Source organism: Tachysurus vachellii, chromosome 10 (assembly GCF_030014155.1).
Source record: "Tachysurus vachellii isolate PV-2020 chromosome 10, HZAU_Pvac_v1, whole genome shotgun sequence".
Classification (NCBI taxonomy): Eukaryota; Metazoa; Chordata; class Actinopteri; order Siluriformes; family Bagridae; genus Tachysurus; species Tachysurus vachellii.
In genome coordinates, this window is record NC_083469.1 from 23297587 (window position 1) to 23362657 (window position 65071).

The following is a 65071-nucleotide window of genomic DNA, read 5'->3' on the forward strand; positions in this document are numbered from 1 at the left end:
TACTTGTAATACATAAAGTGTTTATGCGTTTATAATTTATAGATATAAGTTGCTTTGACAAAATGAATGTCATGAAAAACACATTTATAACTAAATACGTGTATAAATAAAAGGTTTGACCTATGGATTTAAGTCTCTACTAAACTTTTGCCTAGAAATTGTGCAAAGTTATTGTGTAAAAAGTTAATGCACAGGGATATCATCTTTAGAAAGGATTACGTATTAAGCTTGTTTGCGCTGTATGGCAGTTTAATATAACCATAATACATCACACAGAAATGTAAATACAGTCCAAAACAATAAATAAATAAATAAATAAATTTGAATGCCATTTATGGATAATATTGAAACATTACTATTATTTAATAGTATTGTGTATGGTATAATTAATTAATAGTAATATAATTGTATACATAGGATACATTATCTTGGGGGGCCGAATATTTGATGGACAAAATGATTTACAATGCTTTATTGCCTTAGACATTGGAAGATGTAACTTTTGCAGAGAAGTGTTTGGTCAGCTTAAACTTGTAGGAATGTTTTCTTTATATGAGAGTGCACTGAATTAGTTAACTCACTGGCATCATTGTATTAAATTTCAACTTAAAATAGCTAATACATTGTATTGTCTTGTGGCTACATTTAAGTGGCTGTTGGGACACAATATAAAAAAGTAAAATGCAGATCATTAGGTTAATTAATCACATGGATTAACATCGTAATTACAAGTGGGAACTTTAGAAATATTACAAATATCCAGTTAGCCATATACTGACAGGATACTACATTTTATACGCTGCTTAATCAAGATAAGTTGCTAAATCTCAACACAACCTGATGAGAATCATCAATAACATCGTATAAGATCTTGCCATATCGCATACTATATGTAAGGTTGCTTGCATTTTGCTTCTTAATACATTCTTTCAGTCATCTTCTAGGCTCTTATTGCTGTATAGAGAAATGCTTCATAAAGTGCTGATGAAATAACCATCGACCATCGACTAGCTCCTCAATATCTTCCACAAAGTCAGGCACATCATACATCCATCATCCCCAATCTGTTCCATCACTGACTGAGCTCTCTGAAGGAGTCTCTGGGATATATGGTGTGTAATCACACTACACGCTTCACGAGATGAAAGAAACCAAGACGTTACTAGGTTTGAGGGTCACTTGTGTATTGTCTGTTATTTATTACTATTTTTTGTAGCATGTCATGTTTTCTATTTCTCCTTGCAACACAAACTGATACTGATGAAAGGATAGCTAGACTGCAATCAATGACCCTCCCTTCAGTGCTCCAGTTCCACTGTGTAATTTATGAACAATGACAATAATAAAAATAAGTATTAAAAATAGTATTTAACAAAAATATATTCACAAAAAAAAATCTGAATATGGAATTAATATACTCCTAATATTTTCCTATCATTATTCTATGGCAGCAAATAATTAACAATTAATCCTGAAAGCCCATTTAAATGCTAGTGTACAGGAGAGCTACACTTGACCTAGACATTCCTTCTGACAACATTTTCCCGTCTCATGTTGCATCTGTATTGAAGCCTTTAGTTATTTGTCACATAGTGATTTGATTTTAATTGAATATTTTTTTTTTTTTTTTTTTTTTTACAAATCCCAGCTTCTTAGGAAGTTGGGGTGAAAACACAGGCTCAGCCATGATTTAAGGCCCATTTTTGGTTAAACCATTGGGCCATGATGACTTGGTGTCATGACAAGACAATGTCTGTCAAGTCTTTAATCAGAGGACTGGAAGCATTATGACACACACCAGAGAAGCATTTATGCTCAACTTCATTACTGTCACAACACTTGAAATTTTTTTTGAAGGAACATATACATTATAGAATTATGACTCTGGAATGTACCAACTACAAAAACTAGATAGGGGTATAGGAAAGACCATTGACTGCATATACTACACAGTCTACATACCCTATACACACTAAAGTGGTCAATAATATTTGTATTTTTGTATTCTTACTCTCTATATTGTTGTATGTCAATTCTAAATTGTGTGGTGTTGTCAAACCTTGTTGCAAATCTCCAATGTGAACAAAAAAGGTTCTAGTCTCTATTTTGCTAACTTTCAATGACAAGGGAAAGTTTGCTTCTAAAATGCTGATACAGATTTAAATCTTTGGGAGTGACTTTTCTTATTCTGTGGCTCACTGTGACTTGCTGTTGCATTTGAAAACTCAGCTATTTTCTGTTCGGATACAGGTTTCTGCTTAGACACTTTTACACAGTCCACATGGATCTAAACATCTTGTTCATTACTATCTGTAACATTTACTAAGCGCATCTGCCGAATTTGATAAAAGACTCCCAGAGCCGTCTTTGACTTTGCATTTTGACTTTGTGATCAGCTTCTGTTTACCCCATATACAAACTCCAAAATACAAATTTCTCATGGAGAATGGCTTCTATTCAATTTGTGCATTTGTCTTTGCTAGACATTGTAAATCATGTATTCATTCATTCATTCATCTTCTACCGCTTATCCGAACTACCTCGGGTCACGGGGAGCCTGTGCCTATCTCAGGCGTCATTGGGCATCAAGGCAGGATACACCCTGGACGGAGTGCCAACCCATCGCAGGGCACACACACACACTCATTCACTCACACAATCACACACTAGGGACAATTTTCCAGAGATGCCAATCAACCTACCATGCATGTCTTTGGACTGGGGGAGGAAACCGGAGTACCCGGAGGAAACCCCCGAGGCACGGGGAGAACATGCAAACTCCACACACACAAGGTGGAGGCGGGAATCGAACCCCGACCCTGGAGGTGTGAGGCGAACGTGCTAACCACTAAGCCACCGTGCCCCCCTGTAAATCATGTATACGTTACTAAAATAATTATCTCAGACCCAGAATGTATGCTGTTTGATCAATTTATTAATTCACCTCTTTGGACTGTCTTAGCTCCTGAGCACCAGGCTTATTTTATCTGTTAGTATTCACTATAGTTGGATGTTTGAGACTAGCAGGTTGTTTACACCAAGGACCTTTGGTTAGATTTGACATGAGTGCAGGAGATCTGAAAATACAAACTTCCTTGAGTGCATTTCTGTTTACCTTCCAGGAGATTCAGACAACGATTGAATGTCAACAAAGTCTTGTACAGGTAGCCTGGTTATTTGTAGATGTCCATTCTACCAAGAATAGGGGATAGTCTGTTATGTCGGGGATTAAATTAAGAAAGTTGATATCCATCCATTCCAGTAAAGAGGTGGGAGAAAGAGCTGTGTGAGATAAATGTGAGTGTTGTCTTCATTACAGTATGATCATATAACCCCAATTTTATCATCTCTACACTGGCTACCTGTTAAGTTTAGCATTGATTACAAACTGCTGCTACTTATGTACAAGGTTCTTAATGGTTTAGCTCCCATGTATCTAACTAGTCTTCTAACACGTTACAATACTTGATGCTCCCCGAGATAAAAAAAAACTCAGGACTCCTGGTAGTTCCCAGAATATCTAAGTCTACTAAAGGCAGTAGAGTGTTTTTGTATTTAGCTCCCAAACTTTGGAATAGTCTTCCTGATAGTGTTCGGGGCTCAGACACACTTTACCAGTTTAAATGTAGATTAAAAACTCATCTCTTTAGACAGGCGTACACATAATACATCCCAAAATATTGTGCTCTATTACATCAGACTTGCAAATATTATGAACAGCAGCTATGTTCCCGAGGCATCCAGAAATTGTACCAGCTCCGATTGTCTTCTGTGCGACGAAGAATGAGATGAGGCCGATTCTGTGAGAATCCTGAGGCATGTAGAGATCTACCAGCTCCACTTAGACTCTGCGATACTAAAGAGGAGATGTGAACTCCATGTGGTCTTTTACATCAATACAACATTTGTCAGACTGTATATTTATAATCACACCCTCCAGTGTCACCCATATGAGGATGGGTTCCCCTTGAGTCTGGTTCCTCAAGGGAGTTTTTCCTCACCACTGCTGCCTGAGTCACCTCAGACTTGCTCATTGGGGTTAAATACAAACACATTTAAATATATCTAATATTAATCTTGAATTTTGCATTCTATTAATCTTTATATTATTCTTTATATTAAGCTTTGTTCTATGTTTATGTTCTGTAAAGCCGCTTTGAGACAATGTCAATTGTAAAAAGCGCTATACAAATAAACTTGAATTGAATTGAATTGAATTATAGTATACTAAGAAATATAGTATACTAAGAAAAGGTAGGCAAAAATGGATGCCAATGCCGTGAGAGATTATTAGGATAAACAGAAGCAAACTAATCCAAAGTGTTAGGAAAAACTATAAAACAGGCCAAGGTCAGCCAAGGTGCAAAAGACTCAATAAGGGCAAGAGTACAGTATACAAGTTTTGTGTTTACCACCAGGCCAGAAATACCAATAAGGAAAGGAAAAGGCAGCTCATAGTTAACCGTGTCAGCAATCAGGTACAAATACTGATGAGAGCAGCATCAGCAGAAACAAGAAGGCAATTGATGAGATCAGGACAGAAACCTGATTGAAATGGCTTCAAGAAATTGTCCCTCATTAGAGTGTTGACTTTTAATTAGAACCGTCATTATGATGAAGGTTAGCATTTTTGAGGACTGGAGAGAGAAGAGAAGTCAAGAAACAGGAAGAACCAAACGGTGAGAGGAGCTACAGCAGTGAAAGTTGTTCAGGTCAGCTTGAAACTTTATATTATTTATAAATGTCTTCTATCTCTCAAAACTTTGTGAGTTAGAGTTATTTATTTGTTTTTTACTTTTTTTTTTTTTTTTTTTATAATAACCAAGTCTGCTATAGTGGGTTGGTCATGGCTGCTCTAACGGCACAATAAAAAAAAACATTATGTTGACTTGGATTGTTTAATAATTTATGCATGGAAAAGCCTATGTTTAGCTTAAATAGTGCAAAAATGTTCACCATCCCGTTCTTCACTCCTAGTTCATCCTAAACCCTCTTCTGATAGTCTGTCTGTTTTTCTTCCAATATTCTATCGTATACACTGTGTCTACTCAAGAAATGGTCATGTCTGTTTATTAACCCCTTTTACCAGTTTGCTCCATTATGCCGACTTATTGGACATTTTCAATCATTTTTCAAACTCCCTGAGATAATATGAGGAAGAAAACTTGAGAGGAACCAGGCTCAAAAGGGAACCCATCCTCATTTGGGTGACACTGGACAGGAAATAATGTAAATGTAAATGATATCCTTTCTACAACAGTTTGTAGTTGTGCAACTGAGAGCTCCTGAGGAACTAATGGATCAGTGCAAATTCCCCACAGTTCACCACAGACCCAACACTAATTCCTTCCTGCCAAAGTCCTCAAATGATCACCGATAAAGACCAGACCGTACAGCTACATGTCTTACGCAACAATAGTCCAAAGAAGGCGTGACAGTTTCCGAGAGGCCTCATCCACAGCAATCCTGTGAGTCACTGGCTGTCCATGCAAAATAGGCAGAAATTACATTTGTGGCCTCTGGGAAAAAGAGTCAACAGAAACCTGCCCCTTTTGTGGTCACACCAGCTATAAAAACAGCTCCAAATCCAACTGTTAACAATCTAGCTAACAATTTTGAAGATACTAGACAGGTTGCTTGCCTCTCATATGTCAGAGTACACAAACATTTTGTGTTTGTTCTTGCAATCTGGATTTTGACCTTTCATTATCACTTTCCGAGGCTTCCCATGTGAGATAGTTGTGATTCTGTCTCTTGAACGCTATTAGAGGTAACAACGGTATTCTGTTGCTTCTTGATTCGAGAGTGCTGCATTTTTTGTTGTCCCACAAAATATACTCAGTTTTTCTTATCACTAGCATGGTAATATTTTTTATATTTATCATTATCAGTCTACATGGTTCTATATTGCCACAATCTCCTTTGTGATCCTGTAAACAAGATGTGTGCAGAGATAATTGAATAATTCGAAATAGTCTAAAGCAGCATCGTCTAGCAGCAAGACCTATCCTGAAAGAATGCCTAAAACATACAGGTAAAGTTTGTTCAGCTTTAGTTTCTTATGTTTGCTTGTGTTTCTTTTTATGAACCTAAATATAATTTAAATATAAACCAAAATTTTCCATTGTGTTCTTACTTGAACCAAAGATTATAGCTCACCTATTATTATTCCTCTGTTATAAATTAGCGCAGTGAAGATAATAAACTCCTGATGAATTGACCCTTGTTGTGATATTTTCACACCAAATGGATTTTGACATGATTTCTCAGATAAATGTCTGATTAACTAATTATTGCTATGTATACATATAACCACTGTGTATACGTATCATAAACTAATTAAACAATTTAAACCCTTTGGAAATCGACTATTTTTAAGCGGTATTTTCCTTTTTTTTTTTTTATGATCAAGCACTTGAAATAATCTCAGACAGCAGAAATGGGTTTGATATCACCAGTTACTTTGAAGATAGAAACAGTTGTGTGAAAATAAACTAAGCTTTTTTATTTTTTGGAACATTTCTATGGGAATATTACCCCTAGAAAAAAGAAATATTTCTCTAAAAAAAAGAGAAATAAAAAGAGAAATAAAACTAAACTAAAGTTCTCAAAACTCTGATACTTTCATATGAGGCATTATGCACCAATGTGGAGTGGTCCATGACAAAGACATTCAATGCTGAATACAAAAAAACAAAAAACAAAACAGAAATAAATAAAATTTTTGGCCTTTGGGAAAAAGAGGAAATTGAAATAAATCAGAAAGAAAGATCTGAGAAAGACCTCAGGATAGCTGAATGACCTCGACTAAAGATCAGAATAAATATCAAAAGAGCATATAAAATGTGTATTATAATATGAAGCTGATGATAACCTTTTCACATAGCTAATGGCACTGAGATAAAAAAAATAAAAATAAAAACTAGTGTAGCTAAAATTTAAGAATTAAATTTAAATTTTATTTATTTATCTGATAAAAAAAGTTCAACTTAAAAAAAAAGTCATGTTCATAAAGTAAAATCACAGAGAATAACACTGTATATCAGCCTGAATATAATGACTATAAATAAGTCTTGGTGGAACAGATTCTGTACATCTCAAGTTATTTTTATGTTTCGTTAAACTGGTGATATTGTAGTAAGAAGACTAGCCAGGCATTAACTCTTGCCATCTAGCTCCAGGCTTCTTCCTTTATCAGCTAAATCCATATTACTGCTAGACCCCAAGACACCTAAAACACAAACACACACTTTCTCAGGTCTCCGTCATGTTTTAGCCTTAGGTTCTTTTACTATCTGGATGTTAAAGCAGATTTCCGTCCTTACCCTCTAGGGTAGTCTTGGGCTTCACTGCCTTCTTATTAAAAGGCCAGAAACTGCTTCTAGGCACAGTGACATTTTTTGACCCAAGGGATAAGTTCAGTCATACAGACAGTAGAGAAAAGTAAAAATTAAGTGGCGGCTGGAGAAACGATTTTATGAGACTATCCCATGCAGCAGCTTAGCAGCTAGCGGTGTCATGTTTTGATGAGTGCATTGCTGTTATAGAAATATATGCAGGGCTTTGAATTATGTTACACTACATTACATTTACAGATTTTTTCAGACACCTTTATCCAGAGTGGCTTACATTTTATATCATTTTTATACAACTGAGCAATTAAGGCACAACAGTGGCAGCTTGGTGGACCCGGGATCCGAACTTCCGATCGGTAGACCAGCACCTTAACCACTAGGATTCCACATCCCCAGGATGTTATTTATTGTTGTTAGTATATTTGTACAGAAACAATTTACTAATGCCTTAACAACTGTATTAGCCATTTGTTGAAACCATGTTTCCTTGCTACAATCTGCTGTGTAAAGTAGTTCTCTTAAACATTTTCAGGAAAGTCATCACCCCAAACAAAAGGCCATTATAACACAAATCTATTTTTTATTACTACTTCAAGGTGTTTACTAAAACAAAACGCTTATAAACCCTAGAACTGACAGCATGAACATTATAAATGTACTTCTATTATGTGTGAAGCTGCAAAAACTAAATTGAATTGAATTATAACTGGCGAGATTATTCATGGTTGAGCCGTGCCTGGCTTGCCATCTTATCGGATATTGTACATGCAGCTAAAATAACAGTAAACACTGATTTGTAGTCTGTGGTTTGTGTTTCTTAATATTGCCAGCAACTTTGTAACACAGTGTAGCTTTGAGAAATGTGCTGATAATGATGTGTTCATGTACAGGGAACATAGCTAGACTATTAGCCTCTGGAGTTATGGATACACTGCCTAATGTTTTCAGTGTTTCTGATCATGTTTCTCTGCGATATGGACATGCTTAAGACACAGAGCTAATCTCTAGAGCTTCTCAAAATGTTTCTATGGGACTCAGTAAAAAGCGAGACAGTTACTTTTGTATTTAATAACTCTATGAAGATGTGTACTGAATTGAATGACGACAACAACAACAACAACAATAATAATACTAATTCAACACTTTCCACTGAAGTGGAAATTTCCACGACAGCAATCAGAGGAAAGATGTGAAGCTAAATCTTCCAATACAAGAAATATTTTCTTTCATGTTTTCTTTCTTACACATATTAAATAATAGTCTGTAATAAATTGGTGTCTAGTAATAATTTACTACAACTATACACTTCAAGTTAAATGGATCAAACTTGGACCCGTCAAAGAAAATAAAGCACAAGCTCCTTCATTCATAATGTAGTGCAACAGCCTGTGGGACACACATCGTTTTAACACTCACAACACACACACACACACACAGAAACGCATGCAAGGCTCCCGTATCTTACCATTTGTGAGCTTTACGTCTCATTTTCAGATCAGATCACAGTGTACATGAGTCTATATCCTTTTTCTTTGAGCAGAATGCATCAGAATTAGCCTTCCCAGTTCCTCAGCAGAAAGGGCTGCTTTAGCAAGCGCTAAAAACCTCAGTCCAGATGGAGGCAGGGGAGAGATAATAGGAGAGAGAGAGTGAGAGAGAGAGAACGGAGGGAGGGAGTAGGGGAAGGAAATAGCACACAGAAAAAGTAAAAGAAAGCAGCCTACCTAATGACATGTGTCGCTCCATCAGAGGCCTTGCACAAAATATAAAAGAAGAAACATAAAAACAGAGATCAGAGGTTAACCTTTCCTTGTACTACCTGCTTCCCACATCAGACTGCTTGGTGCTAATGTTAATGAGCACCAAATCACAAAATAACACATGGTCCATTCAGAAAATAAATGTAGATGATGGTTTCATTCAATTTTTATTTATTTATTTATTTATTTATTCATTTATTTATTGCCTATTTAGGTGATGGGATTACCCATTATGGAATAGAAGTCAAGAGGTTATTTCAGCTATTATGATAATATAGTGATTAAAATTTTGCTCCCATTTTGCTTCCACTAAATCTGTAAAATTGCTCAGCCTCTAAGCATATGACTGGTGATGGAGATGTGAAGAAACAGTATGATAGACTCATACACAAACACACACAGTAGAATGACTCATTGTTGTATTGACAGTGATCCCTTGCTAAGCTGCAGTGAGCTTACTCACCAGGCACAGCCAGCTAGAACAAAATCCGTCCTTAGACCCAACTCAACCCACAGTTGAGAAACCAAACCTTCTCCATGCCAAGGGCTTGTGAGGAACAGAAAAGCACATCAAAATGCAAAACACACTGAACCTTGAGGAAGGTTTCACTCCTGTCAGCCAAGAAAAGGAAGCTGAGGCTACAATGGGCACAGGCTCAAACAAACTGTATATGAGGGGAGATTTTTTTTATAAAACAGTAGTTGTTTTGCTTTCCACACAGCTCAATCCAGCCTGGTCATTGCCCTCAAGGTGTTATCCTCACAGAACTGCAACCCCCCCCCCCCCCCACTCGCCAACCCCCACATCATTCTATGCAACCTACAGTATAGAGCCCACTTTCTGAAATACTTAAACCAACAACCATGCCACAAAGTCACAGACATGTTATATGTATATATTAACTGAACTTTATCACCTGTTCTTGCATGAATTTATGTGTGGCTCAAGAGGTTAAGGGTTTGGGTCATTGATCAGGGTTCAATCCTCTGCACTGCCAAGCTGCCTCTTTTGGGCCCATGAGCAAGGTCCTTAACCCTCTACAGAGGTGCTGTATCATGGCTGACCCTGTGCTCTGACCCCAACCTTCAAAGTTGTGATATGTGAAGTAAGAATTTAACTATGCTGTAATGTACCTGAACCTTTCTCCTTTCCATAATGCATCTTGGTGCCAGGTCTTACCCAGGTAAGCTATGCAACCGCTCATTGTAGGTGCTTTCAGTGGTAGACAGGGTTCAGCACAGGCAATCTGAGCAGACTGGTCCATACACAGAGAACTGTAATGCACTGTTATGTGTGTTCTGTTATACTGTGGGATCAAACAGACTAACCTTCAACCCCCATGTTAATCAATATGCCATGGGCTCCCATGACACTGTCAGTAGTACACCGGATGTCTCACCTAAGGCTCTAGACACACAACTACATTGCTTTGCAAGTACAGGACAGGAAGAGTTAGATAAGCTTATTACTACAGCTAAATCAACAACTTGTTCACTAGACCCCATTCCAACTAAATTACTGAAAGAAGTGATAAATAAAGCTGATGAGCCTCTTCTTTATATTATTAACTCCTCACTATCTATAGGTTATGAACCTAAGTCTTTCAAGTTGGCAGTTATTAGGCCACTCATCAAAAAACCTAATTTAGATCCAAATGAACTATCAAATTACAGACTTATTTCAAACCTTCCGTTTATGTCTAAAATACTTGAAAAGGTTGTGTCTGTTCAACTGAGCTCCTTCTTACAGGAGAACAATATCCTCGAAGAGTTTCAGCCAGGTTTCAGGCCCCACCATAGCACAGAAACTGCACTTGTGAAAGTCACAAATGACCTGTTCTTAGCTTCGGACCAAGACTGTATGTCACTATTAGTTCTACTTGACCTTAGTGCTGCATTCGACACTATAGATCACAACAATCTCCTAGATCGTTTACAAAATTACACAGGTATTCATGGACAAGCTTTAAGTTGTTTAGATCTTACCTATCTGACCGATACCATTTTGTAGAATTAGATGGTGAACCCTCCAGTTTACTACCAGTTAATCATGGGGTCCCTCAATGATCAGTTCTAGGACCTCTGCTTTTCTCGATATACATGCTTCCATTAGGGAACATTATTAGAAGACATGGGATTAGTTTCCACTGCTATGCTGACGACACACAGTTATATATCTCATCAAACCAGATGAAATAACTAAATTGTCCAAATTAACTCAATGCCTTATAGAGATAAAAGACTGGATGAGCTGTAATTTTCTGTTATTAAACTCTGGTAAGACAGAAATACTACTTATAGGTCAAAAAACCAGTACACAGAAACTCTCACAATTTAACTTCCAATTAGAAGGAGGTACTGTTACTAGTAGCTCAACAGTGAAAGACCTGGGTCTTATATTAGACAGCAACTTGTCCTTTGAATACCACAAAACCAGCCTTCTTTCACCTATATTGCCATAGAAATATTGCCAAGCTGAGAAACATCCTGTCTGTATCTGATGCTGAGAAGCTAGTTCATGCTTTCATGACCTCTAGACTGGACTATTGTAATGCATTACTAGGTGGTTGTCCTGCATCTTTAATAAATAGGCTACAGTTAGTCCAAAATGCAGCTGCCAGAGTTCTCACTAGGACAAGAAAGTATGATCATATAACCCCAATTTTATCATCTCTACACTGGCTACCTGTTAAGTTTAGAATTGATTACAAACTGCTGCTACTAACATACAAGGCTCTTAACGGTTTAGCGCACACATATCTAACTAGTCTTCTAACACGTTACAATCCTTCATGCTCTCTGAGATCACAAAACTCAGGACTATCCCAGAATATCTAAGTCTACTAAAGGTGGTAGAGCGTTTTCTTATTTAGCTCCCAAACTCTGGATTAGTCTTCCTGATAGTGTTCAGGGCTCAGACACACTTTCACAGTTTAAATGTAGATTAAAAACTCATCTCTTTAGTCAGGCGTACACATAATACATCCCATAATATTGTGCACTATTACACTATTACACTATGACTTGCACATTTTTATGAACAGCAGATATGTTAATCCCGCTGCACTGCTCTTCTCTTTTTCTACCCATGCCGAGACACATTGTACCAGCTCCAATCGTCTTCCGTGCGATGACGTTTTTGGACCTCCACTGAGATGAGGACGACTCTGTGAGAATCCTGAGACATCTACAGATCTACCAGCTCCAGTTGGACTCTGTGATACTAAGAGGAGATCTGAAATCCATGTGATCCCTACACCAATACAGCATTTGTTTGACTGTATATTTGTAATCACACCTCTAGTGTCACCCATATGAGGATGGGTTCCCCTTTGAGTCTGGTTCCTCTCAAGGTTTCTTCCTTACCAATCTAAGGGAGTTTTTCCTTGCCACTGCTGCCTGAGTCACCTCAGACTTGCTCATTGGGGATAAATACATATACATACATACATACACACTGTGAACTATATATATTTAGAATTTTTATTATATTAATTCTTTATATTACTCCTTATGTTTATCTTCTGTTCTATGTTTATGTTCTGTAAAGCTGCTTTGAGACAATGTCCATTGTAAAAAGCGCTATACAAATAAACTTGAATTGAATTGAATACACCGGATGTCCTTCCTTGGACCATTACTGTTAGCCACTAACCAGTGCATACCGGGAACAACAGAAAAGACCTGCTGTTTTAAAGATGAACTAATTCTAACTATGACAATTCAGCCATTGTCAGATCCTTACCCATTTTTCCTGCTTCCACATCAACTTCTGCCTAATATATCCCACCCCTTGACAGTGGGCTATATTTGTGTGTGTGAATACGCATAAACCCCTTTTGTCCTCATGGTCAATGCCTTTATAGCACCTACTGCTACATGTAACCATGGTTACTAAACACCAGAGAGAGAATGTGATGTGATTTTCCTCAGTGGGATTAACCCTGAGAAATGTACCCCAGCATTCAGCCCAGTGGGTCAAATCAATAACACACATGTACACATACCCTTGTTTAAATACACATGTGTTTCAAAAGCAATTGTCTATCTGCCTACTATCTTACCACACACACAAACACACACACACGCACACACGCACGCACACACACGCACACACACACACACGCACAATTCATTTGTATTTGAATATTCTGAGAAACAGCCACAGTCTGCCAGTGTGATTGTTATTTTTTATTAATGCAAAGATACAGTTAAAAAGAAGCACCACCATGAATTCTAACAGGGGAATTTAAGTTGTCCTCTAATGCTCCAGACATGGCAGGTACCAGTTTTTTATGCCAATGGGAATAGGAAAGCTGTCTATGTGCATGTTTTCTGCATTCTCCATAATCCTAATTTATCACCCTTTCCCCAAAGACTAACTTTAAAATTATCCTATAAATATATGCGTGAATGATGTGCATTGTGTCCCATCCCTGGTGTACCTATTGTCTGTAGGATAGGCTCCAGATCCACCATAGTCCTCAATGGGACCATGGCATTAAGATGTATTACAGAAATATTAGTGAAGACACTTAACAAAGTAAGGATGTAGTAGGGATTAAAGAATATTTGTTGTTTATATCTCTCTGTGTAGATTTGTAGCAAACATATGTTACTAAGCTAAACTAAAGCATAAATGAAAATTTGGAAAAATTCCCAAATGATTGATTACAAAAATATGGCACTGTATACATTTACAGAATTTGGTTGACACCCTTATCCAGAGTGACTTACATTTATCTTATTTATACAGCTGAGAGAATGAGGGTTATTTGGCCTTGCTCAGGGGCCCAGGAGTGGCAGCTTGGTGCGCCTGGCTTTTAAGCTCATGACCTTCTGATCAGTAGGCCAACACCTTAACCAGTGGGAATATATAAATACACACCTGTACACCTGCTCATGAATGCAGTTATCAAAAGCAGCCAATCATTTCACAGCATCAAAATGTATAACATCATGCAGATACAGGTCAAAAGCTTCAGTTAATGTAAAAAATTTTAACCAATGTAACTTCAGTGACAATTAACAGTGGCAAGGTTGCTGATGCCAGATTGGCTGGTTCGAGCCTTTCAGAAACTGCTGATCGCCTGGTAATTTCTATTCAACAAAAACCATCCTGGATGTGGAGGGTCTGCATGCTGAAAGACCTTCTAAATGAGAAAGATTAGAGGAAAATGTTTAGATGGTTCTGTTCTGATGGGAAGTCTATAGCAACTCAAATAGTCATCCTTACTATCATGGTGAGCAGAAAAACATCTCAGAAACCATAGATTCTTGAACATGTGTCTATGACAGCCTCAGATTCTTGTTCTTGGCTAACAGGAATAGAACCTCATATGATTTTTTGATGTTGTAGCACCTCCACCAAAATGCTTAATGTTTTGTGTGTTATGAGATGCTTTTCTGCTCACCACAACTATAAAAAGTGATATATGATTACATCCTCCTTGGCAACTCAAACCAATCTGGCCATTTTCCTCTGACCTCTCATCAATTTTTGATTACTAGAATTCTTTTCAGATTAAATTTTTTTGTTCCATTTTATTTTCCTTATTTGTTTGCAGCACTTGCTGAATAACAAATGCTTGATTTGTAAATGCAGCTAAATGGTACTTACTAAATTGCTGTTAACACTTCTTGGTAAGGATGAGCAGTAAGATGTTCTCAGAATGCTGTCTGTCTTGAGGGAAACAACCTTGGGGTGTTTTCTTCCAACAGAGTTTGTTTGCAGTAGTTTTGGACCAACCAGCAATGTTTTTCTCTCCTTGTTTTGTTCTATTTGGTGTTCTTTCTTTCTGTTTCTAGCTTCTGTGAATTTGAGCTCATCTTCTGTATGTACACTGCCTTTATTTCTTTGTTGTTCCATGAAAATCGTTTTCTCATGTGCCCTTATCGGAGTTTCAGTGGAATCCAGAAACTTGCAGCTTGGTACAGACTTTTTCCACTGGGTCACTGGTAAAACAGTGTTAGTCTTTTTGGACTCCCAAACACTGGGTAGAGGATCTCCATTTAACCTCAAGTTAGAGCTTGATAGTGTTGACTGTTGTGAAGAGAGAGAAGAGGAGTGGGTAAAGTTTCCAAAAGATGATGGCAGAATTGGAACAGTTCCCTCTTTCTGGGACACTAAACCAAAAGCTTGTAGACTCTCAGGATCCAGTACGCTGCAAGTTACTTCGTTTAGAAATTGAGAAAATTTAAGCTTGGCTTCAATCTTTTTTTCAAAGTGTGCTGAAACAGCAGAGCTGTTATGACTGGAGCTCTTGCTCGGCACATTAACTTTACATTCCATGAGTACTTTCTCTGAGGATTTTTGGCTCTCTGCCTTTCTGTCACTTCGCTGGCGATCCAAGTCCTGGTGGCCGGACTCTGAGTCGCTTGCTGGTTTAGGCCGACTGCCTGAGCTGGCACGGACTCTAAAGACCTCCTCGCTGTGCTGCTTGATGGAGCTTCGCAGGAGACAGGTGGCTCCTGAGCTCCAACTGTTTGTTTCCCAGCTGTCATCCTCACTTGAGCTTCCACTCTGTACACTGGAACTCGAGCTTCTGAAACTGGTTCTCGAACTGTGGAAACTGGTAGAAGCACTAGAAAAGCTATGTTTTGGGCTTTTAAGTACAGAAGAGGACGAAAATCTCTTGAGGTTGGATAATGAGCCTATTAAATGGTGCAGGGAGTTCTGTAGGCTTGAGACTGAAGTCTTCCTGCTAACCTCTGATTCCTTGTGACTGAGGATAGATACAGGTCCATGCAGATTAGTAATGGATCCCTGTAATGTGGGAGATGAGTGACTAGATGAACGATGTGGAAGTGGGTCCTCCTCTGGGTCACTCAGCCATGCCATAAACACAGGACAGGAAGCAATGGAAGAACATGAGCCATGATCCTGCCTGTTAAACAGGGTTTTGACTTGTGTCTGTGTAGAGAAAGATCCATTTTGAGTGATACCTTGACCTGGTTTTGATGCTCCTTTTTGCATTTTTGGTCTAAAGTCCACACCATCAAAGATTGTGTCCAAAAGGAAGTGGACCATGGTGAGTTGCGCTGCACAGATTTCATCACTTTCCCACCCCTGTCTTTGCAATCATTCACCCTAAATAGATTTGCTGTCTGTGCCATGGAACAAGACTCGGACTAGGAGGCTGACATACTTTGTCAACCACACACCCTGTTGTGTCAGTGCCAATATGTGACAATCAGTAGATTATATGCATGAACAGACCTAAATTCTGTATGAGCGCTTCTTTTTGTGTAATAAAAGCTGAAGGAGGCTAATACAAAAAAAAGGATGGACCATTCTATTCTGACAACCATTGTGCTAATTACATACATATTGATATGCTCTAACTGTTAGCTTTCCAGGTCACTTGCTTCTTAATGCAAGGTATTGATTTTAGATACCACGTGATAAGGATGTTAGCGGTGGTGCAGATTCTGAGTACCATAAATCAATTATTCATTGGAATTGTGTTGTTTGTGTGTCACTGTATCTCCTCATAATGCAACATATATGCTTATTTCTATCTCTAGTTTTGCTTGTGGACTACAGAGATTACCTTATTGTAGGTGTAACTGCATCTTCATGTTCTCTGTTTAAATAAGCTACAGACAGATCATTTTACAGTTATTGTGAGTTTTTGTATAGGAGTACTATATAAAATTTTGTTATTTATTGCTGAAAGTGGTGCTAAAGTTGGATTCCAAAGGTAAGGTAAAATAAATATACATATTTGTATTAGTGAGGTGTAAAGTGAAGGGGTTCAGAAGATTTTTATGTTCAAATGTTTAATTTTATAACACTTATTTCATATTTATTTACACTGCATAATCTCTTCAGATTATATACATAGTTTATTTTTACATTATTCATTCATATTGGTAACTTACTAAAATATAAGGTAAACTTTATTGGCAATATTAGAGTACAGAGACAATGAAATGCAGTTAGCATCCAATAAGTTGTGAAAATAATAGTAAGTTATTAAAAGAAATATAGAAAGGTTGTGGTGCAATAAGTTAGGATAGCAGTGTACAAGTGTACAAGTAATTAATGGCATTAATGGGAATCAATTAATGTAACTGAAATATGGTGTAGGAGATATGTGACAATGTGATTACAGCAAAGCAGACAAATATGTGCAAAATAACATACTAATATAAATAATTGTAATGATGAATGATGATCGCAGTAATGTGCAAGTACTTGTCGCAGGAATGTACAATACAGTATTATATGGTGTCTAATGCTGATGTTTAGTTTAGTTAAATAGAAGCTGGCAGTTAAGTTAGCTTGCAGGAATATTAGCTGTATACTGTATGTAACCTACATAGAGCTTACATAGTCTTTAAAGTGGCCCACCAAAAAGGCAGAGATGGATAATGTGCCTTCATATGTGCAATGATTTCCAAGTAAAAAGTAATGGAGATGAAAAAACTGTGGCATTATGTAAAAACAGAACCAGATTTAAATACATTAGAGGCATGCGTTCCATTAAGAGGAGAAATAATCTTGTGAAAATAGCCATTGAAATTGTAGACAACCAAAAGGTACTGAAAGAGACATGAAACAACAAATACACGTTGATTCGGTTAAGGAAGAATTAAACACAAGCTGTAGAAGTCATGCAAATTAATATGACACATACTCACACATGAAAAAACATATCAAAAGCAGAAAATAAATAAATGCAAGGAGTTAAGAGACACTATAAAACAGCGCTGCAGGCTACCACAGGGATGTGGACCGAGTTACCAATGCAAATTAAATTATAAGTGTGCAAATTATACAGACAAGTAAATGCTCATAAAGCCTTCAGCGCTGAAGGAATTTCACCAAATGTCCTCAAATCCTGTGTGCTTCAGCTGTCCCAGGTCTTTATACACATCTTTAACCTTTCACTAATAACTTCTACTGTTCCATTGAGCCTAAAGAAAATGATCTGTTGTGATGAATTGCATGGAAAAACTGTGCTTCGTGAACAGTTATATTTCTTCCACCACTGACCCGAAGCAACCGTTTAGTTGACAGCATCGCTTTTGTTCTTCTAGAATCTGAAAAACCTCTATATCAGGATGTTATTCAGGAAAATCTCAAGACCTCAGACACCACCAGATACCGGGATTGGTCCAGCATCTTGGATGCCTTGCTTGCTGCACATGTCCTGATCTCCGTTCTCCGCCACTGAGAACACTGGAGCTGTGAGAAGTCAACACTTCCTGATTCACCACCATGACTCCACTTTCCCTTACATTGATAATCACATCACAATCAAATTAACTTAATGGTTTGTTATGTCACGTTTTCCCCTGGTGAATTTCCAGACCTTTTTATAGTATCGTGATTTATAATATTGTTTTTATGGACAGTATATAAATTATAGCTGGTCAGCAGTGCATGCACACATACAGTAGCGGTAGCAATTGTGTAGATCATTTTATGGAGTGCTTGACAGAGCTTTATGAACTGCACAATAAAGCCCTTGACTTGAGCTTTAAACATGCACGCACACGCACACACACACACACACACACACACACACACACACACACACACACACACACACACACACACACACACACACACACACACACACACACACACACACACAGTCTGCTTTGCCCTGAATAAATAATTCAACAAAATTAAATTCTGCATGTATTACAGTGCCCTCTGGTGCTTATCAACATCTGCTGGCTTTTGCTTCTCTGAAATTTTTATAGCTTGGAGTGTTAATGGTGTAAGTTTTTTTAAGAGAAAAACCCTTTATACAAAATATGTACAATATGTTTAATATATAAGAAGCAAAATTAAATACGTTTTAATATTTTTAAAATGTACTATCTGAAGTAATAGAATAAATAATTTTGCACAGACTGATGGGTTTAATTTTCCCATCATTTTATACATACCTTTTACATCTCTCAGTCCTAATCTTAAATTCACAGGTTCATATCAATGTGATCATTCTAATGATTTCTATAGTATGAATTTAAACGATGACTTGTATGTTAGACACATTAAAAAATGTATGTTGTTGTCCTTTGGCTGCTCCATGTTTGGGTTCGCCACAGCGGATCATCCAATCCACATATTTGATTTAGGTACAGCTTTTAGGATGCCTTTCCTGTCCCAGCGCTCCCATTTTATCCGGGCTTGGGACCAACATTTAGAGTTAACTCCTCGGTGTCTGGGTTGGTTCCCTGCCTGGGCTGTGACAGTGAGAGTGTGGGATCCTGACACTGTACCACCAGGGCCCAATCTAAAAAAAAGTAGTTCTATAGGATCTATGGACTAGTTCCTGAGACTTAATGTTGCAATTAATGTCTGTTCAGAGTCTCACACACTCTCTCTGTGTTCTCATTGGTTTCCTTTGGGTTCTCTGGTTTCCTCTTACTGTCCAAGAACATTCTGTTAGACTGTTTGGTGTGTGTGAATGAGTGTGTGTGATGGACTGGCACTCCAACCAAGACAAATTCTACTTTTATGGGGCCCATGGGTTCTGGATGTCCTGCCATCATCTAAAGCTGTTACTGATAATGAGTGAATGTTTTGGAAGACCGTTGTTTATGAGTTACAATTTGTAGAGCGTGTGTATATGTGTCCATGCATGAGTGTGTTTCTTTTTTTTTATAGCTGAAAAAACCTGGAATCTGTGCTTGTGCTTGTGCTTTGTGCTGTTGCCATGTCAACAGTCTCCTGCATATACATGAGAAGAAGGATGTTTTTCAGAAAACCAGAAGGAAAAAGGATCACATTAATTAATGATACATGTAATGTTAGATTACGTGTAATGATTTGTTTGAGTGCTTCATTTGTATACAATACGTATACAACATCCTGGAATAACAACAGGCAATGAGTATTACAAATATGTTGATGTAGGCATTATGTTTCTGAGCATAACTTTAGATTTCAATTCAATTCGACTCAATTCAAGTTTGTTTTTGCAGCACGTTTACCAATAAACTTTGTCACAAAGTGGATTTACAGAAATGTACTGTATGAATTCAGGATATAAAAATTTCAGTTTATAAATTTATTCCTAATGAGCAAGCCACAGGTGACGTGGCAAGGAAAAACCTCCTGAGACTATAAGAAGAAGGAACCAGACCCCAAAGGGATAGTGTGATTAGAAATAATTTCTTTCTGTAACTTTTCTCAAAAATTGCAAAAGGATGGAGTGCAATATCTGTGTTAATTGCAGTCCTAAAGCTATTATGGCAACTGCAGTCCTAAGCCATTGTTGCAGAACTGTTTGTGTCAATCGTCCAAAGCCAGCTTCATGATTTCTAAGTGATAGCATTCAAACTATTCTTATATATCAGTGTGGTCCATCTTCAACAGCAGTGACCATTTATTAAAAATTATCACATTGTTTGTTTTTTTTTCTCGTACAGTATAGGTCATTGTCCCACTTAACCTTTATATAAATAGTGGTTTCAGCAAATGGCAATTTGACCATACAATCTAATCTTATGCCACATTTGTACACTGTTACCCAGACAGATGTAAACAGTGTGTGCAGTCTTTAAAAAAATGGCATAGTTACATATTACATATGTAAATTACATATTCAGTATAATAAATCATTAACATATTAAATCATTGCACATACAGTACAAGGATATTCTGATACAGAGTCTGATATCAGTACAATACAATTCTTATTACGATTTAGGATTTCTTTGCTGCTACATTTGTATTATCAAACCACAGCTGCTACAGCACTAAGAAATTTAAGACTTCTGTAGGAAAGAATCAATGTTAAGTTTATAATGAAATCTTAATTCCATTCAACTCAAACATTATTTATATTTACATTATCTAGTCCAGTGTCAACAAATGAGAATGAGGTTCCCTTCTGAGCCTGGTTCCTCTCAAGGTTTCTTCCTCATATTTGCTCAGGGAGTTTTTCCTTGCCACCGTCATCACCGGCTTGGTCATTAGGGATAGATGTTCGAGATGTTAAACAAATAAATTGAATGAAACTGAATTAAAAATTTATACCATAAACAACAGTGGTCTCAAATCTCAGACCGTTCTCATTTGAGTGCATGAAATTGAAATATCAACAACTGGGAATCCACTTATATCAGCGAAAATCAGGGATTTATTTCTTTATTATTTAGATTTATTATCATGGATAATAGCTGCTTTATATAATGCATAACAAATTCAGAACTACAGAAAGAAAAAAGATCACATTATATATATGACACAATGATACCTAGTCTAGATCATACGGCTGTATAAAATACATAACTATTTTGCTTTAATCCATTAATTGCCTTATACCAGTCCACAATAGTCTGTAGTGCCACTCTGTTTTCCAACATTGAACCAAATTTGAAATGTTACACGTGTGAATATCTTGGCATATAACGGCTGTGTGACTATCTGCTTAGAATGAACGATACTGAAGAGGCATTTATCTGAAGCACAGGTTCCCTTCAGCATGTCTTTCTCAGCAGCCTGATCCACCCCTTGCATTCATTATGGATGCAAACGTCTCTAAGGTGGAAGTACGGGTTGTAATCTCCTAATAAGCAAGCAGGCAAGCGCATTCTTTATTTTGAAGAAGCTGTCATCAGCCAAAAATAAACTACAGTGTGGGCGACTGCCAGCTTCTTGATATTAAGCTGGCACTCGAGGAGTGGTTTCATTGGTTGGAGGACTAGTGGACTGTTTCTGACACAAATTATTATTACTTCTAAACAGGAGTGTAGATGTGAAAGTATAGATAGATCAATAGTTTGTCAAAATCTTTGTGTTTCATAACCAGAAAAATAAACTATAGCAGTAAAAACATAACTCTAATTCTTTTCATTTTGGACTGCCAGAAATGACTCCTGCCTCCTAACCTCCTACAGTCCAGGATTTGTGTTGTATTGCATGTCAAGCAACTGCACCTTTTCAAACTGCTGCTCATGTTGCATCCTGGGGCAGTGTATCAGAGGAAACCATGATCTGTGCCTTCCACATACATGAGCTGTGAGTAATGGGGCAAGGCCAATTCTTGTACTCAAATGGCTTCTTTAATTCGCTCTAGGACTACAGGCTAATTCCTAAATGCTATAAACGTAAAATGTAATATTAACTTATTGCAAATGTTACCACAAGTGACTTTTGTGTTGCTGTATGAGACACACTGGCATGTAGCAGTCCAGCAGTCCAGTTCATAAAGTTGTAGATTGTATAAATTGTTTAAACTTTTTCAAATTTCCTAGACTTTTGGTAGATTGGCAAGTTGTTTTGTTCTGCAAAGGTCTGAAGACGTTTGGTGATGGACACCAACAAAGCCCAATTTTTTTAAATTATTTGGATCTGAACATCTGTAACAACATCTGTGGACCAGCCCCGAGGCTATGAAAATACTGCTGCCTTTTCACAATTTTCCATTGCCACTGCAAAACCAATACAACCAGTACAATGGCACATGGAGGAAATGCATGCAGCAATTCATTCATTCATTTTCTACCGCTTATCCAAACTATCTTGGGTCACGGGGAGCCTGTGCCCGTCTCAGGCATCATCGGGCATCAAGGCAGGATACACCCTGGACGGAGTGCCAACCCATCGCAGGGCACACACACACACACTCTCATTCACTCACGCAATCACACACTACGGACAATTTTCCAGAGATGCCAATCAACCTACCATGCATGACATTCGACCGGGGGAGGAAACCGGAGTACCTGGAGGAAACCCCCGAGGCACGGGGAGAACATGCAAACTCCACACACACAAGGCGAAGGCGGGAATCGAACCCCCAACCCTGGAGGTGTGAGGCGAACGTGCTAACCACTAAACCACCGTGCCCCCTGCAGCAATTCAATTTAATTCAATTCAAATTTATTTGTATAGCATTTTTTACAATTGACATTGTCTCAAAGCAGCTTTACAGAACATAAACATAGAAAAAAGGTTATTATAAAGAATAATATAAATATTAATAGAATACAAAATTCAAGATTAATATTAGATATATTTAAATGTGTTTGTATTTATCCCCAATGAGCAAGTCTGAGGTGACTCAGGCAGCAGTGGTGAGGAAAAACTCCCTTGAATGGAAGGAAGAAACCTTGAGAGGAACCAGACTCAAAGGGGAACCACATCCTCATATGGGTGATACTGGGGTGTGTGATTATAAATATACAGTCTGACAAATTGTATTGATGTAAAAGACAACATGGAGTTGGCATCTCCTCTTTAGTATCGCAGAGTCTAACCGGAGCTGGTAGAGTCGGAAGACAATCGGAGCTGGTACAATTTCTGGATGCCTCGGGATGGGTAGAAAGAGAGAAGCAGTAGAGAGGGATTAACATATACACTGTCCATAATATTAGCAAGCACTAGATGATAATGTGCATTTGGTCTGATGTAATTGAGCACAATATTATGGGATGTATTATGTGTACGCCTGACACATATTAAAAGAGATTAAAAAGAGATGAGTTTTTAATCTACTTTTAAACTGGTAAAGTGTGTCTGAGCCCTGAACACTATCAGGAAGACTAATCCAGAGTTTGTGAGCTAAAAATGAAAACGCTCTACCACCTTTAGTAGAGTTAAATATTCTGGGAACTACCAGAAGTCCTGAGTTTTGTGATCTCAGAGAGCATGAAGGATTGTAACGTGTTAAAAGACTAGTTAGATACATACTGTAGGAGTTAAACCATTTAGAGCATTGTAAATAAGTAGCAGCAGTTTGTAATTAATTTTAAACTTAACAATAGCCAGTGTAGAGATGATAAAAATGGGGTTATATGATCATATTTTCTTGTCCTGGTAAGAACTCTGACAGCTGCATTTTGGACTAACTTAGCCTATTTATTAAAGATGCAGGACAACCACCTAGTAATGCATTACAGTAGTCCAGTCTGGAGGTCATGAATGCATGAACTAGCTTCTCAGCATCAGATACAGACAGGATGTTTCTCAGCTTGGAAATATTTCTAAGGTGGAAGAAGGCTGTTTTTGTAATATGGTGATATGATTTTCAAAAGACAAGTTGCTGTCTAATAGAACACCCAGAGCTTTGTCGAGATAGTAGTTACAGTACATCCCTTTAAATGGAAGTTGAATTGTGAGAGCTACTGTATCACTGGGCAATTGCGAGAGCTATCACTGGGCAATGTTCTTACAGCAAGAACATTCTTCAAGCAATCAGGTTCACGGTCTGGCAAGTCACTGGGGCCTAACATACCTTCCAGACAGAAAACAGAACTTTAATATAATGGCAGTCAGAAAATCTTTTAGGCTGTCTATATCTAGCAGGGATATCAATAGCAACTACCCCAGAAACTGTGAATGGCTGCACCTCAAACCATTAGAGCATTGGATGAATGCTTAATGATTGTCAAAGCATACATCAGTATTGTTGACATGGTTGGTGTGTACTCAGACTGAGACATTTGTCTAGTATGGATTTTTTCTTTTGATGTATGTCTTCCAGCACCAAGGGAAAGAAGTAACAACAAGAAGCCTAGGGGATGAGTGAAAAAACCTGAAAGGAAAGTGAAGGCATATCCATGAAACAAGCATATCCTTGTTTCCTAGCAATCGGATACCTCACTGCTCGATGTAGTATGCAGACCAAACAGAGCAAATAGACCAATAATCTGACCTCCATGCCCATTATTATGCCAGATAAATGTGCAAAGCAGATGACACCTTGAATTCATGGGTTTGGTCCCTAGGGCTTTGCCAGGTGCCAGAGTCCATGTTTTTTTAATATAATAATTATGTTTGCTCTATCTTCATGTTGAAAGGCATGGACAATTTTTTTTTTAACTTCAGTTTTTATTTATTTATTTATTTTTTTTATTTTTATTACGGTATTTCCCTCCTATTTTTTTTCACACTCTATTTTCCATTCACAGCCAAATGATAAAATCACGTAATGAAACCATTTCGAAATTGTGGTTTGAACGATGTCCTTATTCATTTATTGTACAGTTACAGTGTTTTGCCAGAACAGCTTACATTTATCTCATTTATAAAATCAAGCACTATGAGGGATAAAGGCCTTGTTCAAGGGACCAACAGTGGCAGTGTGGCGGGCTGAGATCTGAACTAACGACCTACTGATCAGTAATCTGTCTTAAACAACGAAGTGTAATACTAGAACAATAATGTGGCAAAATATAGTACAGTTGTGTGTCTTCTTAAATAATTTTAAACATAATTACTTTTATGGCATTTGGCAGACACTGTTATCCAGAGTGACTTACATATTATCTCATTTTTATACAACTGAACAATTGAGGGTTAAGGGCCTTTCTCAAGGGCCCAGTAGTGGATCTTTGGTGGACCTGAGATTCAAACTCACAAAATTTAAATAATACCTAATTAAAAATAAAATGGTAGCTCAGTGTTTAAGGTGTTGGACTACTGATCGGAAGGTCATGAGTTTGAATCTCAGCTCCTTTAAGCTGCAAAATTGTAAGTCACTCTGGATAAGGGTGTCTGCTAAATGCTAGAAATGTCCTAATACTAATATAAAATACATATATTGTATAACTCCAGTTGGTTTTGTTTGTGACCTTTTCTCCTAAATCCCACAGTTGTGGCGCTGTAGTAACCATATTTACATGACATACTTAATGTACATATTTATCACAGCTTAACCCGCAGTAGAAATTAATAAATGAATACATGAATATTAATTTCTTGAGCGAAGCTTTCGTGCCACTGCATGAATAAAAATGTTAACATTATCCCACATTTATATTTTATTGAATGTTATCAGAAATCTGTACGTTTGCACCACTGCCCAAAAAACCCCCCCAAAAATCCCCCCTATCATTAATTTCTTTAATTTTTATTTTTTGTCATTTGGTTTTCTACTAGATTTCACTGAATCCTGTAACTGAATGACAAAAAGACAGCTTGAGGATTTTCTTATAAATAACAACAATATGATATGAGAATGTAAGAATCTTTTACACATTTTATTACTGATTATTATTCTGTAGGAGGTTTAGTTGTAGTATTTGCTACTGTAGTGGAAGTTTTGAGTACACAGCACTCTGGAAGATAAGAAGAGCTATTAGTTCCTCAGGAGCTCTTGGTCGCTTAAGTCCACTTAACTACAAACTGCTGTAGGAAGGACATTATTTACATTGACATTATTTCCTGTCCAGTGTCACCCAAATGAGGATGGGTTCCCTTCTGAGTCTGGTTCCTCTCAAGGTTTCTTCCTCATATCTTCTCAGGGAGTTTTCCCTTCCGTCCATTACCCATTGTGAACAAATGAATCACGTTTTTAAGGCAGCACGTAAACTTTCGTATAGAGAGAGAAAGAGAAAGAGAGACTGTATTCAAGGCATGTCTAAGTAATTAATACTGAGGAAGCTCTGTAATGAGAAATGTGTCTTGCCACACTTTCGGCCCACAAGGATATTTTTAGCCTCCCCATCTTATTATATCTGGAATGAGTAGTCACTATTGGATGCATCACAGTCCACAAGTAGAATTAGCTTTCATACGCTGCTTCTATGACAACTGTGGATGGATTTATCTAAGCTCGTACCGTCTGGCTTTTCATGCTTATTAATAAATTGGGAGCTGAGTGCACTATCAGATAAGAGCATATGAATATAATAGGTCTATTAGAACAAAGGTCATTCTTTTATAATATTTATATATCCAAAGAAAACCTATCCATATGTGATATAAATTTAGAGCGTTAGGAGTGTGTGTGGGTGGGGGGACGACACGTAAACCACAGTGAAGATTACATTTACCAAAAAAAAGCAGTCTGTCAACTCCTGATTAATATCTGACAAACCACTGAATCCTATTTTACATATTTTCAGTGATTAACACAGAAGATTATCAGACACTTAGGTTTGCAACGAAAAACAACAACAATTCTACAATAGAAAACAATGGAGTAGAGTTGAGTAGAGACTCATTTCAACTAGTGAGGGAATGAAGATGAAGTGAATAATAAATATCCAAAGCATGCTGCAGTGGTAAAATGCAATAGCTTTCTTTTACACAACTAATTCTAATTCAAATGCAAATTCTAACTCTAATTCCATTACAGTAACATCTTCTTTTGCACAATTCTTTTACTGAGATAATAAAGGTGTCCAGATGTTTAGTGTGTATTGAACTTTTACTATTTTTCATGTATTTTTCTTGTAGCATGGAACGTTAAAAAAACATAATACCATTACTTTTACACAAGCACTGAGAATGAGGTAATTTAATTAATTGAATTGAAACTTTTCATTTAAAGGTGTGTGTGTGTGTGTGTGTGTGTGTGTGTGTGTGTGTGTGTGTGTGTGTGTGTGTGTGTGTGTGTATTTGATTGATTACTATTAGAGATGTAATTGATGGCATTCTCCAGTCCAGAAATAATCCCTAAGCATGTGATTATAACAATCTCATGTAGATGATCATGCAGTAAATGATACACATACACATAAAAATGACTCCATCCATCATTATTGATTGATGGCTTTTGTGCTCATCTTAATAACTGTCACACATCTGTCCAGATAGATGTACTAATAATTAGTCCAGTGACGTTTAGATGTCCGCAGAAGAATATTTAATTAATTAGCCTTTACTGTAGTGTCGCCAACAATAGACATACAACTATTAATCCTAATTGATTATGTTATATTTCCACCCTCATCACACAGTACAGTGTAAACATTTTTAATCATTTTAATGGTGAATTAAAAACCATTCAAAAATTACCTCTTTAATGTTATGAAGATTCAGAAAATCCAGATTTACAGGATGTTAACTGTAATAATATGGTTTAATTTTCTGTAAATAGATGAATGGAAGGAATCTGGAATGGTGTAAAACTGTGGACTGCTTATTTTTATTTATTTTTTTTTAAGTAAATTTAAATTCCTTGCACTTCCTTTTTCTCAGTGTAAGACGATGCATTATCATGGATGCTTCAGGCATTTTTTGACAGCACCATTGAAAACATTTGCGCAGCGATGTCAAGCCCCGTAATTACATCCTCCCACCTCTCATACCTCTAATACATTTGTTTATCCACTCTTCAAAATCCAGGCCATGGAGCAGCACATTGAAGAGGTCCATGAGAAGTGGTTCGGTGTAGAATAATTATGAAAAAGAAAATAGTCTTAGCTGAGATTTCAAAACATTGTTCTGATGATTCAAAGAGCTAGAGGAGGTGCCACTCCATCAGCTGAGAGATGAGTTTAACATGAGTCTGAAGGTCCTTACTGCTTAATTGCTTAATTTCACAAGATCAATTAGTTTATTACTTTTGTGAAATAATTTAAACTGCAAGCTTGATTTCTCGAAAATCTGAATTAAATCTGTTTTTAGATTTAATAGGTCCAGAGAAGCTAAATAGGTGGAGATGGCATAATATAATAAACACTGATTCAGTATCAGTATCTTCAGTCTTTAGGAGCATCTTTAAAACATCTCATTTAGATAAATGTATCACATAAATGTATAAATGTTTTTTATACCTACCGCCTGATTAATTGAATTGTCATTTTAGAAATTACTGTCAGTTCTACGCTACCTGAATTACACGCATCTGTTTCATAAACAAGATTACTCTGTGATAGGCCTGTAATTACCTTGAGCTGAGCTACCATGGATCCAGACGTGCTTGTTTATTCCCCACCTTGTTCTTTTGACCATTGCTCGAAGACATAAAACAGCGCCTCATGGCACCCCATCAAGTCTGGAGAGTCCTTAGGAGTGGGGGAAGGCTGCCTGAAAGGACGGATCACAAATGAGATCAAAGGACAGCAAATCAATGGCTGATGCCTCTCCTTTAATATGGCAAATGAAAAGCTGACATTTTCAAACAGATACAGGAACTAGATCAATGTTGTACTAGGCTATATTTGTCTGCTTTTGGCATGATTCAAAATTATAATGCATTTCTCTTGCACAAATTTTTAATAATATCTATACTGCCTTTGAACTTGTACTATCTTTTACTGTGGGGTGCATTTTATTGTGCACTGCACTTGATTAGACACCACACTCTGGTTTCACCTGTGGTATGATCACCAACATTCTGCAAATCGGTCAGATCATTACGAGAGATTTGGAAAGAAACTACAAACCACTCCAAGTGATTTGTGTTAAAACATCTTCCCCTTGGTAATTTAGAAATTTGTAGAAGTTGTTGCTGTGGAACCTGTTAACAATATTTATTTGCACCTTGGGGCTTAGAGTATGTGTTCAGTCACATAAAATACCCATACATTTGTTTAAGTAAGAATACTTAAGAATATAGAAATCATTTTAGACGAACAGTGGTATAAAATAGCACATAATCCAGTACATCTGAGGCAGATGTTACGGGTTTTGTTCAAGGACCCGACCGTGGCACGCTGATACAGAAACCTGTGAATTTCTTCACACTAAACCAACTCAAACAAAATTCTGACTTGCATACAAAGTGTTTGTATTTGCCTAAAAAGTCACTAACATAAAAAGCACCAGTCTCAACACAAAGAGTATATTTTTATTCCTTCTTTTTTTAACAGTCTCACCCCTGACAACATTACATATCCCATTATGCACTGCAATTTCCCAGTATTTCATACTAAAACAGTGCACTGCTTTAATTACCTAACCGACCTAACTATTGGGTTGTTCTATAATGGTGAACAGCACCACCGATTATTTAAATCCATCCTGTCCTTTTAGACATGGACTTTTTTTTATTTTATTTTTTTGAGAAGGAAACATTTTGAGTGTTATAGTTTTGGAACCAACCTGTCAAGGGTCATTTAGGAGGTGTGTGTGTGCTGCTGGGCACTTCTGGGAGGAGCCCGTTGTGTGTGTGTGTGTGTGTGTGTGTGTGCGCGCACTGTGCTTTTGTGCAAGATGCATGGATTTATTACTGCTTCGAACACAAAACTATATTATTATTAATATCAACTGAACAAGTCGCACGAGCTTCAGGATTAAACGGGTCTCCTTTATTGCGCATCATATGAGTGCGGTGAAATATTTCTGTTCCACTTTTGGTGCTGGCGCGTTACTGTAGGTGCCACTTTGTTGATTCGGATCGTGTGCAGTTTGGACATAAAGCACAGAAGAAAAAGCATTGGGAAGTGCGCTGTTCCACTCTTGTAGCTCGGATGTGTATTATTGAGTGTTTGTGATGAGAGTGAACTTTGCGTAATTGAGATGTGCTCCAGGAGCACAAGGACTTAACCCAAGCCACAGGATGTATGTGTGTGGATTTCTGAGCATGGCTTGTATTTTATGCTCAATTCTTCTCGGCTTGGCTGTCCACGGCAAAGGTAAATGTTCCTTCCTTCCTATCTATTTATTTTGTTTTGTGTAGTCTGTGTGTATACACGCACACAGACGTTTGCATTTCCCTGGAAAGTGTATTGATGCGCGCGTGCGAAACGTGCAGTGATCCATTTACACGACGTAAAATCGTTCACAATTAATGTTCTTTAACATGTTTTTTTTATTTTTTTTTTTTTATTGGAATGCATTTCTATATTGCTGCAGAATGCGATTCTGGGTGCAATCTTGAAAATGGGGTTTGTGACAATGGAGTGTGCAGGTATGTTAAGGCATCAAATATGCATTTTAGTCTTATGTGCTGTCTTTAGCTTCCTTATATTGTATGGAGCTTCCATAACTATATAAGTTCACAAAACTTGGGCAAAATCAAACTGTATATGTTGTATATACAGATGCATCATTTCTGGAGAGAATGTATATATATATATATGATACTACACATTATTACTGAAATAATGATCACTTTTTCAAGGTGTAACCCTGGCTGGAAGGGTGCAACATGTGAGAAGTGCATCCCTTTCCCTGGTTGCATTCATGGAACATGTAAAAAAGCTTGGGAGTGTATATGTGAGCAAGGCTGGGTGGGCAATCAGTGTGACCAAGGTGAGACTCAGTTGTTGTTAATCAGTGTCTGGACCTCTAGACTTGCCTCGGCAATTATGCATAGTATGACCTTGGCTGAGCAAGATAATTACTGTAAAACCATGGCTAAGGAATGTATGCAGTGAATAAGAAGATGAATAATTTGTTTTTTTCTCCAGATAGCCATCTATGCATATCACAGCCTTGTTCTGTCAATTCAACCTGCATTGAAACAGAAGAGGGTGGATATCTCTGTATCTGTCCTCCTGGATACACAGGCAAAAATTGCCAGCTGAAGAAAGGAGAGTGTCTAATGAATGGGTAACATCGATCTTGTTCACTATTGAAAAAGTGAAAGAGCAATTTGTAATTCGTGTTTGTTTAATCCTATAAATATTTCTGTTGCTATTGGAATTACACTTGTGTTATTATAGCAATCTGGATTCACAAGCAAGAAAATTCGCAATTCCCAAATGTAAAACCCTTGTATAAGTGAACTGATAATATTAATCAAGCATTTAACTGTTTTCTTAGTCTGTATTAATTCAAAATAATCAACTCATTCAGACAAATCAAATTTGATTCAGATCATTCTCTTTATAAAAATTTGCTGTTTTTCTTTCCAGGTCTCCATGTCAGAATGGTGGAACCTGTGTGGATAAGACCGGATTTTACACTCACTCATCTTGCCTGTGCGTTCCCGGATTCACTGGAGATTTCTGTGAGATTGATGTTGACGCTTGTGAGTCAAACCCGTGTCTAAATGGTGGCACATGCACTGATCGTGGACTAGACTACACCTGCGTTTGTCCTCCTGCTTTCTCGGGCCCCATCTGCAACATTAGTCTGGCTTCATGCTCTGACAGCACCTGTAGCAATGGAGGAACCTGTATAACTGAGCCTGGCAGAAAAGCTCGATGTATCTGTCCACCTGGTTTAACAGGACCTTTGTGTGACATTCAGATCAATGAATTCAAACCGAAAGCTAAGTTTAAAACACCAAACCTAAGCCATCCTTCCCAGCATTATAGCCTCCCTGCTCATCCTTTCAACAAAATGTTAAGGCACCCTGAGCATGAGTTCCTAAAGATCACCATGAAAGAGTCGGTGCATGCTTCTAGTCCGCTGGTCACACACAGCCAGGTTATCTGCTTTGCGATTTTGGGTCTGCTCACTTGCCTGGTAGTCTTGGGTACCACAAGCATCATCTACTTCAATCGCTGTGAGATGTGGCTGGCAAACGCCAAGTATAGCCAGCTTATGCGCAAACAGAGAAACTTCCTCCTGAAGGCCAGTGACAAGGAGCACTCAGTACATATCATCCTACCTGAAAAAATTAAGCTGACCAATTACGGAAAGCGCTACACAACCATATAACAGCTGGACCACCAGACACTCTACACAATCTTATGGTTTTCTGATCAACAAACGATTGTTACATGTTTGGTTCATGAATATGAATATTAGCATAATTACAATATGGGTCTCATTGGGAAACATTTAGGAAATGATTTATTTCAGAGGCTAGGAGTAGAATTTTGAACGTTTTATATATAGTTGTTATACATGGTATATTATAGTAGCGCTGTCTAATTACAAACAGCTCTGTATATTAGGAAAAACCCACAAACAAAGAAACAAATTCCCCCTTTTCCCCTGTAAAGTGGGCTGAATGATATTAAAATCAGTATTAGTTTATTCACTCATTAGTTAGCAGGCTATTTAACCTTTAGTCATCTCTTGAGGTTATATCCACATCACTGAAAGGAATCGAATGGAAATAAATAAGTTTTAACTCCATAGTAAACCTGCTTCAAAGAAATTTGCTGTGTATTTGGAAATGTGTGAGAAACACATTTACATTTGTGTTGTTGGTAATGACAACTTGTTCCTTCGACCCATGCTTTAGTACGTTAAAGAAATTCACTTCATAGTACACTTTTGTTATTTTTTGCTTTTACCATATTAATCTACATTTACCACACTTGATATACCTTTGACATTATTATACAAGAGCACAGTGTGAACTTTTGGTGGTAACTGTAATATGAATAAACATGTAAATAAATATTTGTGTAGCTGTGAACAACCATCTTTTGCATTGTGACACTTCTTCATTTTGTATATATTCTAGTCCACTTTTATATGTAAAATAGGATTTGGAAGACGGTCTATTTGATTCGCTTCCTTGATTATGAGATTGTTTTGCTTTGATTTTTAATAACTGCATGTGATTACGGTTTTGTATTATTGCCAGTGCTGCGGTCAAAATGTTTGATGATTTGCCACCATCTTGTGGCTACACTGCTGTGAAATCAAACGATTCATGCTGTGATATGTTTGAAATGCAATGTGTCATGATTAATTCTTATTTGATCTACATTGTGACCAGAACCTTTCCTAATCATTCATGGGAAACGGAAGTGAAGGGTTGAGGGCAGATTATACTCTATTAAAGTCAATAGCAAGAGCAATGAAGACTGAATAACGTTTACATTTATTCACTGCTTGAGATGGGGAAAAAAAACATTAATTTTTGAATGTCTGAAATATGCTATATATTGCTTTAATAAAGAAGGCATACACAAAGTAATCAGTCATTTAAAGTGAAATACCCATTGTGCCATTTAATGGTCTTTGTGTGTAAGAAAATATTATGTAAAGGTACAAACAAACAAACAAACGAATTCATTTCTATGAAGTCCTCATATAAAGTATGTATGACGTATGAAAGTCATAAGAACATATGCTACAACCGATCTTAGCCAGGAAACTACAAACAGACAGTTGCTCCAGGCAAAGCCAAAAATTAAAAGACAGTAGCCTTTACCAGTCTTAAGGCCCTTTACCTGGTAAAAGATTTCTACTAGCCAGAAAGTCCAGGGACTGGACTAAACACAATTTAAAACAAATGACTGTAATGAAGGACAGAAGTTATGTCTGCTCCTAAAGAACCAATTTACAAAAAAGCAATTGCTCGTCTCATAAAGCTGGATAGACATAAAAAACATAGAACATACAAACCCAGAACCTGTACCAACTCCAATATGATTGATAGACATTGAAGCCATGGCTGCACCAGTAGATCTGAGAAACAATGATACAACAACTACTCCAAAACTCCTGACAGACTCGGAATGCCCGGCTCATCCATTAGTGACCAATAGACACAGTAGCCATGCCTCCTGCTTTAAGACTGAACCCACACTTTCCCCAATAGGACTGATAGATCCCAGTGTCTGCACCAGTAGGATGAATAGATGTAGAAACCATGCCTCCTCCAACATGACTAAAAGACACAGCAGCCTGGATTCCTCATATAGGTCTGATAGAACTAGGCCAAGAAAGAGAAACAAGAAGGGAAAACAACAAACGAGGGACTCAGGGGCACAGAGCAAACATCAGTCTAGGCATCAGTCTATGGGAATCCCACCCAACCTTAAATTACTGTATAACTGTGAATCTCACCCCAGGTAAGTGTCTAATCAAAGGGAGAGCAAACATCACTCTAGGCAAATCTAAGTCTATCCCAACTCTAACCCCAAGCAAGTCCCATTAGAAATACCTGAATAAATGATTGTGAATAAAAATCTATGTATATGTAAATGTATATGTTTCAATTTCTACCCAAGTAGCAAGTCAGAGGCAAGGTGGCAAGTAAAACACAAGATGTGTATATATATATACTGTACATAGTGAATTCTAGGTACCAATAAAAAACCTGTCATATGCTGATAGTTTGAAAAATTTGGTAAAAACTTGGACTCCCCATGTCCTCCACTGCCTCACAAATGAAAATATCTGTGAGTTTAGCACTTCTTTATAGAGTGATGGGACTGGCAGACATTTATTTCCCTTTAAGTGGAATCCATCTATCACCCCAGGCAAGACTATTCAAACAACCATTAAACACCTGGGAGCTGAACATGCGAAGGCAGTTTCTACAATGATGGTATTGCCTGGAGAAATTGCACCGTCACCTGACAACCTGACAGGCTTTAAGTGCCAGGAACCAATGTGACAGCTTTGTTGCAAATAATGTCAGCTTTTTCCAAGCATGTCACCACTGAGGTAGTGATTTAATCCAGTAAGAAAAGATAGACATTTCTCATACTCAGAAGATCTAGAGCTGGATATGAACAAAACTGTATGTGGAAGTGTTTACATAATGAATTTGGTAGTCAAAATAAATCCCGTTTCTTTAGAAAATGAGCTAATTTTCTAATCCTGCACATTTACAAATTAAAAGTCTTAAAACACTTAGATCTGATCGACTGTAAATCATATAACTGGCATGGATTACTGCAATTTCATAAACATACTGAATATACTGTTATGTTTAGTTTGCTTAATTAATAATAATAAAAAAAATGACAAATAAATAAAGTGACCCAACATAAATTAATTATTTATTAAGAGTATAAAAGGAGGACGCTTTTTATGTCCATAGATGTGATTCCTCTTCTGGCTTTCAGTTTTCATCCTCATCATTCCCTCTGAGTCAACATTACTTTCATTTCTGTTTTTCAGCCTGTAACCTGATCATTCAGTTCTTCATATTTTAACCAGATCATATGTTTCATGCTTCCAGCTGTCTGTGAATTTGAAATAAAAAAGAAAAGAAAAAATAAGTGAAACTAAAGCTTGGGAAAAAAAGACTACAGTTTATGTGACCTTGTATCTGTAGCCTCATATTTCTGCTCAGGGTAACGTGATCTTATGATAGATTTAATGTGTCACACTATATGATTTTCATACAACCAACAGCTAGTGTTGCATTGCAATAAGGATTCAAGTTTGGGATTAGTGACTGTGTCTAATTCCACTATATGTATTTTCGTGAATTAACTGGGGACTTTTATTTTGACGGAAAACATTCATTTCCGTCCGCAATCACGCTTTCGATTCGAAACTTCATCAGAAACGCACATGACTAATCACATGATGCCTTTCACACGGGGGTCGTGTTGATAAAAGCGCAAAGCAGGTCACACGCCACATAAAGAAGATCTAATCCAGGTGAGAGAACTTTACACGTGAACTTAATTAGCACGAGCGCTTAAATTAATTATGTTACTGTGATTTACACGCGTCGTCTTTCTTAACACGTTTAAGTTAACTTAGCAGACGTAAAAGTGACGTAAATAATTTAGATAACATTTAAAAAAATATTTAAAAAAACAAGGAAACGGTAGTTTTTGCAACAAGTTTATAGTGTTTTTGTGTCTGGATTAAGCCGGATATGACGTCGGGTTGATGTTTAGCGTTATGTGTGTTGTTGTTGTTTTTTTAAATCGATCAGTTAGGCAGCCATTTATAGTGATGTTTTGTATCTCTGTCGAAAACACACGATAGTTCACTAGGTTAAGGAGTAAAAAAAACCCTTGATGATGAGGTTGGTATTAAAATGTTGCTCTGTTTAACTCGCTTCCTCTGTGCCTTAAGGGCTCGAGACCTCAGGTTTGGGTGCGGCGTGACAAACAAAATAAAAGCCAAGAGACCATGACACATGACTTATGCTATAGGCTCATATCCAGTGAACGTTTACAGTAAATCCGGCTTGGGTATTTTTTTAAAACCCAGTAATTCTTTTTTTTTGGGCGCTGTTGTACGTCTGTATCTCAGCTTTGTTTTGATCCATCAGGTAGAGAAGTTTCCTGAACCCTGTATCACTGAGGGTTGCCAGGTTGCAGAAAAAGGCACCATCACCACCATCTAGGCCTTTTAAAATAGATTATTTTATTTATTTATTTTTTTAATTAACTATTTGGTGACCGAACAAAATAAATATTTATGAAGATATTAAATCCTGAACCTTCCTAGATAATAATTATAATTTTTTTTAATAGAAAATATGACCGGCTTCAGGGTCGTGTAAAATAGTGACGCCGCTAGAATTCAGCATGAACAGAAAGTTCACAAACAATTCTTCGAATAGCTTCTTCTAGAACACGTGTGCACGTCGTTATGCACGTCCCCTAACTCTGATCAATTAACCCAGTCGTTGTGTAATGAGTCACGTGACCATGACAATCAAGAGGGCTCGAGCTCGTCTGCACTTAGCATTTTAATCTGGACTCCATCTCAGTTTGAAAAGAACTCGATGAACTGGGTGTGTTTTATAAGATAATTGTATCAGAAATGGCAGCTTGGGTAGGCTGAGGATGCACTCAAGACGTATTTGGTAGTAAACATTGTTGCTTAGTCATTTTGGCCCAGAATACTTCCTCTATCATGATTCATGTTCCTAAAGCTTCTCATATTTTGGCTTAGAATCGACTCCTGGCTTATTAAGGATTCTTAGCTTTGTTGTGAAGTGAGGCACGGCATACAACCTAAATCAAACCCTTAATGTGCATCCTCAAGTTAACTAAGCCGGGGGTGTCCTTTCACTAAAAGGTCCTGTCCACTAAAAAGCCACGAATAACCGATTAACTGGTCAATCGGGTGTCAACTCACTGCACCCACAGCACAGCAGCATCCACAAGTTACTTTCCACACGCATTAATCATGAGCTTCATATCGTTTGTGTTTTAGAATGAAGTCCCTGTTTTTGCTGTACCTAGCCTCAGCACTGGCTGTGTGTTGGGCTCGTCCACAGCTACGTGCGCTCTCCCATGAGATGGTCTCCTATATCAACAAAGCAAACACGACATGGACGGTAAAGTTCCTGCTACTCATGGTGCCAAATCGAGATGTTAAGACAAGATTAGAGAGAGAATTATTAGAGATAATTTTAAAGTTAAATCAGTTATGAACTTTGGGTTGGATTGTGTCTGATTTTGTCTATAGGCTGGACATAACTTTGGCAATGTAGATTACAGCTATGTGAAGCAGTTGTGTGGAGCAAGGCTCAAGGGACCAAAACTTCCAGTCATGTGAGTGTGTTTACATATTTTTTTTTTTTTTTTTTTTTAACAAACATGCCAACAGGATGTACCCAAGAAATGAAAGTTCCTAAATCTGTTGGATATGTCATGACTTATTGTATTAAAAAATGATGTGTAAAGCAGTTTGGGGTTTGCTGACATTCAGGAAAAAAAATAATGGCATGCTAATGCATTGTTTTCTCTCACATTAGCCGTTTAACCTTGTGATGAATCATCTGACTTGTTTCCTCTTTTCAGGTAGATTAAAAATAATTATTTTTTTTTTTTTTATGCTGACTCATGGGAGGGGGTGGGCAGGAAATGATTTCAGTTTTCACTAATGTTACAATTCAGTGTAATGAGTTAGATTTAATAGATTGCAGCTTGTTATTTTTTTCGCCTCTATTTGGGAAGTTTATTTTTTTTTTCTTTTTTTTCTTCACCGGAATTTTGGCAGGAAAAACTTTCACCTGAAAACGGTCGACGATACCAACTGGCTAAAATCTCGCTCCATTTTTTTTCCTCTGCAAAAATGAAAAACTTGCTAATTGTCTTCGAACGATCTGTAGGTCCAAATAAATTTGCTGATATTCAGGAAAAGAAGTCTGTCATGCAAGTGAAAGAGGAAACCCTTTCTAAGGCTTTTTTTTTTGGTCACATATTCAGGACCCTTGTGATGAATCATATGGCTTTGTTTCCTCTTTTTAGCAAGCTGAACATTTCAGATTAAAAAAAAGACCTTTTTATTGTCATTACCTCTGCAGGGTTCAGTACGCTGGAGATGTGAAGCTTCCAAAGAATTTTGATCCCAGGGAGCAGTGGCCTAATTGCCCAACTCTGAAAGAAATCCGAGACCAGGGGTCATGTGGGTCATGCTGGGTAAGTGCTGTATGCTCTTTCTATTCCATGTGAGAAGTACATTAGAGGTGCAGGTTTTCCATGACGCTTTGCACCCTTTCAGGCTTTCGGAGCAGCTGAAGCAATCTCCGACAGAATCTGTATCCATAGCAATTCCAAAGTGAGCTTGGAGATCTCCTCTCAGGACCTGCTGACCTGCTGCTCTGACTGTGGCAATGGGTGAGCGAGCAAACCTGTAAATCTACACAACTTGAGTTCTGTGATTGAACATCACAATTGATTATGGTTATCTCATGACTTCCTTGTTAACACCATAGGAACTTTCAGAATTCTAAGACTTTTTTTTAGATCACGAGAATTTGATGGTTAAACCAGTCAAATGCAGTTCACCTAAACATGTTGTCTGTCACATTCTGTCCACCAAAGTCCCTCTGTATCTATGAATGAGTAATCTGTGAAGGGTCCAGTCACGCCACCTTTCGTCAGCAAACTTCTTTTTTTCAGTGAAACTCGCAGCACTCGTCAGTTTCATATTACAAATGGCTCACGCAAACTGGTTTGACAGAATAAATTGCTCACAGCTTGTTTTTGGATTACATGTGCTAACTAGAGTATATCGTCCTTTTGGTGAAACTTTGGCTAACAATATCTTCATCATGAGTGTTTACATATACAGCATTTAACTGATGACCAAATCCACAGCAATTTCAAAACGTATCCTCATGAGTTTAGTTCTAGTGATTTACTATCAAGTTTAAACCCTACCGGTGAATCTCAAACACAAGATTTTTTTTTTTTTCTAATAGAAATGTGCTGCTTGAGAATTGAGTCTTTTATGGTTCCTGTATATCTGTTGATTACTACATTAAAGCTTTGTTCACTATTAAGACCCAAACCTCTGTTCTTCGCTCTGGTCACACAGATGTGATGGAGGATATCCTTCTGCTGCTTGGGATTTCTGGACTACACAGGGTCTAGTGACGGGTGGTCTCTATAACTCTCATATAGGTAGGATTACGCTCTCATGCGTGGCTTAAATTCGAGTGGTATTTTTGTTAAACCCCCCCCCCCCCCCCCCCCCCCTCTTTAGGATGCCGGCCATACACCATTGAGCCATGCGAGCACCACGTAAACGGTTCTCGTCCTCCGTGCACTGGGGAAGGTGGAGACACGCCGAGCTGCGACGAGCAATGCGAACCCGGCTACAGTCTTTCTTACAAGCAGGACAAGCACTATGGTAAGAATCTACATGTTTGTCAGCGTGAACGGCATCAAAGCCAAGGGACTTTAACGTGGACCTTTTCATTGTCGATTCCACGTTGCTTTGTGAACGTTAAGGCAGAATACGGGCCTTTTTATTGTTGTAGGAAAACAAGCCTACAGTGTTCCGTCTGATGAGGCGCAGATCATGCAGGAGCTCTACAAGAATGGCCCAGTGGAGGGAGCTTTCATCGTATACGAGGACTTCCTTATGTACAAGTCTGGTGAGGCATGAATCTCATGACCCATTGAGTGCAGGCTCTTGGTAATATTTAATCACTGCGGGGGGAAAATGTTTCTGTAATCTAACGTTAAATCCTTTATACTGGAACAGCCTTTTCCTTCAGCTTGGAATCCGCACTGAAACCCTGTGTACTTTTATGGTTTCTAGGTGTTTATCAGCATGTCACTGGTTCTCAAGTAGGAGGTCATGCTATCAAGATCCTAGGCTGGGGAGAGGAAAATGGAACCCCTTACTGGTTGGCTGCCAACTCCTGGAACACCGACTGGGGTGATAACGGTAAAACCTCTTACATTTCTTACATTTTCTAGTGAGAGAACACCAGAAAATGTTCACAAGAGATGATCTAGAGCAGATCTAGCTAATATTCCAGAGTACTTTCAACAGGCTAGAGACGGAGGAGTCAATCACATGACATGGGTAAAAATGGCTATTAAGGAAGTAGCCTGATAAGATGTTACAGTGAATCTGTGGATCTCAAACTTTCATTCAAACCCCAATTTACTAATGGAGAGAAGGGGGGGAAAGAGAGAAAAATCAGGACTCTTTTTTTAAACTAGGTCAATGAATTAAAGCCAGTTGATGTCCATTGATATCCTCAAGTTGCCTGTGTTGTGCGCCAGGCCTGGGGGTTTATTCAACGGATAGGAATATTAATAAAACCATGTCCCTTGAAGGTTGAAGGAAAGTGCTGGGGATTAGCATAAAATTTGAAGGACAAGAACAAAACACTGCTGCATTCTCCACCAATCAGATCATCTTTAGTGAAAAGATTCTAGTCTAATGAAACTAAGATTGGACTCTTTAACCTGAATGTTGACCAGAATCCAGGAACCACTCGTCACAGCATATAGAGCATTTATTTCTTTATTTTTTTCACCGTCAGATTCTGGCAGGATTCTCAGGATTGTGCAAACGTAATAGCGATGTCTTGTGCTGAAAATATGATCTTAAGCAGATTAGACTCTGTACAAAACTCAGCTTGTCTGATCTATATTTTATAGGATGTTTTATAAGAAATGTACAGTTTTCCCACATTGGGTATTTTAGGCTACAATCTGTTCAAGCACCACAAAGTACTAATGTTTTACTCTAGGACGAGTGTGACCTAAGAAAAACCCTAACAGTATTCCTAGTCATCAATTTTCTTTTTGTATTCCTGTTTTAGGTTATTTCAAGATCCTGAGAGGTGTGGACCACTGCGGCATAGAGTCTGAGATTGTGGCTGGTATCCCAAGTAGCTCCTAATGCAGGTGGAAAAGAAATTGAGAGAAATCTGACATTCAACAAAGTCAAATATGGCGTATTAGAACATGAATGATTTTAATTCTTTTAATATAAATCTACAATGCTAAAATTTTAGCATTTCCTCATTTCTGAACAACTTTTAGATTTTCTTTCCTCCCTGTTTAATAAATGGCCGTTTATTTTGATTTTATAACCAGATATGTTTTTAAGTGATTTTTCAAATAAAATATCAAATCCTGTGTTTTCTTAAATAAATCGTGACTGCTTTATGTATCTAGATTTTTGCAGGACAATATTGTTAGCAAATTTACACAGATGATTATGAACCTGTCTTTAAATACGGTAAGAACGTGTAGGTTCAGAAATGGTAGCTATGCTAATGTTAACTACATTAAAAGCTAAAAGCTTTGACATGTAACGGACAGTGTAACATATTTGCTTGCTTGACTCTGTAAACCTTTGGTATAGACTGCAGATATAAAATAACAGGTGAATATCAGTATCCAGCCAAAAATGTTGCTGCTTTTTATTTTTTTTTAAATAAATTACAAAATACTTGTGCACTCAATATGAATGCGTTACATAAAGTATGAGTTCATACAGTACTAGGAATGATTTTATGCTGTGTTGCTGCTACATGATTGGCTGAATGACTGTTCCTAATAAAGTGGCAGTGAGGTGACACATGCATCATAGTCACACAAATATCAGACCCCACCCTGAACTCATGGGTTTTTTTAAAAAAAAAAATAAATAAAAATTGATAACTTTTTTCCTCAAGTCTCTTTATTTACTGCAGACAGAAATGACATCTACATGCTTTTTATTTTCTTGGTCATCAGAAATCATTTGCAATTTTGGGTTTGATGAAGACATGTTATTTTGTGGTGTCCATCTGTACTTAAAAGGCCCCAAGGTGTGTCACAGGTTGCCTACCGATACGAATGATGCAAGATTTGACAAAGATTCTCACTGCTTTGGTGCTTCTACTTTTTTTTTTGCTACTGAGTAGTTTCATGTTTTTTCTTTATCTCGTTTTTTAAACCTGATGCTACATGTTTAAAAGTTGTTCTACTCCAATATCCTCTATCAGGAGGCAACTGTTTAAACAAAGATCTCATACACTTTTTGTATCACACTATAAACCTGATCTATTATTTTAATAGAATTTTTTTTATCCAGTGTTTTCCTGACCAATAGCACACTGACATACTATTACTGATCTACTTTATAGAACGGCAGCCAAAAATATTAGTCACAAATTTAAGAAAATTTTACCTCAGAAAATGTTAGAAAACCAAAATACTTAGTGTAGGATTTACAGAGATACTACAGAGCTTTGGCATGAAATAAAGGCAATTTCTATTGTGCCACACATTGAGACAGTTAATAGTCAGAATCATGGAAATACACTTTGGTCATATGTTAAATACTCATCCAGGCATAGTGTTATTGAATCATTGGTAAATTCTGCGGCCAAGCAAACAGTCATTTACATCGTAGTTGATACATGATATGGCAAAAGTTAAAGAAGCATCTTTAAGACAATCTTACGGTTATATTTTATACATAGTTATTAGCCCTTGCTCACAGACAGTGCATATTTATTTTCACTATGGACAGGTAACAGATCAGCACCTCAAGGTCAACATCAGCAATCATCTGTCAAACACAAACAAATAAAAAACTTAAAATGACTTGGAAAAGAAAAATGTTTTTCTGTAGGTAAGCGGAGGTAAAGGTTGCATGCCGTTCAGCCGTTCTTGAATTTACAGGCCGTCCTCCCGTTTACTGATGCCCTTCTATTTCCTTTTGCACCTCATCGACGTAATAATGGTCTGTTCCGAACGCGACCTTCATGATGTCGATAGCCTAAAAGGAAATGGATGAATTTGAAATCAGTAAAAGATTCAATGTCCAATTTTTAGGCTTCAGAACAACGGAAATTCTCTGGTGTTCTCTGGTCAGACGAAACAAAAATGTAACCCTATGTAGAAAAGTTTTTAATCTGCAGAACACCCCCCCCGATTGTGAAGCATGGGAGTGGCAGCATCATGTTGTGGTGATCAGTGGTTAAGGTGACAAGAAGTTTGAGAGTTCAAATCCAAGGTCCATCAAGCTGTTGGACCCTTGAGAAAGGCCATTGACCCTCAATAGCTCAGTTGTATAAAATGAAATAAATGCAAGTTGCTCTGGATAAGGATATCTGCCAAATGCCTGATATAGTAAATAAAACCTGATACGAGTGAATTAGTTTACCCAGTTCTTAGCCAAAGCTTCCAAAATGAACACAGGCAACATGAGATGTGTGGGGAGTTAAAACTGAATGGCTTTAGCTTAGTTGTATAGATGCTTTTGGCCTTAACTGCAACACACATTAATAATGCTGTACTTCTAATGAATGACATCTCTCGATAATGTATTTAGATCAAAGCCAGTCAAATGTAAAAATCATCTTAAAATGAGTGGGAACACTGCAAGGTTCTAAATATTCAGGTAACCTTTAGGCCAAGGTGATACCATCAACCGTCCAGTGTGCTAGAACAAATTTGTGGCAACATGGCTGTTCTATTCTATGAGCCCCAGGAAACCACCAGCAAAAGCTGTGATCCACTGCAATAGCTTGCAAATACACCTTTAACACTGGTGTATCAAATTTCCTCTGTCTAGCAGTCTCTATCTCAGTTCACAAGTTCAGGGTTCAAGCCCCAGCACTGCTAAGCTGTCACTGTTGGGTCCTTGAGCAAGGTCCTAAACCCTCCCTGCTTCAGGTGTGTTGTATTATGGCTGAATTTGTGTTCTGACCCCAACTTCCAAAGTTGGGATATGCAAAGAAAGAATTTCACTGTGCTGTAATGCAATGTAACAAATAAAGGCTTCTATATATCTGTTCTGTCTCAGTTAAAGGATAGTACTCCAGATGATGGAGTGCACACCACTCGTTGAAAATTTTTCACCTAAGGGCATACAAGGCATGTGTACTTGTAAGGGCTCTTGAGTTCAGAAGTGTCTAGTCCATAGCTGAGTCATTGTCCTCAAGCTGCTTGTCTCAAAGACCAAACCTACAGGCCTATGATTAGGGACATAAGTATTCGGTCAACATAACTTACTGACTTTGCCTTAAGGGGCACAAAAAATGGATGGATCATTACAAAAAAAAATATACGGAAAGACACCACATGTGAAGTCTTTCAGATGTGACCAGAGACAAAATGGACATGTGGTCGTCTTCTCTTCTCTGAGAGTGACAGGTTGACTATAGAAGGACTGCTTGAGGGGGTAAGATTGCACAGTGTATGCAGCTTTGGGTCCAAGGTCAAAGATTCAGCCAGGTTTGATGGCTAGAAATAGTCTCCAGATTAGTCTATCAGATTAGGAACAGACATTTAGGAAAACCATGTTTTGAATTTGCAACACTTGGGTCAGATTAAACAGCATCAAGACATAGGAGACATTCATATCACAGACTGCTTTTATAATGTAGTCAGTGCCAAGGCATAGACACAGTTTATGGCCAAAAGTTTGAGCTCCTGACCATCACACCCATTTGTGATTTCTGAACATCCCATATCGAGATGTAGGTAAAAACAAGGTCGGCACAGTGGCTTGGTCGTAAGCAGGTTTGCCTCAAACCTCCAAGGTTGGTTGTTCCACTTCTGTCTCCACAATGTTCAATTCAATTCAATTTTAGTTATAGCGCTTTTAACAATAAACATGGTCTCAAATCAGCTTCACAATGTATCCAAAATGAGCAAGCCTGAGGTGTAACCAGAGGTTCCTGAGCAACTCATAAATTAGCTCATCATCTGTATCGATTAAGAGGTTCTTCTCCTCAAAGTCCTCATGGGCTTGGAAACCGCATCAAGCAGATTCCAGCTGGACCTGGTACATCTCTAGATGCCTCGGGATCCTCACTGCGTTATCCTCTTCTCTTTGAGGTCTTTGAAATCTTCGTAAAGCTAAACACCACTGGAGATGGAACTATATGCCTTGGGATGTTCAGAAAACGAGAAGAAAGTGGAAATGTGTGCATGTGGAGCCCTCTAGCATCTGGGCGATTGTGGCCTGTGATAGACTGGCATCCTTCCCGGGTTCATTCACAGAGTCTCTTCCCGGAACACAACAAATACAAACACTTGTACTCAGGATTGAACAAGGGATGTTGCCTTTTATGGCAGCAAATTTTTTAATTCAGAGACTGCAACCTTGCTACAGTTTCTAATCTGATTTTAATCAGTTTCTGAGTATCAGAGGTAAGACTTCCAGTTATATTCATAAATTCACTCCATCAGTCACTCAAGACCAAAAGACTTCATGTTAACACTAGAAGCTATCTGAATAAAAGGAGATCGACTAGCTTCTGGATTTTAGACATGACATAACAAGACAATGTAGGGACACCCACGCACATATTTCTTCCATGCGGGTGTGACTGATCTTGCATAAACATGTTGCACTCTACAGACCTAACTGTTATTGTAAGATCAATTTAAAGCACAGTACCTTATTTAACGCTTTCGCTCCTTCTGTGCTTTTCCCAAGTCCCAAGTAAAGTCTTCCAAGCTTCAGGTACATAGATGAGACATTCAGAGAGTACTGAGGGTAATGCACACTGGGAAAAGGAGGGGGAAACGTGTGTCAAGAGTCAAATGGCAATAAAAAACAAGAGATATTAGAAATACGAATAATTCAGCGTACCTGTAGGGTTGTACAATTTTCTCGCCATATTTCATGGCTCCGTCCCAGTCCTGCATGTAGAGACAGACCCCCATGGCCTGGTACATCATGTGCAGCATGTACACATTAGTGTCAACAAATATGGATCCCATCCTCTCCAGACTTAACTCACAGATCTCTAGCAGATCGCTGGGAGGTACTGTGGAGTCAAGGGCTTTTAAAATCAATGGGAAACATGTAAATATCTTATTTAGCTTCATGTGTACAATCGCAAAACCCAAAAATTACTACAGGAGAGAAAAAGGCTTGTAAGGATATTCTTATAGTGCTTGGCTCTCCTGAACTCCTCAATGATATTCTTGGCATACTTCACCATTTCCTGAATTTCTTCTGCCTCTGGAGCACTACTCAGGTTCTGATGAATCTCCAGTTTGGCCGCGTCCTGTAAAACCATATCCCAGAGAAGAGTGAATTTACTGGAAGTGAGAAAAAAGGTGAGAATATTACATAATTTTAAAAAAAAAGTGCATTACTATTTATGCTGAAAGGCAAAATGAAAACATTGTATATTGGAGAACATTTGTGTTCAAAACCAAGGTCAAACCAGGAAGCAGACAAGACAGCAAAACTGCTTGCTAGCTGCCATGGGGCATAACCCCATATTTTCATTATACTGATACTGTGTCTATTCCAATTAAATGAAGGAGAGAAAGTAAAAAAAGTGTACATGATGTTTAGCAGGGACTTGAGATGAGGTCATACATACAGCAATGTAGCACAGAGAATAAGAGAACAATATGAAACATTATAATCTTGGCAAATCGCTTGCTTTCATCAGGAACCGATTCTCTTGGTCTGGGAGTTAGAGTGGACTTGTATATCCATATATGATGAACTATGGGAATGAGAAAGGATGAGATGTCAGTGCACTATACCAGACTTACTCACACCAAGTGGCAATTAATCTTCCACCTTCTGACATGTTTTTGAGGGGTGGAATGGAACCAGAGAACCAGGAGAAACCGACAGAGAATTGGTAAATACACACCACACAGTAATCAGAGCTCAGCATCAAACCCAACACCATTGGGATGGTCATTGCTTACAGCAGTCAGAGCTATTCTTTCACTTATGTGAGGAACTCACCCAGTTTTCTGACCAGACCAGAATAAACTGTGAGCTTTAACCTCTGTGGTGATTACATTTTTAAATAAAAAGGAGAGCTACAATCACAGTTAGACCCATCCCAGTTAACTTACACACAGAGGCAAGGTACAGATCATACTATTAACACTATTACGAAGCTTCTATTTATCTCCTTTTCCTTGATGAGAACAAGGAAAAACTCCCTGAGATGATATGAGGAGGAAACTTGAGAGGAACCAGACTCAGAAGGGAACCTCATCCTCATTTGGGGACACTGGACAGTGAATAATGTAAATGTTAATAATGTCCTTTCTACAACAGTTTGTCGTCGAGTGGCCAAGAGCTCCTGAGGAACTTATGGGTCAGAGCAAATTCCGTGTTCACTCCCAAAATCACAGATTACCTTCATAGTAAAGACAGCAATTAAAAGTCATGGAATCTGATGTCCTTCACTCTGAGTGCAATTCTTTTAGACTATGTAACTAATAGTGAAATGTAAAAAAAAAAAAATGAAGCTATGTACAAATACTGGGTGGTTGATACTGAGGTTTGCAAGCCTCTGCAGAGAGAAGTATTGGCACAGAGGTTAATATGTTGGCCTTCTGATTGGAAGCTTGTGTGTTTAAATCCCAGGGATGCCACTGCTGGGCTCTTGAGCAAGGCCCTTAACGCTCAACTTCTTAGTTGTATGAACCCGAGAAATGTAAGTCACTCTGGAAAAGGACGTTTGCAAAACACTGTAAACGCAATAACGGCGAGAAAGTAGGGTTGTAGTAGAACTGTAGGGTTCTGCAACAATTGAAGATTTGTGAAATAAAAGCACACTGCAACAACTATATAACTGTAGACAAATTGTGGGAGTGCGTAACAATTATGGGGTTGTGTAACAACTGTGGAGTCATGTGGCAATGACTAGGCTGTGGCTCTGTAGGCTGGCAGGCTGTGAAACTCACTTTAACTCACGTGGACACTGAGATGTGTGACATCCGGTACGTAAATGATTGTGTCATCCGTCACAAGTCAAAGAAAATTTTCCCCTTAAAGGGACAATAAATCTTGCAGTAAGTAACTAAACATATCCTCAGATTTGATCCTCATTACAAGAACTTGAACAAGGAAGTCCCTGAATTAAAACAAACTACCCAGGTGTTTAAAATTTGCATTATTTTAGCGCATCATAAACAGGGTTGCAAAATTTCGGGAATTTTCAAGGCTGGAAACTTTCCATGGGAATTAATGGGAATATATGGAAATAAACTGGGAATTTTAAAAAAATGCAGTTGCCTATAACAAGGAACTTAAATGTAGTTAAAAAAATCTTGCAGCATAATTGTGTTTAAAACAACAAGATTCCTCGGTCACTTGCACACTGCTTACTGGAGGGCCATTGAGGCCAAACCCACTGCATGTACTTGCATTCTTTCATAACATGCACAGTAACACTTTATTTTAGGGTCATTTAACTAGTTGCTTATTAGCATGAATATTAATAGAATATTGGCTATTTATTAGTACTTATTAAGCACATATTAATGCCTTATTCTGCATGACCTTATTCTACATTCTTAATTGTACCCAATACCTAAACTTAATAACTACCTTACTAACTCTTAATAAGCAGTAAATTAGGAGTGTTACCACATGCACAGATAATTTGACATATATCACTTAAGGGGGGTTCACCTCCATTTTCCAGGCCACAGAAGCCACACTTGCTGCGAGTCAAGTAAGTTTTGATTATAAAACTTGGATAAATATATTTGATCTATGGTATTACAATTTAACTAGCAAATACCAAAATACTATACTATAGCAAATACTATTTATACAATAGCTAGCTAGCTAGCCAGTAAATCAGATATCTAAATTTAAGCTAACTATTTCATTGAAGATTTATGAGGCTAGCTATCATGTAGCTATCTCAAGCTGTGATGCTCTTTCTGCCAGATTTCTGTTATCATACAGAATTACTATACCACTGAAAAGGTTGGACACATTACTATTTTTAATGTTTTTGAAAGAAGTCTCTTATGCTCATCATGCCTGCATTTATTTGATCAAAAATCCTTCAGAAATCATTCATATTAGAAAGTTTTCTTAAGGATTTTTGATCAAATAAATCCAGGTGTAAGTATCAGGATGCTCTGATGAATAACAAGGAATGAATAAAAATGAACAGATTTATTAAAACAAAGAACAATTTATTTAAAATATAAATCTTTTGTAACAATACACACTACCGTTCAAAGGTTTGGGGTCTTTTTTGTTCTTTCCTCTTTTTTTTTTTTTAAAAGAAATTAATACTTTATTATTAATACATATTAATACTTAATGTCTTATACTGATAAAATGTGATAAAGATTTATATAGTTAGAAAAGATTTCAATTGAGAATAAATGCTGTTCTTTTTAAAAGCACGATTCTTTGATAAATAAAAATTTATCAAAGAATCGTGAAAAAAGTATCACAGGTTCCTAAAAAACTATTAAGCAGCACAAATGTTTTCAGCATTGATAATAAATTAGCATATTAGAATGATTTCTGAAGGATCATGTGACACTGAAGACTGGAGTAATGATGCTGAAAATTCAGCTTTGATCACAGGAATAAGTTAGAAAAACCATTATTTTGAACTCTAATACTATTTCACAATATATCTAACTTATTTATTTATTTATTTATTTATTTATTTATTTAAAAAAGCCTTCTTTCAAAAACATTAGAAATAATTTCCAAAATTCAGATTAAGTTCCTGTGGAAAGTTTCTGGACATTTACCGGAAACCTTTGCAACTCTAATCATAAATAAATAAAGAAATCCATAAAAAACAAACAAAAAAAAAAACAACAACAAAAATAATCACCTTTGATTTGGTGGTACATTCTGTGCAATCACAGGTAAAGAAGTATGACTGCTCCAGCCTCTCTTTCCTGTCCTCAGTGGAGTAGAGGAGGTCAATGTAACTGTTGAAAATCTGTTAGGAAATGAGTGGGTTAATGCGATATTAATCAGGTGCTTAAGCATTAATCATAGTTTTATATAGAATTCAATTTAATTCCATGGCCTTTTTAGATGTGCTCGTACCATCAACTGTTGAACTCTGTTCATAAAGCAAAAAAAATATATAAAGCCATGTTTGTTCTCACCTCATCTCCGGGGCTGATTTTCTGAACAGCACGGACTTCTGCTACCGTACCTTTATATGTCACGATCGCATTGGGATTACAGCTGTGGTTCATCAAAGCCACGCTGCGATACAAAAACAGATCAGTGGAAACAAGCATCCCAACCGACATACTGCTATTAAGAGCTTGTGATGGAGAACGTAACATCCTGCTCACTCTGGAAAGACTGCAGAGCCCAAATGGGACAACTCCTCATCTTCGATGGTGAAACCGTTACAGTTCACCTGGAACAAAGAGGAAAACTGAAACTCTACCAACGTTTTCCTGCATTATCAGTGTTAAGCAGACTTAAGTCATATAAAATAGTTTCAGATAGATGTTTGCATTTAATACAGCTTCCAGGCTGCTTAGAATAGATTCATACAACTTCTGAATAGCTTCTAGTGGAATTTTGTAACATTCATCTAACAGAATATCTTCTAGTTGCTTTAGAGGTTAGAGAAGGAAACCTCCGTCTGACACTTCTCTTCAAAATTTCCCACGTTCCCTGAGCTAGCCAGGGCAGATAGAGGACCACCAGATAACTTCAGTATCATCTTATGATATTAAAAAATGGCATCAACGTTCAGACCAAGATTTGGACCAGAGGATACACTCGATCACTTAGCAAGAGTTGACTTGACTTTTTGACTTGAAGATATAGTCAACCATACCAAGGTATCGCCAATCAAATCTTCACAGATTCACCACCATGTTTGCTGGAACCAGATGGTCCAAGATGTACAGTGTCTTCAGGGTTCGGCATTCATTAACTGGACCTGCTATTGTGAATAATGTAAATGATGATTCATCAGACCATAACATCTCCAGCTGGCCAGGTTTTATGATCATGACACCATCTTTTTCACATTTTTTTGCATTGTTGTCTGTGATGAATTGTTTAGCAATTGCAACTCTTCCATGGATGTTGGCTTTGTGAAGTTTTCTGAAGTTTTTGTTGAAACAGGGTCTTGAAACTGGATCTAAAAGTTCTTCTGTTAGTTTTGCTGCAGTAGTTCTGTGTCATTTGGACACAATCCTCCCCAGTGTTTGACGGTCCCATCGAATGAGCCACTGGACTACTTCTTCTCCAGACGTCTCCATGGGTATTATATGCCTCAATCTACGTGAAATCTGCTATCTGCTTGATAGCACTTGTGAAATTATAGTGTGACGTTGTGGTGAGGGTTGAAGGAGAAACGGCGGTACGATCACCTGACTGTGTTAATGTGATTCTAAAGGTCAACTTTTATCAAGTAGGTCTGTTTTTTTTTTTTACTTCAGTTAAATATTAAGCCCAGTTTTAATCATACCAGCCTTTCGTATGCTTAGAAATGAAGATGTGGTATCCTAGTGGTTAATGTGTTGGACTATAGATCGGAAGGTCCCAGGGACACCAAGCTGACACTGCTGGTCCCCTGAAAAAGCCCCTTAACACTATAAACGGGATAAATGTAAGTCGCTTTGGATAAGAGTGTCAGTCAAATGTTATAAATGTAAAAAGATACACTAAGGAGTAATTACATGAATGGTGTTGAATTATTTTAGTCATTATGTTATAACTCTTAACCTCTTAAACAACAGAGAAACAGTGTACAGTATATTACCTGGGCAAAGAGTTCGACAAGAGCAGCATTACTAGGAAAATCCAGATGCTTAGAATAAAAGTGATGGAGTGCAGCAATGTCCGTTTGATTCATCTCGTTTTTCTCGTTGTCGATCTTGTCCAAATCTAGAAAAATACAATAAATAATTAACCCTGTTAATTTCATTCTTAAGTTTTAACCACTTAAAGCAGTAGGGTCTCTCCAGTTCTTTTATTACACATCTGTGCAAAACTGCTTTGTGACGATGTCAGAAGGGGAATACAGCAATAAATGAATAAATGGTGTGGGGGCGATAAGCTGGGGCAATATGACAAAATTTTCAGCTAATGATACAAGAACTATTCCTAAATTTCCTTGGCAAACAAACTTAATCCAGGTTAAAATAGGCATATAAAAATATAATATATATATTTATTTATTTTTACATTCTCTGACAAAAAGAGATCCACATGTCCATTAAAGAATGAATGAGAAACTAAGAGCTCAGAGACTCATCAACTTGTATAATAGATCAGAGACCTTTTTTTTCTACCAGACACTTTATTAAAGATAACCATAAAAAAATGTAACCTTGACCCTTATCAGATGACTACAATCCTAGAGGCTGTACCTCAGCTGCTAAGCATGATCATCATGCATGTGCTACGATCTGGCTTTCTTTTTTAGCTGTACCACCTGCTGGGTGCAAAACACTTAGCTGTAGGCGAAAGATCCTGACCCTTCTACTGGTATCGCTCCTTTTACCGATCTTAAAAACACTGCATTACATATAAACTAAGTGGTACGGTTAGCACATTTCTGGTAGATTAGCTCGCACCTAGCTAAAAACAATCATCTAACCTCACTTTGTACCATATTAGGTTCAATCCACAAGCATGACTAGACTTGACCAATCATCTTCTCTGTCCTGGCACTTAATAGATGACATAAACTTTCCCTGACTCTCCAAACAAAGACTCAAGTATCACCTCTTCACTAGGCACTTAAATGAGCACCGAATCGGAAAAAACCACCACCACCAACTTTAGCTTCATTATGCTCCCTGACCATGGCGTATTAATGCTAGCATCAGGATTTAAAAAGAACTTCAATGAACATTTCTGCCAAATTCTGCACAGCTACATGTACAAGACACAAAGCAATGATCCCCTGTAGTCTGACTTTTGTTTTAATGAAGAAGGTGCAAAATTAAATCAGTTACATTTGCTGCCAGGGCTTTATAATCTCTACAAACTCTAACTATCTTTGTCCAAGCACAATAAGTTGATTTATTAAGAGGTGCAGAATGCATTGTGTTCAGCTAATGGAGCATGAGCAAGCATTTTAACACATCAGGTCAGTCTCTATTTGTGGCTCCAAACCATATTGGGCCGTGAAGGTCAGGGGTTCAAGCCCCAGTACCACTATGCTGTCATTGTCGGGCCCTTGAGGCAAGGTCCTTAACACTTTTGGCAACTTTCCAACAACCTGGGATATGCAAAAAAAAGAATTTCACTGTGCTTTAATGTATATGTGACAAGGTCTTCTTCTGTTATAGCGAAGGAGATTATGTATTTCATTGGAACCTCTAGACTACGTCATCAGGAGCTTAAACCCCAGCATTTATCCTTCAACATTTATCCTTTATTTCATTTCCAGAATAAACAGTTATATACCTAAACAGCAACACAGCATAATGCTAAGTAGTTATTTGGCAACGTCCAGGAGAAAAAGCGCCATACTTACGCGATTCGAACTCTTTGAAGGATAACAATCTTTCAGACTGCGTCAACTCTGACTGGAATTTCTGACAAAGAGAAGGAAAAATATCCATTTAAGCATTTGTTGACATCTGTTCAGCAATCCACATACAGCATATAAAGCTAATAAAGAGCAGTATGGGGTCTGCAGCAATGTTTAGATGCATGATACATGTCATGATATCATCAACATGATACCAGGACCCAAGGTATCTCTGTAGAACATTGTCCACAGCGTCACACTTCCTCAGCCCCCGAGATAATAAAGCTATTCACTTCACCTGTCAGTGGTTTTAATGTTATGGCTGATCACTGTATATAAACATACTGTGATTCATGTACCTTCATTGACAAAAGTATCCACTAGAGCTGTACTTACCTGCTTCATGATGATTCTAGCGACCAGTCGCACCGTTTCTGAGGGACACCAGTTTTCTCCGTAGGCACACATGGCAGAGCACTCCAGCTTGTGCATGGACCAATCGCCTTTCTACGGGAACAACAAAGCTGCTTTAATGCACACGTTCAAACTTAAAAAAAAAAATATTATTTGTAACAATAATAGCGAACTTAATAATAGCTAATGTAGCGAATTTAACAATTCGCATTGTCTCAAAGCAGTTTAAAAATAAGTAACTGTAGATCTCTAACATCTATCCATAACAAGTAAGCCAGAGGTGACCCCATCTATGATCCATGGCTAGTCATTCACTATGATTTCTACTAAACTGAGTCAGGACTCCTACTTTCTCGACTGACTCGACTGAAGTCGCAGACATTGGACATTGTCTCAAAGCAGCTTTACAGAAGTCCCTAATTTATCTCTAGAACGTATCCCTAATGAGCAAGTCGGAGGTGAAGGAAAAACTCCCTGAGGTGATTTGAGGAAGGAACCTTGAGAGGAACCAGGCTGGGGGTGTGGTGATGTCACGTGAGCACTTGATACCTGGGTTACCTTCATACGCCTATTTGCGCTGAACTGCAAGATGAAAGGTGAGATGAAAGTCCAGGATGCAGTGCAGGTCTGCAGGATGAAGCTGGATTCCTCATCCAAATTCTTCTTCACCGTCCACATTAAATGATCGTATGAAATTATTGCTTTTTATCCCTTAAAATGATCATATGTTGCCTAAGTTCCCTATGAGTCAGGGAGTACCCACACCACATTCTGAAACACAAGACTTGTCTACACAGAATGGTGGAATTGGGCCCAAAACAGTTTGTATATGGATATAAGGTAGTTCGGTGCTTGGAATGCTTGGCCCCCTGAATCGCTGCTCCACTGCTAGATCTTTTTGCTGTGATTTGAAAGAGCTGGTTCTGAGCATATAGTACCAGCTCTTTCAAACAGCCCGCATCAGCCCGCATCAGCGCATTTTACATCAGCCCGCTTTAATGAGTAGCCTTTGCATTATTTTGGTATGAAATAATAAGCCAAAAGGTGTATAATGTATTAAGAAAATGATTACAGAGAATTATTTTGGAGGGATAATTTAGATACCACCAAATAATTCAATATAAAGCATCATCTTAATTCATTCTAAAGTCTTGGTAAGTGTGCAGAAAGAAATCATCAAATCAGGGTTCGCAGACAAGAGTAAAAAGTGCTGACAGAAACAAATGTGCACATTTAAATAGAGAACACATAACACATTTGGGATATTTCATTGATATTTAAGATTTCATTCTTCGTTCAGCTGTATTGACAAAAATGTCTCGTGCGTATATCATGTGTGCATTTGGCCTCGAACAACAAATTCCAGCTTGAATTAGTGGAAATAAATAGCAACTTCACAGCCACACAGCCTAGATTGTCCTGTTACACTAAATCAAGTACAGCTATTTTAAACGTCGGCTTTTATTAGCCTGCTTCCTGGAACACGCCCAGGTTCGTGTTGCTGAACATATTAAGAAAACTTCGCTGTCAATACATTAAGCATTCAACGGACAGCAGAATCTTGATATGATGCTAAGATTGGTTCAGAAGTTATTAGCAGTTTTAATAATCGCTGAATTATTAATACCTCAATTTTTTGTTATGTAATTCGGGTCCTGCGTCTTTGCACAGGCTGATATTTTTAACTGACTTGCTGTCAAATTCGTTTTAGAATTATGAGCCAACTTTCCTGAATATTAAACAAAATACATTTACACTTACAAAAAAATGTAGGAAAAGCTGCATACAATTCAATACAAATGAAATTAAAATTGGGTGCCTATGCATCTTAAGTTTATCATCATCATCATCATCATCATCAAAATAAATACACCTGACTGCCTAGGCAACAACAGTAATAATAATAATAATAATAATAATAATAATAATAATAATAATAAGTAATAATAAACAATATTAATAATGAGTAATAATAAATAATAGTAATAATATTAACAACAATAAATTATATTGATAATATTATTACTAATGAATATTAATAACAAATACTAATACTACTACTAATAACATTATCATAAATAATACTATTAATATGGTTAATAATTAATCATAATAAAAATATAATTATATTTATTAATAATAATACTAATTAATATTAACAATACTAATAATAATAGTAATTATTATTATTATTATTATTATTATTATTATTAAGTACAACATAATTCACCAGTTATTGGACACTTATGCTTCTTCGGTTCTTGTCGTTTAACGCATTAGTTCAACAAGTGCTATAATAATTATTATTGGCCATTTAAAGGCTGTTTTCTAAAATACACCACACGATTTAAATAAATAAATAAACAAACAAATAAATAAATAATAAAAAATCAAGGCCCTCTAGCGCCCCCTATGGGCTCTACAGCCATTTAAGGTGAATTCCAACAACGGAGCAGCGAAAGAGAAACCAACTTCAGCATCGCCTCCACAGACTGGAGCAAACTGTAGCGTTTTCCGTCTTTGTAAACCTGTGACACAGAGACGTGTTTTCGCATTACCTGGCACTCCACGTTGCAGTAGTAGGCCTGCTTGCACTTCCCACACTTGGACAGCCCTTCCCTTCTGATGAGACACAATGGTACAGACAGGGCTTTAAAACTCCAGGCTGAATTTCTACACTCGTTTCAACACAACATGCACCATCATCAGGTACCTCATGAAGCAGAAGTCGCAGTATCCGCCCCGCTCATTCACTGTCAGGACGTAGGAATAAGCCGGACACGCGAACAGCAGCTCGCCCAGCTGGAAGTGCTGCGTGGCTTTGACCCCTCGGCCTTTCCCAGGGCTCAGGAACCTCTCACAGCCTTCAATTCCCTCACATTTCATTGTGTTCGTCTGCCTCGCTGGCACAGCTTTATACTCCAGCAAACGGTGGCTTTAAGCACAAGAGTAACAGTTTATTCGGTGGATTTCAGGACCATTGCTACAGAAAGTCCAGCAGCACAACACAAGCACAGCACGTGGTTAGGAGACGAACAGCTAGCCAGCTGGTTTACGGCATAATACGGGTTGCCAAGTACGCGTGAAACACCCGACAGTTGTCAGTAATATGCATATTCAAAACTGAATCTCTCAAACTTTGTAGTATTATAATAATAATAATGATAATAATAATAATAATAATAATAATAATAATAAATGAAGAAAATGTTCTGTTATGTAAAATGTTTTAAGAATACTACAAATATGCTGAACATTACCGATCTCGAATTATTGCGTGTAAAATAAAGGAGTACACAAACTCACTGACGTAATATAAGTTTACTATGTTTATGTTATATCCTAATTTTTAATATTTATTCATTTCTAACCGATTCATTCAGGTGAAGGTTCCACTACATTTACGATTTCAATACTATGTGAGATCTGGCAACCCTGCTCACAACTACACAGATATCCGCGATGTCCTAAAGCCCGCAAGTCTACAGCCAACAAAACAATATACGTCATGGAAACATCCCCCAAATCCTTCCATTGTATGCTACCTTTATTTGTGTGTGTGTGTGTGTGTGTGTGTGTGTGTGTGTGTGTGTGTGTGTGTGTGTGTGTGTACGTGTGTGTACGTGTGTGTGTGGGGGGGCAGATGTAGGGAAAAGCTCTAGGGTCGTGTTAACACTGCAAGCCTTATTCTTAATAATAATAAGAAAAAATAAGGATAAAAATAAGCAAATAAATAAATAAATAAATACAATTAAAGTTTAAAATTCATATAAAAAAGATTAACTTAAAATTTATTATACTATATATCTATCCATATCCCTACCGAGCAAGCCAGAGGTGACGGCGGCAAGGGAAAACTCCCTGAGAGGACACGAGAGAAACCTTGAGAGGAACCAAACTCAGAAGGGAACATATCCTAATCTGGGTGACACTCTACAGTAAATAATGTAAATGTAAATAATGTCCTTTTTACAACAGTTTATAATAGTGCAACCGAGAGCTGCTCAGGAAACTAATGGGTCATCCTAAACTCTGAGTTCAGCGCAGACCTGATTGCTGATAAAGACCTGACCATACAGCTGACTGACACAACATTGGTTCAAAGAAGTCACGGCAGTCTTTGTGCTGCACCATCCACGACAATCCCATGAGACACTGGCTGACCATGCAGATCAATCCATGGCCACGAGACTCCAGCGGTAGAACATCAAGATTGACAAAGTAGCTCCGTAAGAAGAGACAATCAGGCTAGAAACTCGGAACACTGGGAGCTCGGGAGTGGCATGTACTGTATAGCTGACAGAGAGAAAGAGGAGAAAAATTGTTAGGTATGACTGTAATCAGGTGACGGACAATTAAATTTAGTGCAAAGTGCAGACAGGACTCCGGCAAGACTAGCTATGACAGCATAACAAAAAGGCCATGCCCATGAACCCTCAAGATCTACTCCTTTACCTAAGAAAAGCTATTCATAAAAAGCTAGACTAAACAAATGTGTTTTTAGCATGGACTTAAACACTGAGACTGTGTCTGAGTCCTGAACACTAATTGGAAGGTTGTTCCATAACTGTGGGGATCTGTAAGAAAAAGCTCTGACCCCTGCTGTAGCCTTTTGTTCTTGAGGTACTAAAAAATTGCCTGAACCTTTTGATCGATGTAGGCATGACGGATCATAAAAAAACAAAAGATCTCTCAGATACTGTGGTGTGTGACCATTAAGTGCTTCATAGTTTAGTAATAGTATTTTATAATCAATGTGAAATTTGACTGGGAGCCAATGCATTGTGGATAAGATAGAAGTTCTGGTTCTAGTTAGGAGCTGCTGCGTTCTGGACTAACTGGAGCTTGTTTGTGCTCCTGCTGTAACATCCAGACAGTAAAGCATTACAATAATCCAACCTAGAGGTAACAAATGCATGAACTAGTGTTTATGCATCATGTAATGACATTGTATTTCTTATCTTAGCAATATTTCTGAGATGAAAGAAGACTGTCTTTGTAATATTATTTATGTGAGCTTCAAATGAGAGACTAGAGTCAATAATCACACCAAGGTCTTTAACTGCTGCACATGATGTAATAGAAAGACCATCAAGAGTTACTTTGGGCAGGTCTGGGTGCAGGTTTTCATTCCAGCCAAGCAGAAGCCACACCTGAGTCTAGTGAAAGCCAAGATTAACTTGGAACTTTGACGTTCACATAAGATCTAATAACAGAGAGGAAGTGTCATAATAATTTGCCACTAGATGTCACCAAGTGATCTTGTCTGTGCTCATTTATGTTGATGAGCAAGAACCTTCCTGTACATGCAAATCTCAGTAAATGTAGCGTAAATGTTTATTAGCAAATTTAAGCATATTCACATTCACATTATATGATATTTAATCATAATAATAACGATAATATTTGTTTATTTATTTGTTTTTTTGTTTGTTTGTTTGTTTTTAGATTTTTTTTATTACGTTAAACTAATATATTTGATAAAATTGTTACATGTTATTTGTGTTATTTCTGCAACACTTGAGATTTGATCCTATTTGAAACTGGAATGTTTAGGACAAAATTGTCATACTGCTCAGTTTACAGGCTGTTTTCTTTTTATTTTCTTGCTCATTATATAGTAAATTAATTATAACAGTTTATAACAGAGAATTTGTGACAAAGAATATATACATATATATATATATATATATATATATATATATTTAGATAGATAGATAGATAGATAGATAGATAGATAGATAGATAGGTAGATAGATAGAATATGAAATAAATGAGATGATCTTTACTGAAAGTGCTGGGTGAGTTGTGGCATTTTATTATTTATTTATTATTTTATGTCTGAAGAATTTTCCAATTTCATCTATTCTTCCTTCATGTCTTTTTTGTTAAGTCGCTTTGTCGATAACTTTCCCTCTTTTAGCTGTTAATAGGCTTTATCTGGTTTATGGTGCTTGGGCTGCTGAGGGCTGTCCCACAATAGGTCTGAAGTTGAAGCAAGATAAACGTAATATGTAGTAAGGTGGCAGCTGAATCATCCTGTGAGAGATCCTTAACTCCACATATTGAGAGATTTTTAACTCCGCATATTTCCTAGAATGCACTTCAGTTTCACCCACAACATGATGCTGATTCTACCCCTGGTTGCCATTTTGCTTGTAGTGTCAGATCCACTAATGGGACTTCAAGCATGATCAACTTCAAGGCTTCTTAACAGAGGCATAATGAATTAAAATGGTTTGTTTGTTTGTTGGCAAAGAAAGCTTCATTCACTTTAAAGATTTACCCTGGTTGGTGCCCATCTTCCTCTTGCTACATGCCTCTGTGCCAGAGTGTGCAGTGACTACTCATGGCAGGACAATTGGTACACCCTATTACAACCTCCCTAGCCAGGAGAGAGTAGGCTCACCTCATAAAAGTAGCAAAAAAGATCCATTAAAGGTATTAAATATACACATCTAACTCAGTGAACTGTGAAAGTTCTGGCCTTTTTTTTTTTTTTTTTTACAGCTTTGTTAAGACCAGAATGCACAGATGTTAAAACAAGTTCAGATGTGGCGACAGATGGTGTTTGATAATGAAGCAGACTGTTCGCGTAATGCAAAGATGCTGCTTCAGCCCAACTGTAAGAAGCCCGTCTGCTCAAAGCTGAAGGGGAGGGTGGGATGGGGTGGGGGGTTGTTGGGTCTCAGGTGGCCCAGTGGTTTGAAGAGAAAAAAACATAACAGGTTATGTGTAAGAATTCTCTTCTTGAGGACAGATATGGCACTTTCACTCAAGCTTGTGTTCCTCTGGTGTATAAAACATGCTTTAGGGTTTGGTTGGATTATCTATCTGCAGCTGTTATATCTACATCCAAACAGCTGTAGCAGCATCTTCAACTGACTGTAATGGCAGAAGGAAATAAGTACGACTTTATCACACGCGTGTTACTCGAGACTGACTTTAAGTGATAATGAAATAATAAGATATAGTAAGAACTGCTACATGCTTGCAGGTGTCGAGGTTAAACCCGATTAAGCCTAGTAAAAAGACATCAGTAAGAACAAGAGTATCAAAATCAAATGCTAGAAATGTTTTTTTTTCTTTTCCTTTTCCTAGACACAAAATGACACTGACATTATGCTTATTATGTGTTATCTTTTTTACGGAAGCAAAAAGGAAAGAGAGTCTGGTGGCAAAAAATAAATTCAACAATGAATGGGCCAGTACAAACACAGCTGTTTTATTGTTGTGCTGTTAAGATGTGCCTTTCAAAGGCACGCTGATGAAATCAAACAGAAGGGGAGCGCTACACGCTTCGGCTTGTCATTGTGGCACAGAATAGAGAGTGACCCTGCCTCCTGTTCAGTGGAGTCACTGGAGTGCTTAGGCAGCTAAAGTGTCTCTTTGTATCAGCTTGTAAATTACAGCGGTGGCTGCATCGCTTCTTTCAACCTCCTGGTGCAGTTGCCCCCCCCTCAACTGATCAAACTTTCCTTTTGATTTGTGAAGCTTTTTTTTTTTGTTAAAGCTGCAGTCATTTTTTTTATTTCATATTTTTAAGAAAGCCTGGAAAGCATGTAGAACAGGGGTGGGCAATTAATTTTTATATAAGGGGCACATGAGAAACCTGAGCTGCGTTGGAGGGCAGAAACAACAATAACTTGAACTTAATTCTGCTAAATATTATGTTTTTCTTATTGTTAACAGAACTAAATTTAACATTTTGTTTAGCTGTTATTAGTAATCAGAAGAATAAATAGAAGATAATCTGTTAATATTTATAATAATATTTATTTAATATATGTAATGATTATATATAAAATAGATACACCTATACACCTAAAGAAGCAATAAACACTAAAAACAACAACAACAACAACAACAATAATAATAATAATAAAAATGGCACGTTTTACAAAATAAAAGCAACATAGTTGTATTGCGTGCACTTAAAAAACTTTTTCATTTATTTTCTAATTTACTATTGACCTTATGTGGGTTGTAAAATGCCCAGGTCTGATGTAGAACATGATACAAAAAAAAGAAAAAAGTAAATAATAGTTTAAGCAATGGAATCAACAAAAATTTATTAGGTGGCTGAGAAATCCTTTAAATGCTAAACACATTAAATCCTTAAATCCTTTAAATGGTAAACACATTTCCCACAGTAAATTAAATACTTATTACAGATGTCTAATGCATGTATATCAGGTTCCCAAAACAAAAAAAGATCATGTAGAGATACTATGCAGATGTTTTTATTCTGCCATTATCTTATCCAGACCTGAGGAGAGTACAAAACTAGATATTGTGTTGAGGAGTGTCACAAATTGAAATCTTCCACGTATTAATGCAGAAGATGTACCAGTTGTCAGCCCCCTCCATCAGGATAACCAGAGGATCGTCGATGACCAGATATAATATGGGCACCTTATAATTTACAGCATAGCAGTGACACTGATATGTGTTATATGTGGTGTGTTATTACAGTGTTAAATTCAGTATACGTGGAGTTATATAACATATATGGTATATAATGGTGTTTCGACCCATTAATCCCTTAATTATTATTTAGTTATTCAGTCTAATAGATAGCTACTATAATTTATTATGAGTCACTGCAATAGTTGGAATTATATTTAATTATGTAGTGTATATTTAGAAATGTAAAACTTTCTATACAGTTTTAACATACCTCATACATTTTATACATTTATTTTTTATGGGTATTTATACTGTACATATTTAAATAATACATATATATTTGTGTGTCTGTGTATATACGTATATGTATGTATAAGTGTGTATATATATATATTTTAAATGAGTGCAAATTTGATCACAAGCTGGTTAAAATCACACTTAATTGTTCTATCACACTTATAGAACAATAAAACAAAACCAGGATAAATCATAAATCATGCCAGATAATTACATTTTAGAAGAAGAATTAAAAAGTTACTTACAATAACCTGGTTGTATAAGCGTGCACTCTCTAATATTTAATTAGCGATTCGGTAGCCTAGTCGTGAGTTTGAATCCCAGGTCCACAAAGCTTCCGAAGCCATTCCTTTGGTGCTAGAATGTGAAATATGACCTCATCTTTCAGCTGTATAAAAGAAGTCTGCAGGTTCTGTATCTGAATAGAATGGGGCTATCTATAATTCTCTATCCAGATACTCTATCCATTCAGTTGAAGAAAAGCAACTATAAAATATGATGCTACCACCACCGTGCTTCACCATGGCTGTGATGTTCTTACAGTGTGTCTCATCAGACCATAACACATTTTGTGCAATGTTTTAAGTGATTTTTTGGATAAAAGAACTGATGTGATTTATCTTGGTTTAATACATCATTAAAAGTGGTATGTAGTTTTCAGTTGCATGATTAGCTGAATTTCTATTTATTTAGCTTACAAAAGACTTCAGTTTTTGGTTAAACAATATCCCTGATGTTTAAATTGTAAAAAGTGTAAAAGTGTAAAAATCCCCTAAAGGTTGAATTTTCTCTGTATTATTGAAGCTCAGAGTTTCTATACAGTAAGTTATGTTTTTCTCAACAGGCAGTCAATGAAAGGTAACAGGATTTAACAACAACCCTGATGTCAAGACCTGAGGATACAGGATACTGTTGTACAGTTGCATATTTTGTTTGGCTGAATAGCTTTCTGTCTTTTAGTAGTGACCTGTAATAATAAGTGCTTGCATAAGTTTGCATCTTATTATGATTACAACTAAACCAAAGTGTTCTGAGGTAGGAGACGAAGTCTGTTAATACAAAGGTAACACAAAAGACTTCAGGTGTTTGTCTCAGAGTAAATCGCCTCCTTTTAGCTCTTCTTGTTTGATGTAGCTCTTCATTTGTATATTCTGGAGGTATTTGCACCTGTGCATGTTCTATTATATAGTGAGAACCACCACTATCATTTGTGGCACGAGAACCAATGCAGAAGTACAATGCACCAAGCTTCATCTGAAGAAAAGTAAAAATGAATATAATATGTAGAAATGAAATGATTTGAAAAGAACTGACTGACAATTGGATAATGAGTGGAATGAAGCTTAATGGCAGATAAACAAAAGAGAATGTAAGCAGCTATTTGGATCTTATTATGTGGGTTGATCTCATTATGTTGAGTTGATCCACTTAAATAACTAATTATAGCTAAAAAACTACCATGCCAACACACATGGTATTGAAGAAGAAAGCATGTATGTTACATATGAAGTCAAAGCAAGGTTGTGTTTCTGTGATGCCTCCTTGGTGGTTCTGATCCTGACTGAAGCACTCTGGTGGTGCATTCTGCTGGATTGATCTGCATGGACAACCCGTGACCCATGAGACTACTGTGGATAAGACAATAAAAACTGTGGCACCGTGTTTGAACTGCCGTTGTGTCGGTCAGCTTTTGTGCTTTTTTTGTGTTATCAGTGAACATTTGAAGACTTCAGCAGAAAGGAATTAGTGTTAAGTCTGTACTGAACTCAGAAATTACGCTGACCAGTAGCTCTCGAGCTCTCGTTTGCACTATTGTACTACTCTAACTCTTGTAGAAATGACATTATTTACATTTACATTACTTACTGTCCAGTGTCACCCAAAGGAGAAGTCTGGTTCCTCTAAAGGTTTCTTCCTCATATCACCTCAGGGAGTTTTTCCTTGCCATTGTTGCCTCAGGCTTGTTCATTAGGGATACATTTTTGAGCTAAATAGTAACTTAATTTTAAGCCTCTGTAAAGCTGCCTTGAGACAATATCCATTGTTAAAAGCGCTATACAAATAAACTGAATTGAATTGAATTAAATTGAAGTGACTTCAGTCAAATCAGTGGAGAAAGTAGAGTTCTGGCTAAGTTTAGCAGAAATAATAGTGACTGTCTAGCCAG

At 37.4% G+C, this 65071-nt stretch overlaps 4 protein-coding genes across 6 annotated transcripts in view; 2 read left to right on the plus strand and 2 right to left on the minus strand.

Moving 5' to 3' along the window:
• Window positions 1-9473, minus strand: part of LOC132852872 (brain-enriched guanylate kinase-associated protein) — a 35769-nt gene extending 26296 nt beyond the window's left edge. Inside the window, exon 1 of the mRNA XM_060880367.1 lies at window positions 8821-9473. The gene's annotated coding sequence lies outside the window, so the exon portion shown is untranslated. The remainder of the gene's footprint in view (window positions 1-8820) is intronic.
• Window positions 9474-29955: 20482 nt separating this feature from the next.
• LOC132852332 (protein delta homolog 1) lies at window positions 29956-33481 on the plus strand. Its single transcript, XM_060879480.1, has 5 exons — window positions 29956-30394; window positions 30615-30669; window positions 30883-31013; window positions 31172-31313; window positions 31619-33481. The coding sequence occupies exons 1-5, from the start codon at window positions 30319-30321 to the stop codon at window positions 32367-32369; spliced, it is 1155 nt and encodes a 384-aa protein (XP_060735463.1). The 5' UTR covers window positions 29956-30318; the 3' UTR covers window positions 32370-33481.
• A 2380-nt stretch (window positions 33482-35861) lies between these two features.
• Window positions 35862-42235, plus strand: ctsba (cathepsin Ba). Of its 2 annotated transcripts, none has more exons than XM_060880371.1 (10): window positions 35862-36011; window positions 37530-37653; window positions 37785-37870; window positions 38626-38740; window positions 38823-38938; window positions 39642-39727; window positions 39810-39956; window positions 40087-40203; window positions 40371-40499; window positions 41389-42235. In XM_060880371.1, the coding sequence occupies exons 2-10, from the start codon at window positions 37531-37533 to the stop codon at window positions 41466-41468; spliced, it is 999 nt and encodes a 332-aa protein (XP_060736354.1). In that variant the 5' UTR covers window positions 35862-36011; window position 37530; the 3' UTR covers window positions 41469-42235. The 2 variants fall into 2 exon arrangements, with proteins under 2 accessions (XP_060736354.1, XP_060736353.1); XM_060880370.1 differs by lacking the exon at window positions 35862-36011 and adding an exon at window positions 36365-36387.
• Window positions 42233-57248, minus strand: smyd2a (SET and MYND domain containing 2a). 2 transcript variants are annotated; one of them, XM_060880368.1, is made up of 12 exons: window positions 56912-57248; window positions 56757-56820; window positions 54181-54291; window positions 53788-53848; window positions 52063-52187; window positions 50633-50700; window positions 50438-50540; window positions 50155-50265; window positions 46464-46587; window positions 46167-46341; window positions 45972-46080; window positions 42233-43340 (listed from the first exon to the last, which is right to left on the minus strand). In XM_060880368.1, exons 1-12 carry the CDS (start codon window positions 57082-57084, stop codon window positions 43257-43259), a joined length of 1308 nt encoding a protein of 435 aa, XP_060736351.1. In that variant the 5' UTR covers window positions 57085-57248; the 3' UTR covers window positions 42233-43256. The 2 variants fall into 2 exon arrangements, with proteins under 2 accessions (XP_060736351.1, XP_060736352.1); XM_060880369.1 differs by lacking the exons at window positions 56757-56820; window positions 56912-57248 and adding an exon at window positions 56429-56678.
• Between the last annotated feature and the right edge of the window lie 7823 nt (window positions 57249-65071).

What these genes read in the sequence shown, in the direction of transcription:
- LOC132852332 (XM_060879480.1), top strand. Translation starts at nt 30,319, where the DNA reads ATGTATGTGTGTGGATTTCTGAGCATGGCTTGTATTTTATGCTCAATT. An exon ending in CTTGGCTGTCCACGGCAAAG is followed by an intron (nt 30,395 to 30,614) that starts GTAAATGTTCCT and finishes ATATTGCTGCAG; the next exon opens with AATGCGATTCTGGGTGCAAT. An exon ending in GGAGAGTGTCTAATGAATGG is followed by an intron (nt 31,314 to 31,618) that starts GTAACATCGATC and finishes TTTTCTTTCCAG; the next exon opens with GTCTCCATGTCAGAATGGTG.
- ctsba (XM_060880370.1), top strand. An exon ending in TCTCTATAACTCTCATATAG is followed by an intron (nt 39,728 to 39,809) that starts GTAGGATTACGC and finishes CCCCCTCTTTAG; the next exon opens with GATGCCGGCCATACACCATT. An exon ending in CTTCCTTATGTACAAGTCTG is followed by an intron (nt 40,204 to 40,370) that starts GTGAGGCATGAA and finishes TATGGTTTCTAG; the next exon opens with GTGTTTATCAGCATGTCACT.
- smyd2a (XM_060880368.1), bottom strand. Translation starts at nt 57,084, where the DNA reads ATGAAATGTGAGGGAATTGAAGGCTGTGAGAGGTTCCTGAGCCCTGGG. An exon ending in ACTGCAACGTGGAGTGCCAG is followed by an intron (nt 54,292 to 56,756) that starts GTAATGCGAAAA and finishes TTGTTCCCGTAG; the next exon opens with AAAGGCGATTGGTCCATGCA. An exon ending in CTAGAATCATCATGAAGCAG is followed by an intron (nt 53,849 to 54,180) that starts GTAAGTACAGCT and finishes TCTCTTTGTCAG; the next exon opens with AAATTCCAGTCAGAGTTGAC.